The sequence below is a fragment of the Xenopus laevis genome, chromosome 9_10S (assembly GCF_017654675.1).
Source record: "Xenopus laevis strain J_2021 chromosome 9_10S, Xenopus_laevis_v10.1, whole genome shotgun sequence".
In the NCBI taxonomy this organism is placed as follows: domain Eukaryota; kingdom Metazoa; phylum Chordata; class Amphibia; order Anura; family Pipidae; genus Xenopus; species Xenopus laevis.
Genome location: NC_054388.1, coordinates 117,198,587 through 117,266,292, shown reverse-complemented (window position 1 = coordinate 117,266,292; position 67,706 = coordinate 117,198,587). Strand labels below are relative to the sequence as shown.

Below are 67,706 nucleotides of genomic sequence, written 5' to 3'. Positions count from 1 at the left end.
ATGGTATTACGGGATAGCGGCAATGTCAAATTGTCATAGAGTCTAGGCAAAGGGCTATGTTGTTGGCAGGCAGTCTTTAACATGGATTGGAAAGTCCTCTTGTGATTGGTCAACTTTGACCGATATGGAAATGAAGAAGACTTTGCCGTTTTTTCTCTCCCTATGGTATTACGGGATAGCGGCAATGTCAAATTGTCATAGAGTCTAGGCAAAGGGCTATGTTGTTGGCAGGCAGTCTTTAACATGGATTGGAAAGTCCTCTTGTGATTGGTCAACTTTGACCGATATGGAAATGAAGAAGACTTTGCCGTTTTTTCTCTCCCTATGGTATTACGGGATAGCGGCAATGTCAAATTGTCATAGAGTCTAGGCAAAGGGCTATGTTGTTGGCAGGCAGTCTTTAACATGGATTGGAAAGTCCTCTTGTGATTGGTCAACTTTGACCGATATGGAAATGAAGAAGACTTTGCCGTTTTTTCTCTCCCTATGGTATTACGGGATAGCGGCAATGTCAAATTGTCATAGAGTCTAGGCAAAGGGCTATGTTGTTGGCAGGCAGTCTTTAACATGGATTGGAAAGTCCTCTTGTGATTGGTCAACTTTGACCGATATGGAAATGAAGAAGACTTTGCCGTTTTTTCTCTCCCTATGGTATTACGGGATAGCGGCAATGTCAAATTGTCATAGAGTCTAGGCAAAGGGCTATGTTGTTGGCAGGCAGTCTTTAACATGGATTGGGAAAGTCCTCTTGTGATTGGTCACTTTGACCGGGATATGGAAATGAAGAAGACTTTGCCGTTTTTTTCTCTCCCTATGGTATTACGGGATAGCGGCAATGTCAAATTGTCATAGAGTCTAGGCAAAGGGCTATGTTGTTGGCAGGCAGTCTTTAACATGGATTGGAAAGTCCTCTTGTGATTGGTCAACTTTGACTATTGTTTTATGACTTTTAAGTTATGTTTGTTAGGCCTATTTGTGATAGCTATCTCATGCACACATTTCTAATTGGTAAATGTAGAGGGTTTCTCTATATGGCCAAACTTGGTTCTTGGGTCTTTAAAACTCTGCCGTTTGATCTCTGTTTTATTGATTAATTAGTTAATTAGGCTCTGGTTTTCTAAATTATCTGCTTATAATTTTAGACTGAATCTAGGGGATGGCACTAGTGCTAACATTTCCTAAGTGCTAATATTTCACAAGTGTTATTATATGGCAGTTAAACATGGCAGTTGGACAAGGCACTGACAAGGCTGAAGGCACAAAATTCTCTGCAATCTTCATTGAACCATTTGGGATAACTGCAGGTTTGTAGTTGGTAATTTTTTACTCCATACTATAACATTGTTTTAGCCTGTATTTTTCCTCTTTGTACTTTTAGCCTTCCAAAAAGATTTTCTTGCACCTACTCCAACAATTCAGGAAAATATAGAAATTTTAGCTTCTCTCCTCTCCTTTCCTCTCCTCCTTTCACGTTTAACATTTGACAAAGTATTTGTTTGTTGTTCCACAAACTCCTTTTCTCCATTCAAATTTAGAACTTACAAATCCCACTCTCATTTTGCTTTTCTCTTCTTTCGATTGATTTCAGCTGGTGACATTTACCCCAACCCTGGCCCTTACACCATCCAAGTTATTTCACAGCCAAGGCCTCTTTCCTCTTTGATTTAAATAAATGGCAGTATCACAGAACTACTATCCTTATACACAGAACTACTATCCTTATACACAAAAACATAGTTAATCTTACCTGTGCTTACAGCCGCTCCATTTGCTGAATATAACTATTTCTTTATTAATTCCTTTAATCTGCTTGTCATTAATCAAACGTGGCTTTGTCCCACTGATGCTGCATCACCAGGTGCCCTATACTATTGGGGCCTACACCTCACTCATAGGGGGTTGGGTAGAATTACTTCTCTCTTCCTGCTTCACTTTTCCATTTCTTCCACCTGTTTCTTCTGTGTCTTTTTCCTCATTTGATTCTCACTGCATTAGGCTCTTTTCTCCTGTATCATTTTGCACTGCTGTCATATATCGACTGCTGGGCCAACCTCTGAATTTCACTGCTTTGTCTCCTTATTACCTTTTATCTGACACCCCATCCATCCATCATATTAATATATCTTTAATATACCTGTAAACAATCTGAACAACCTTGTGCTCAGACTCTCCCTCTCTCTCCAAAAGTAAATCACTGGATCTTTTGTCCAGATTCTGTCCAATTTCCTATATTACTATCTCACCATTATCCTGTACTTCACATTGCACTGGGTACTAACGGGTTAATCCCTGGTCACGTGACACTGAGGAAATAGCAATAAATTTAAATTCCAGCCCCAGCAATCCATCCTTATTTCCCTGTGTTTGAGCTCATCCCAATACCAGCAGGGTCTCGGGCCTGTGACTGCTGAAGCTCCAGGGTTTATTTAATGTATCCTGCGAGGGTCCTATCCAGACCATGTCCTTCTGTTGCCGGTACATCGCAGTAAGCCGCGTGGTGGTTGAATTCGCACAGTAAGTCGATGGTTGCATTGCAAATAATTTGAGAATGTAACAAGGACAAGTGCTCTCCTCAGGTACATTCTGTTTAATAGCTTGAAGCCTGCTATGTAAGTACAATGAGTTTTTAACAACCATAGGCAAATTTCTATGCTACATAGTGTTTTAAATAGTGATTTTCCTTTCCCCCCAATTATGGGTACTGGGAGGTAGTTCTAGTTAAGTGGGTGAGTTACAGGAGAATATCAGAGTGTCGTTGATATATCTTGAGAAATTCAGCATCTTGGGAGGAACCTGCATTATGTGAATCTCAGAGTCCGGTAATTTGCAGTGTGCAAGGTGTGTATAAGCACAACGTATGTTGTATACAGACTACAGGTATGAATCCGTTTATTCCAGGGCTAGGCAAGCCATTATCTATGGTGATATGATCACCTTTGTCTTTGGTGGACTAGGACTTGCAGCTTCTATTCCTACTAATATGAGTTGGAGGCCTGTCTGCATCTCCATATTTATATTACCACATGTAAATTCAATATGTTCATATTGTTTATATCAACAGTTTATCAGTATGGACAGGTTAAATCAACTCAATACAATAACATCTCATGCTTGTGGTCATGTTGTAATCAGTATGTTATATTATTGTCTCTCTGAAGTTATTGTGCTACCAGGTTGTCACCAGTAGATTATACTGTCGGTATCTCTGTATACATGTGATAACTGTTCATTTGGTAGAATATGAGATGCCAGGCTTATCTCATAGAGCTGTGGTTAAGTAGACAGGAGTGTCCACTTAGGCCTGGATTTGTGGAAAGGCCACCTAGGCCCGGGCCTAGGGCAGCAGGATTTTAGGGGGGCGGCCCTGTGTCCACTATAGCAACATGGAGCAACTAATAGTTTAATACTGGACATTTAGGTTTCAATACTACAATGTTACAAATCCTCAATATCTAATGCTGTACATTTGTACTCATCATATTCCAGTGTTGAAACCTCCTCCGCATATTGATACTGTGTATGTTGTAGTTCATTATACTTACTACAAGCAACTATTCAGTAAATACCATGTTATGTCTTCTCAGCAAGTTTCTACTGTACAATCTATAGTCTGTAACGACTCAATATATTATCTATGCAGCTACTTGGTATATATTTATGCATCCGGTGATCATTATTATTTTTGATTCACAATTGCTACTAGAGTGAGATTACTTAGTGTATTAATGTACATTATCATTCCATGTTAAGTCTATCCCCATTTAATTATGGTGTTCTGTAGTTCTTCATTACTACTGGGTGCAATCACTCTGTGTGTAGGTATATGTATATAGATATATGTATATAGATATATGTATATAGATATATACACTGTGCATATACAATCATCATTTTACCATGTGGCAATTACTCAGCATTATACATTATGTAGTAGGTAACATAGTAACTTAGTAACATAGTAAGTAAGGTTGAAAAAAGACACATGTCCATCAAGTTCAACCTTTTTTTTTTTTTTTTTTTTTAAACTACCTGCCAGTTGATCCAGAGGAAGGCAAAAAACCCATCTGAAGTCTCTCCAATTTGCCTCAGAGGGGGAAAAATTCCTTCCTGACTCCAAAATGCAATGGGACCAATCCCTGGATCAACTTGTACTATGAGCTATCTCCCATATCCCTGTATTCCTTCACTTGCTAAACACCATCCAACCCCTTCTTATACCTATCTAATGTATCAGCCTGTACCCCTGATTCACTTCCCAGCTCTCCCTGTAACACCCCTTTCCCTCCTCTAATCTCATTGGCTCCCTCCTGTCTGCTGGGAGGAGCTACTGGTGAATAAAGCATCCGACCCTTCCTTGTACCTATCTAATGTATCAGCCTGTACCCTGATTCACTTCCCAGCTCTCCCTGTAACACCCCTTTCCCTCCTCTAATCTCATTGGCTCCCTCCTGTCTGCTGGGAGGAGCTACTGGTGAATAAAGCATCCGACCCTTCCTTGTACCTATCTAATGTATCAGCCTGTACCCCTGATTCACTTCCCAGCTCTCCCTGTAACACCCCTTTCCCTCCTCTAATCTCATTGGCTCCCTCCTGTCTGCTGGGAGGAGCTACTGGTGAATAAAGAATCTGACCCTTCCTTGTACCTATCTAATGTATCAGCCTGTACCATTGATCCACTTCCCAGCTCTCCCTGTAACACTCCTTTCCCTCCTCTAATCTCATTGGCTCCCTCCTGTCTGCTGGGAGGAGCTACTGGTGAATAAAGCATCCGACCCTTCCTTATACCTATCTAATGTATCAGCCTGTACCCTTAAACCAAAACTGTAGGGCATATTCTAGATGGGGCCTTACCAGTGCTCTATACAGTGGGACCCCCTCCTCCCGTGACTCTCTGCCCCATTTAATACAAGTCAAGACCTTATTTGCCCTTGATGCTGCTGACTGGCATTACTTGCTACAGACAAGTTTATTATCTACAAGGACTCCAAGCTCCGTCTCCATTATGGATTTGCCTAGTACAGTCCCATTAAGGGTATAAGTGGATATTGTTACATCCCAGGGGGTAAGATGTGTAGGGAGAATGCTGAGGTCCCTTCCCTCCCGGCACGTCTCTCCTCACAAGTCCGTGTACTTCCAGATTCTTCAAGTGTCAGAACATCATCCTGGTGCACCGATTTTGAATTTTGCCTCCAAGATATCTTTAAAAGGCCAGTCCACCATTTTGCAAGAGCCCAAGCTGACTTCAGTTTATCTGTTCCTGCTCAAGCCTTATACTGACTTCTGATTTCCTGGTTTTCGACTTCTGCCTGACCCTCGACTATGTTTCCTGCCGCCTGCCTTGAACTCTTCGGTGAACACCAGAACCCTCAGGGTCCTCCTGTGCATCTCCAAGGTACAGTCACCGACCGAGGTTCCTGACAATGTGGTTGTTACATTGACTTTACATGTATAAACATTTACCACTTAGCTGCCCAGATTGTCAGTTTGTCAAGATCCTGTTACAAGTGTGCCAAAGATTATTAATTGTTTTAAAATTACCATCTGGCAAAATATTTATTTTTTTAAACATGATATCATTGATGTTAAGGATTGTATAAAAATTGCTTTGAGTGAAATGTACATTTATTTTTTGAGAGATAAAAACATATTGAAAATTCCGAGGTTATGTCATTATGTAATGAATTTTTTGTATATCATTGTGACTCTGTATCCTTGCTCTTGGATGGTGATCTTCTATCTTTTGATTGGTCTAGTTTGACAGCTCTACACATCACTACAGCAAATCGCTTCTCGGCCTTATGGCTCAAACCAGGCGAACATCTGGGTCATTGGGTACCTGGAGACACAACCCCTTGGCCTTTGGGCATTGGTGGTCATAAAAGCCACCTTAAGTCCATTACTGCTACTGGGGGGGAGGTCATTTTCCAGACAATGGGAGGTGGTCACTCACTCCAGTGAGAACTCTGATCAGGGGGAGCTGGGAGTGTCACAATGAATGTGGAAGATGGTGAAGTTCCTGCCTATGTCTGGATAAAGAATTAGGTGGTGGAGCCTTTGAGTCCTGAGTGGAATTTGATGTACATCATGAAGAGTGAGGTGATATAAGCTTATCTGAAGAGAGGGATATACAATATCACGTTTGTAGGTAAAGGTGTTTTTGAAAATGTTGATGGATTATCTGGCAGATCAACATTTGTGTTGTTTTAAGGTAAGTCCACATTTTGCTCAGGAAGAGACTGTTCTTGTGGTACAGAATTATGGAACTTTTTGTGCCTTTCAATGAGATTGAAGCAGTCCTTGGTCGATCCTGTAAGAAGCTTGGGTTAATTGGTAAGCTCTTGAATGAACATGGAATTTGGATCTGTAAATACAGATTTAAGTCGGTCTTTGAAAAAGTATCTTTTCCTCCAGCTAGATTTTGGTTGGGAACAGTTAACGTTGACGGTTTCTTTAATGGAATTCCAGAATTGTGTTGAATATGCAGACAGTATGGTCATGTAGTTCATGGTTGCAAACTGTGCCAAAACTGTAAATCTGGACGTGAAGTGAAAGATTGTTTGCTGTCAAAAAGGGCTAATTTTTGTTTACTTCTGTAAACAAGATAAGCCTTGTTATACCATTCAACTATGTTTAAATTTTCTTTTCCCTCTCTCCCTATAGCCTCTGCACTCCAACATCAACTAAACTATCCTGAAATTCTAATCTTTTCTTCACTACTTCCATCACTCTCTCTAATCTCAGCACATTGTTTTGCATTGTTACCATCACTTTCAAATCTAGGTTACACCTTGTGGCACTTTCCTGATTGCTGTTACTTGCAGCTGATGGACATCTCCCCAAACCCTGCTCCCACTCTCTCATCATTCCTATACTCACCAACTCTCACACACAGATGTGGTCTTAGAGATTTTCCAGTCTCTAAGACCTTACACACTTCTAATTCTGCAAACCTTATTCACATAAAACCATCACCCTCTCTCTGCCTTTCTTGTGTGCTCTTTGGAATACATGGTCGGTCTATCTGCAATAAACTCACAGCAGTTCATGACCTATTTATATCCAAATCTGTTCACCTTCTGGCTATCACTGAAACATGGTCCTTTTCCACCAACACTGCTTCACCTGCTGTCCTCTCCTATATAGGCTTCTCATTTAGTCACACCCTTAGACAATGGAAATCATCACAGCTATGGGGTTTAATTTCTTCTCTCCCCAAAATGTAGGTTTCCAGCTTTAACCACAGCAGCTTCTCTTTCTTTCACTTCATTTAAAGACCACGGCATACACTTGTTTTCTCCAATCTCTCTGTATGTCACAGTCATGTAACACCTATTTGGGCCATACAGGGTTAATTCACCAGCTAGTGCACTAGAGCATGGGTTACACGTGACTCTAACACTTTAGGTTAGTGCCTTTGCTATATGGAAGATTAAAGGTGTGGTGTAGTGTAACTACAACTCCCACAGGCTACTGTGCAATAACAAAAGACTTGGGCGGCAGGAGGTTGTTAATAAAACAGAACAAAGTTTATTACTATGCACGAGGCAAGGTTTCGGTAGTCACGCAGGAGTTGAGGCAACAGCATATAGAGAGGTCACACAGATCTGCAGGCAGCTCACTTAGAGCAGACACAGGCATTTCATGAGGAAGAGCCTCCATTAGGCATTTGCAGAATTCACACACATTCCCTCCTGGAAGTTGTCAGGAAGCAGCTTGTACCCTACAGTCCCTCTTCACTGAGGTCCCTGACTGGAGGCAACACACAGAGCCTCTGGGAAGCTACTCCCTTACTGCAAATCCTTGTTGGAGCTTCAGCTGCTCTTTCTCTCTCACCTCTCTGCCTTTCTCTCCTAGAGAGACTATGACAAGTCTGCCCTAGTGTAACTATTCCTCATTCACGGGGTTACCTGGTCCCCGACTTGGTCACATGACTTCTTCTGGGCCTATTGCACTCAGTCCCCCTGAGCACATCCAGCTGGAATCACATCCAGAGGAGAAAGAGGAAGAGGCCACTCCCTGCACTCACTATATAGCAGTGTAGCAGGAAGTTGTCACACCTCTCCTGGCAGATCACTCGAAGAAAAAGGTGGGGCCTTAAAGCTGCAGGGCACATTAACCCATAGGGGCCCCTACAGTCATATAGTTACATAGTTAAATCGGGTTGAAAAAAGACAAAGTCCATCAAGTTCAACCCCTCCAAATGAAAACCCAGCCCCATACACACACCCCTCCCTACTTTTAATTAAAATTCTATATACCCATACCTATATTAACTATAGAGTTTAGTATCACAATAGCCTTTGTATTATGTCTGTCCAAGAAATCATCCAAGTCCCTCTTATAGTCATTAACTGAATCATCACCCGGCAGTGCATTCCCCAACCTCACTGTCCTCACTGTGATGAACCCCCTACTCTGTTCCTTTAAATGAAACTTCTTTTCCTCTAGTCTGAAGGGGAGGCCTCTGGTACGTGATTCTCTTTATGGGTAAAAAGGTCCCCTGCTATTTGTCTATAATGTCCTCTAATGTACTTGTAAAGTCTAATCATGTCCCCTCACAAGCGCCTTTTTTCCCCCAGAGAAAACAAGCCCAACCTTGTCAGTCTCCCCTCATAATTTAACTCTTCCCTCCCTCTAACCAGTTTAGTTGCACTTAGTCTCTGCACTCTCTCCAGCTCATTTATATCCCTCTTAAGGACTGGAGTCCAAAACTGCCCCCATACTCCAGATGAGACCTCACCAGGGACCTATAAAGAGACACAATTATGTTTCATCCCTTGAGTTAATGCCCTTTTTTATACAAGAACTTTATTTGCTTTAGTAGCCACAGAATGACACTGCCCAGAATTAGACAACTTGTTATCTACAAAGACCCCAAGATCCTTCTCATTTAAGGAAACTCCCAAAACACATACATTTAGTGTATAACTTGCATTTATATTATTTTTGCCAAAGTGCATAACCTCCTTTTCCAATTTGTTGCCCAGTTTCCCCTGGTCCTTACACTAATTTCTTGGATAACATTGCGGTTTGGTTTCCATATTTTCTCTCACAGTTGCTCTCATTTTAGGTGACTTCAGTATTCCCATTGACAACTCTGCTTCTCCTACCATCATAACAACTAAATTTGGTCTCTCTCAGTTAATCTCCTGCTCACATAGAGGGTCATGCTCTTGATCTTATAATCTGCTACTCGTGCCACCCATCCAACCTACCCTAACTCTCACTACCCCCTATCTTACATCACATATTTAATTACTCTTACCTGCGCTATCACAACCATCTCTCTCCACCACCATGCACAGAAACTTGCACAGAAACTTTAACACATTTGATCCACAACAATTATCGACAGAAGCTGCACAGCCAGTCTCTCACGTCAACAACCTTTCCTGTCCAAATAGGGCAGCTTCTCTCTACAATGCTGCTCTTTCAACAGCTCTTGACTCCTTTGCTCCTTCAACACCCATTACAGTTGGCCAGCTAATCCCCAACCCTGGCACACTAGTTTAACTGGGTACCTTAGAAGATGTAGTAGAGTTTGGGCAGACCCAAAGATGGCTACATTTTAGCAGAGCTCCCAACTAGAGGCTTGAGTTTTGTGCCATCACAACCTACCAGCACACAAAAAACATCTACAAACAAGTCTTTTAATACCGGGATAGAAAGCGGAAAAGATATCTTCCATCAATCGACTCAGCCCTCACCTGCAACCCCTGAAGACATTGCATCCACCTTGTGGACCCGGACCGGATCACAAAACAGTTCCCACAAACCACAATACAGGTCGGTGCAGGGGACCCCACTGAACCACAAGACCTGGGAAGGCAAGGGGGGGGGAGAGAAAGGGGACTGTGATCCGGCCACAGGAGGGTGAGACAAGCAGCCACTAGCGGGACAAGACGTGAAGGCCAACGGGTCCCACATGACACAAGCCGCACAGCATAATAACAAAGGTGTGAACCTACACCAGGCTAGATATATATATACAAAAAGCTTGGCCAACTAAGAGAACAGTTGCCAACCACCTGACTGGCTATGCCTTTGAAATCTGGTGCATTCATTTCACAGAGGCAGACTAGCAGGATATTTAAAGGGACAAATACACGCACAATAAAATATAATGGCACAAACCTAATGTGAGTAGAATCTTTCAACTCAAATGTTATAAATTGTGCCACAAACTAAAAAGCCCTATATAGAAACCTCTCCTTCCTCTTAAAAGGACAGTACATAAGTCACCTGACACTCTGCCAGAGAATACAGATAATATACCAACTGGATATACCCTACATGCCAACTAACCTGCATATGTGTAACTGCGCTGCACTACAAGATGAAAATCGAAATGAATAAGGTTATATATGCTTTAAAACGACACCACACCTTCTTACAAGTATAACCTACAAACCACCATAAGAGGGCAACACAAGCTGATTATTCCGTCTCTTATTAAAGTAAAGGAAAGATACTCAATTGAGCTACAAAAATATCTTATCCAATCTACTGCATACAGCCTGCACCTCAACAAAACTACACATCAAAGACTGCTGCAATATAAAGGAATTACAACACCAGTTTGAATCACAACAAAAAGAATACGAAAGCTCTGCACTACATAGAAAACATAGAAACTACAAATTTGCAATCATAACATCAAATCCAATCCAATCATAATGGAACCATAGCGAAGTAAACATTTCCACACTGCCTTAAAGGAGGAGACAAACACATATGAACCTAAAACAAAAGTGATCCACTTCACCAAACAAAGGAAAATCACAAAATGAACCAAATTTACATTACAAACGTCTACTATTCAGCTTCCTTTCACCAAACATGAAAAAATACTTTGGCTTACCCAACAGAAAACCACAAAGAAAGGCAAAGCAAAAACCCAACGAAAAAAAGATGACACAAGATCCCAATCCAACGGATTCAGAAACTGAAACCATTACCATTACCCCAAGCAGAGGACCTAATGAAAGTACTTGGGCTCTGGTTGGACAAAAATTGGACAGTATAAAAGAATCTGTGTTGGAAATTCTCCAACAAATAACTAACCAAAATCAAAAATTAACAGAGGCTAAACAAAGAATTAGTACACTGGGACTTCACTTACAAATTAGCAAAAAATTCACAAAATGGCAAAAAACTAGCGACTAGCTACATATTTCAGAAATGTAAAAGCCATTGCTTTTATCGCCAAATTTAGGAAAGGTTTGGGGGTTGGTGCTTTGGAGTATAAAGACATGCATACCCAATTTGGATTCGGGGGAATGTGTAATTTCCGAAAATATATGGTTTTCTGGGGTGAACGTACTTTTTTTCTACCTTTGCCCCCTCCCCCAAAACTTTGTAGATGTGTTGATTTTGCAGTTCCTGAAATGACCATATGGGGGGTCTTCATTTTGGGGCCCCTATATGCTACGTGCTTAGGTACACCTATACATATTGGGCATCAAACTGTTCAGTGGTCTCCTGACAATCATATTCAGGGTGTTTTACATTGGTACCTAATAATGTGTGGGAGATTGGACGCTTTGAGGTCATTTTTCAAAAATGTTACCAATATTTATAAAAAATTATAAATTTAGGAAAATCTGCTATTTCTAATAATGCATAGTTATCTGGGGTAAACCTACTTTAAGTGGAGTGTTTGGCCTTGAAATCGGAAATATGTCGTTTTGTGGAGCGGAGCTTTGGAAATTCGGTAGTGTACTGCCTGGAGATTTTGATCTATACATGTGAGAAATCTCCATAAATCTATATATATTTGCTATTGGCGCATTCAGGAGACATAGACCTTTCCAAATCTGCTGTGTTCTCTTACATAAAGTAAATGATGTTTCTGATATATGTGATTGTACTTTGTGAAACATGATTTATTTCCTTTTATTAGACACTTAGAAGTGGAATTACACCAAAATTCTAGCTTATTTTGAAAGCTCAATATATTGTTTTCCTGGGTTAACTAATAGACCCCCCCCCAGAAAAAGCCCTTAAAGTGATAGAGTACAAAAAGTAAAAAAAACTGCTTGTCAGTAGATATTCGCATTTAGGATAAAACAGGGAAAGGGTTAATTGAACAATAACAAATAAACAACCAATCTTTGACACCATTTACATTTTTTTTAAAAATAAACCATAAACAAAAATCTTTACAACGGGAGGATTTTTTGTGGCCTGTGTGAGAATGATATCCACTTACAAACAACTGACCATTGGTGTCAAATAAAAAAAGGCTGCAAATGTTACACAACCAAAATTCAGTGTCCACATCACAAATTAGACATGTCAGGACAATAAGAAAATCATGAAACAAACCAAAATTATGCTTTTATACTGTGTGATTTCAAACAGGTGTTGTTATGTTGTTACATTTTGCTTGAGGAGTTCAGTTTGATTGTGCTCCATTTTTTTCAGTGTTGCAGCTAAATCATAATTCTGATTATCCATTCTTACCAACTGCGAAACGTTACTTAAAATGTCTCTATTTTTGGTACGCTAAAAATTTACCATATCATTATGGCAACTTATTTGTGTTTCCACATGGGAATTGTTGAAAAATTGGAATGCCTTGGTGGGTGTAACTAAGATGGACACATAGGGAACTAGCTCCGTGCATCGGGGGAGAAAGATTCCTCAAGTGGCATAACCACATAGTCATAAACAGCCTAAAACATTAGCAGAAGGCCACCTACGTAATGTGGGCCCGAGGAGAAACCAGAAAAAAGATCAAAAAACTGTTGTGCGTCTCCATCACAACATAAAGCTCCAACTTTGGCGGCAGGCTGAGGAGGGAATGGCTCAAGGCATAGAGTTGGCTGAAGAGAAATATAAATGGTATAAGGGCCTTTAACCCCCTGAGGACACAGAATGTACAGGACTTAAAGGTAATATATAAGCTCCCCTGACCAAAATGAGATGGAAAATCTCTGGAGCCCCCACTGACTCCAAGCTTGGTGAGAAGTAAACTTATGGTAATTACTATTAGCTATCACATGCATACTATACAGTTTCTATGTTCAAAGTTGTTTGTTGTGTAGTTTTATATGTTTCATTTTACTGCTCTTTCTAACAAATTTTATTGGTACAAAAAATATGCAAGTAGAAGTATTTTTGAAAATTTATGCCGAGGTACAAAACACCACAATGGCGTTTGTAGCTCTGCATACATTTTCAAAAATACGATGGAAATTTTCAAAAAGTGACGATGAAAAAAGTTGTACTTTTTTACTCACTGAATGCTAGGGGACTGAACTCCCCCCATAAAAGGAACCAAGCTTTAAGCTAAATCTTATATTCTATTCTTTCAAGAAACGCACTTTAGCATAAAGAACCCCCTGAGATTTTCCAATAGGGATTATCCCCATAACTATCACTCTTATTCCCAAAACAAGACTAAAGGAGTCTCTATCCTAATATCCTCAAGGGAGTCATTTCAACTGTTACAGTCCAGCACAGATCCTGCAGGACGATATCTAATGTTGACTTTTATTGTGGACAACACTAAATACACATTGGTAAATATATATGCCCCAAACAAGAACCAGAGTAAGTTTCTTTCACAAACATTTACTAAACTACTTAGCGATAGGGAAATGCAAAATAGTCAGGGACTTTAACATGACCTTAAACCCACATATAGATATCCACAGAGGAATAAAGGGGTGGCTAGCAAGAATCAATTGGCCCAGGATAAAAACTTTAGGACTAATACATAATTTCGCTCTGATTGATGTTTGGAGAACAAACTATCCATCTGCAAAAGATTATTCGTATTTCTCCCCAAGATTCCACACTCACACTAGTATTGACATGTTCCTTACAGACCTTCAGACCACCACGCAAATTAGCAAACCGTGGATAGGTTTACTCACATGGTCCGATTATGCTCCAATTGGATTGGAACTTCATCCCGATAGACAGTTGGAAAACTTCCTTGGAAACTTAACCGTATCTTGTTACAAAAAACAGAGAAATACATAAAATATCACAATATTTTAGAGAAAATGACCCAGCTGACGTTAGCTGCCAAAATACTTGGTTGGCACATAAAGCAGTTAGTTATAAGGGGAGAACTGAAATCCCAAGCAAAACAAATTAGAAAACAAAGGGAGTTAGAACTATCACAACTGGAAGCCCAGATATCAGAACTAGAAAAAAAAATATTCAAAATTCAATACGAACATTGTCAACCAGATGAATGAAAAATGAAATAGGTTAAACGAAATACTTGCTGCTAAAACAGTATATGGACTACAACATGTGAGACACCTATTTTATAGCAAAGAAAATAAAGCAGACAGGTTATTAGCAAACAAGTGCAAAACTGAATCCAGTATTTAATGGAATCACAGAAAACTGACCCCAAGCAAATAGCAAACAGATTTGTACAATATTATGAAATACTCTACAACACAGGCTCCAGTCCAGACGCTTAGAAACCTCTACTAGAAAGCATTACAGAATACTTAAATAAATTAAATCTCCCAACACATTCAGCACAACAGATGGAAACACTTAGTCAACCTATCACCTAGAGGAAATACAAAAAATAATTAAAGAACTAAAACCAGAAAAAGCTCCGGGCCCAGATGGCTTTACAAATCAATATTATAAAACTTATACGGTGTTGTTATCCACATGCCTGATAAAACTATTTCAAAATATTATAGACTCAGGCCAAATTAAATACCTGCAAGCCCATGTGGTCACCATTCCCAAACCACCGAAAAATCAAGACCAATACCAATATTAGAGGCCCATTACACTGCTCAATACTGACCTCAAAATATATTCTAAACTTCTAGCTCAGAGACTGAGTAGTATTACTAGTATTACTGGTATTACCATTGCTCATCAAGAATGATTAGGTGGGTTCATACTAAACAGAAGGGAGCAGACAGCACCAGGAGGTTCCAAAATGTCCTACACACACTAAAACAATCCAAAACCCTGGCCCTTGTGCTGTCTTTGGACACAGAGAAGGCGCTTCATTGGGTAAACTGGGACTATATGTAATTATTATTATCATACTGACAGGGTTTACTATTGATATTACAGAAAGCCAATACGGCCTGTATTATCTAATGACTGGGTTAAGACAATGACCGTGAAGGTGTGATTACCAGGCCAATTTTTACATACAGCTCAAGTCTATTGATATGGTAGCAATTAGTAACATTGTAAATAGGGGTATATTCAAAAATTTTTTGAAACAAAACGACTTTATATCTTGTTTGTAACAGTAATGTATATTTGGGTTGTTATTTAAATACGATGTTTATTTGTGATGTGGGCCGTATATGTTTTAACATCTTTGAAGTGTGTTGCCCTTATGGGAGCGGACGCACGATGATGACGATGATGAGTTGTTATTATTATTCAACCTGTTTTATCCCACCAATGTATTTATATAAGGCATTTCATTTTGTCACCATGAGAAAGGCTTTGGAATAGGCCGAAACGTTGGTCCTTTTTATCAATAAACAAATGTAAGATTTTATAAGACGTGAGAGTGCGGATCTCTTCTGTTGGACTGTGATACAGATATATGATGCTGCACCCTGGCAAACTAATCTTGAGTTTCGAGAGTTGCGGCTTTTCTATGAATTATATATATATTTATATAGATGGATAGATGACATAGTTTAATTAGACTGATAGATTATAGTTACCCACATTATAAAGAGGCAAACACCTAGACAGACAGACAACTTCAACGGGTAATTGACCTTTATCTTACATTTTGTAATTATACATTTTTTGGGGGTTAAGAATGTTAAAATGTGACTTATTTTGATGTGAAATATTAACTGCATTTCTGACTCTTCCCAGTATTTGTAGCTTTATATGGGTCTGACTGCAACACCCATATTTGTGTGTGAGGGTCATTTTAATGATTTAATTACTTTTTCACACTTGCCTTTCTATGCAGCACATTCTCTAGCCATATTTCTGTTTCCAAACACTGGCTGGTTGCTAGGCTCCATTTGATCCTAGCAACCACATACATGCTAACAGTAAAATGATTAGATGCGATGCTCAAGGTTATTAGCCAAATCTAGATACAACACCAGTTGCAAAGTGTCAATGACAAACAATCTTTAAATCAGAATAAATGCTAAGGGCAAGTATATAAAAAAAACAATTAGGAGATTTGGGTTTTAGGGTAAGGCAAAAAAACAATTAGCAGGTGTTTGTTAAGTGGATGGATCTTCTATATTCATGCCACCAGGTACCCCAGACATGGTCAATGGAGAAATTTTTTCCTCTAGCAACAATTGCCACAAAGAGAACTTAACAGGCTGATATGGGTCTTCTTCAGTTTTTTTTTGGCCTGAATGGCTTCTTCTGACATTTTCTGTTTGACAATTCTTTTCGTTAAATTCATTAAATCTTTTTTTGATGACATTGGTGCTTCTGGGTACACTGCATATGTTGTTGACTGATGCTCTGACTTCATTCCAGCTGGATGATTCTTGGGAATAGGATGTACGGACCTTGTCAGTTCCAAACAGATCATTATATCTTGCAATGATCGTTGTGATTAGTGCAAAATGTTCTTCAGAGCTAAACCTGTGGCTTCATTGCCTATCGTCTTCATCCATCAGGTTGACATGGATGTTGTATTCTGACCTTGGTGGATTGACTTGTCTTGCAGAATTCCTTGTTCTTCTATCAGAACTAGGTGAGCCAGGTCTGGAGGTGGTAGTTGACCTGATTTTGCTCAGTTGTGAAGCCTCATCACCACAGGGTCAAATTGGGTCATGGAAGACTGGGTGGAAGACAGACAAAACCTTAGGCAAGAATTTGTCTGCAGTTTTAAGAACCACTTTATGCTTCAACAGACAAGACTGAAGCTCACTCAATCTTCTAGCCAAAGAAATAGCTAACATGATACATATCTTCAGATTAAGTTTGAGAGAAGCATTCTCCAGAGGCTCAAAAGAGGTTGAAGAGAGGTGGTTGAGCAGAAGATTAAGATCCCATGGTGGAACTTGAGGTCTGACTAATTGTCTCAGACTTTTCAGGGCCTTGAAAAATCTTTAAATTAGAGTCCACTAAGCACAACAGATTTCTGGAAAACTGGAAATTGCAGTAACATGTCCTTTAAGGGCAGAATTGCTGAGGTTCAGATTCAACTCCATCTGCAGAAATCCCACTTCAGTGGGAGATTTTGGATTAATTTCAACCTCAGAATAGCAGGAAGAAAATTTCTCCCAGGCTGAAAAGTACTTCTATATTGTAGAGGCTTTGCAGCCAAGAGTGTTGCTACTGCTTTTTCTGAGAGCCAGAAGAATTCCAAAGCTAACGTTTTAAGAGCCAGGCCTGTCTGTCTGGACAGGGATGAATCCGATTGCCCTGACTTAGGGTATTTGGGAAGATGAACAGCTGTCAAAGTCTTCTTGGCCACCAGGGATCCACTAGGACTATCTCTGCCTGATCTTCTTTTGATTTTCCATTTGCTGGAGAAAGCATCTGTCACCTTGGCCTTGTTATTTGGAATCCAAGATCCATAACTCTTTATTTTTGCATTATGTCTATAGAGAACAGTCGTATAGACAATGCTGTTTGCTATCGCACAACCCTTCATATAAATAGAAACGTCTGGTGCGCTAAGGTAGAGGCTCGGCCACCTTAACTCCAATATCAGGCAAAGAAATCCAGACAAAGGCGCATGTCCCCGAAACATTGCATCTACCGCATTAAACATACAAGGTGTTTCTTACTTGCAGCAGTCTGTGGGCCTCTGGATTTCTTTGCCTGATATAGAGAACAGTCCCCATTGCTTCTGAACTATAAGGAATGCCTATTGATTTAGTTGCCGTTCCTCCAGGTGGTAATTGATCTTCTCAGTTTGTCTGCAACTATGTCCTGTTTCCCTGCAATATACTCTGCCTTCAATTCCGTGAGGTTCTTTTTTTGCCCAAAAGATGATAAGAATGGTCAAAGGCAAGTCTTTTGATCTTGTTTGTTTAGATGCCTGAATGTTGCAAGATTGTCTGATTTGATCATAACGACATTGCTGAGGACCAGATGTTGAAAGGCTAAGGGCAACAACACATGGAGCTTCTTGTAGCCAGCTACTTGTTGTGGATAAAAAATAAACAATACTGATAACTCTCTCTGCTAAGACACAACCAGAGTTTGAAGAGACAATTTTAAAGGGGACCCATCACCCAAAAAAATGATTCCAAATCCAATTTTATCACAAGTCAAGCAAAATGGACTTTAATTACACTATATAAATTATATGAATCTTGTTTCCTTCAGTCTGGGAATTCATAATTATAACAAGCAGGCAGGAGCCATTTTGTGGGACACTGTTATTAAGACAAGTCTTGTATCATCTCAGAATCTTGTTTGTGCACCAGAATGGGGGACCTGATGTCCATCCCCATGTCCTGGTTACACAATTAAATGGTGAAGAGAACGGGGGGATGTGGGGAGAGCAGTGACATGTAGGAAGTGCTGAATGGAAAGTGAAAGTAATTGCCTAAGGCATAGAGGAGGGGCAGACAATATTTGATTGACAGCTTTAAATGAGTTTACAACAGCTATGAACACTTTAATAATAAAAAGAAATTGGATTTCATGTTTAAGTGAGAAGGACTTTTATTATACAGCTTTATATGTCTGGGTGACAGGTCCACTTTAAGCATTGCCTCCCCCATCACACTGAGACCTACCATAGACTTTTACAGTCAGCTCTCATCCCATTATATTGAGACCTACTATGGGTGGTTTAAATAGACTGTAAGCTTTAAGAATAGCCCTCTCTACCCCACCCACCTTCCCCCAGTAGCCGAATGTTTCATACACTTTTCTTGTACAGCCTAGTGGAAAACATCAATTATTTTTATTTTATAAATACTAAGAAGCAACATTAAAATATATTTTATTACTTAGATTGTAAGCTCTAGGGGGCAGGGACTTGCTGTTTACTGTATCACCTACCGCACAGCGTATAAGGGGACATATTGTATGTAAAATAAGTGTGTGCCAGGGCATTGTACACTTTTATATATGGAAGTGCGGGAAAAAAAGTGGTGTTTCGGGCTGATTTATTAAACACATGTAGTCCCGCCCCTCTGTTCCACTCGCTGCCGCCTCCTTCCCCAGGCTGTGCGGGAGCTGAAGTCACTAACAACACTGATCCATAATAACACTGGCCACACCCCTTTTACCCCTTTAGTTCCCGCCCCCAGCGCTGGATGGCAACCTACTAAGAACCAATCAGCAGCTAGCGGGAGTGCTTTTGTGACTGCAGAGTTGTGATTGGCTGTCCCCCACAGTCCAGTCATGGGCGGCTCCGACCCTCGGGAATCCTCAAACAAACGGACTGTACCAATGCCCCGAGAGGTAAACACATGTGGCTGAATCCCCCGCGGGCTTTTGTCGTTCCTGCACAAAGAATTTGGTGGAATTGTTACATAAGCGAGCTCTACTATAACCCACACCGCCCGCTAGTGGGACATTCCCAGGACACAGTCCTCAATCACCGCTTAATAGTCCCGCAGCACCGCTACCATTTAATTCACTGACTACTTCCGGACAGCTGATACATACGTCACTCGCCTCATCTCGCGAGATTGTGAGGTCACGGGACTCGACGTGAAACGCACAGACTGGGCCGCGCGGTCCCGCCTTGGGGGAGGGGCGAAGCAGACTAGAGAGGCTGTGATTGGTGGAAGACAAAGCAGTGAGTCATTTGTCTCTCAGTTCATGATTTCTATTTGTTCTGGGGAAGGCTTTATTGTCCTAAAATGCGTTCCGTAGGTCTCAGTGTTTCCCAGCAACACCCGCTCCCACAATATCAGTAACTTTGTCGCGTCTCCTCCTCAGCGTTTCATGTTGTGTGTGGGAGGAGCCAGTGAATGCACTTCCTGGTTAGGCCTGAGAGCCTGTGTCGCAGTGAGACGTCAGAGAATGAGATTATTAGGGATTGAGGGACAGAGAGGAGCAGATTTAGGAGAAGGAGCAGACTTGTTGGGCCACTAGAGGTCCCAGTGGGCTTGTCACCTCTTTGCTTTTCAGCCTTGTGGGAACCCAACAATAATCTGCTCAATAAATGAATTATAAAGTGAAGTTCATTTCTTATTACAGAAACATAAAAAGTAAATCAATCAAAAATAAGAAACTAGTTTCCTAAATGAGCGTTGCTGTATTTCAGAGCTTTCTGGATAACGGATTTCTGTATAATAGATCCCGTACCTGTTACTGAAGGATCATATATAAATATAAGAGAGAGGCTGGTCACCAAGGCGACATCAAAACGTTGTGTCCTGTTTGTGTCATCACTGCTCCACCCCCAATGCTTTCTGCCCCGCCCCTTTGTTTGGCTTTAGCCGCCGGCAAATGTGGCAAGCGGAGGTCCCAGTGGTTTCTGTGACAACTAGAGGCGGCTCTTTTCCAATTTAGGGCAAATGTTGGTGCAAGTCTGTGGGTTTGGCAGCAGAAAGCGCGTTGGTTCCGTTTCACTGAGAGGTTTCAGCTCCGTCACCTATAAACATAAATCTCTTATTTCATGTGGAGATGAGGTTTTACAGTTTAGGGACAATTATTGGACTATTTGATGAAAATGGTAGAAATGGATCAAATGACGGATTTTTAGGGTTTCTCTTTACTCTTTAATAAATTCATCCTGAGCTTCTGGTTCCTACTCACAAGGGCACCTCCAGGACCCCACACACTGGCACCCACACGTTCTGCTCACTGCAGCTCTCTTATTATTAGTATTATTAGTATTATTGTGCCGGTGCATTGGATGTTTAGAAGGAAGGTGCTTAAATAAGTATTTGAAGTGTGTTGATTTATTGAAAAATTCTGCAAAAACACCACTAGTCCCACCACCTATTCCACTTGCTGCTGCTGCTGCCTCCTCTCCCAGGCTGTGCAGGGCACTCAGCTCACTGAACCAATCAGCAGCTAGCAGGACCTGATAGAGACCTGAAGGCTGTGTGTGACTGGAAGCAGTGCATAACAATAGAGGAGACCACTAAAAACCTCCGTCCGGCACTCTCTTAAAGAAAATGTTCTCAATCAACGGAGAGGGGACTGTTATTATGCATGCTGAGCCCCTTCACTGACTGCACTGCTGTGATTGGCTGTCCCCCTGCTACTGGGACACGCCCACCCCTCGTGATATAATAGATCTGTAGGGAGCTCCAATACAGGGGTTGTTTATAGATAATATAATGATTAGGCCAAATTAAAAGCAGCACCATAGAGTATACATTATTGCCTACAACGTTAGGGTATTTAATCCTATATATGTCTCCTGTCATGTAGCCTGTTTACTTCCAGCTACACGAGACTTTAGGTGTGACTGTCAGGGGTCACTCGCTCAGTCTGTCACATGCACTCAGTTTACACTAACACACCAGCCCCCCAAACACCAGCCAACACCCACAAAACTTGCTGCCACCAATCTCAGGAGAGAAACCATGATTTGCTTTACAACATACTTACGTGATTCCACAGCCACTAAAGGGTTAACTAACACACACACACAATATGTTCATTATATAAAATTTGGAATGTTTAGCCATTTTCATTTTTAGTGTTTAGTTCTCCTTTAATCGGATCAGTGTAAAACTCAACAAATGTGAGTGAAAACTTTAATTTTTCAGACTTCTTCCCGAATTGCTTTAATTTTTCAGGCCCTTTTCCCCTAAATTGCATGAATTTTTTGAGTTTTTGCCCGAAAACCCTGAAAAAGTCAGATATTTGAGCTAAATGCAGCACATACCACGAAAACTTCAAATTGAGATAAGTGCCTCTCCTATTTACTTATACGGGACCTCAACAGGTCTGAGATGGTGGATTTTCAGCTTTGGGCTTTTTGCAGCATCGGGGTACAATACATCTCTAAAAGTTTGAGTTTTTTGAAAAAAAATTCAAGATTTTAAAGGAGAAGGAAAGCTACGGAGGCATTTTATTGCCAATAGATTAGCTGCAATAGTGCAAGCTAGAATGCTATATTTATTCTGTAGAATGTTTTACCATACCTGAGTTAAAAGCTCTAGAAACTCTCTGTTTGTTTGGGATAGGAGCTGCAGTATTAATGTGGTGTGACATCACTTCCTGCCTGAGTCTCTCCCTGCTCTGGGCTCAGATTACAGTAGAGAAGGGAGGGGGTGGGGAAGAGCAACAAACTGAGCATGCTCAAGCCCTAGCCCTGGAGGTTTAAGCTGAAGGCAGGAAGTCTGATACAGAAGCCCATGAGTACACAATAGAAGGAAAGAAATGCAGTGTTTCTTTTGACAGGGGACTCAGAGCAGCATTACTTTGGGGGTTTACTGGTGTATTTAGATGGACCTTTCTGTTAAGGCTTACTTAGTTTTAACCTTTCCTTCTCCTTTAATATTTGGGTTTTAATGGAAAAAAAACCCTTAATGTCAAATATAGAATTTCTTGGTCCTGGAGGCAAGGCGAAACAAACGGAGAAATGGGTCCTCCTAAGTAAATCCACCTTCTTTGTCAAAAGAGCTGACTGTCAGTGATTTCATCATGACATAGCAGGACACAAACTGAGTTTTTTATGACCTACTGTCAGTAGGAACTGGGCCAAGAATATAATGACCATAACCACTATCAGGAACATGGTGGAGAAATGATTTTATATTAATTGGTTATTAATAGATACTAAACATCAATACTGTGTGACCTGTCTAGATATTCACACCTGATAAACAGAGACTCTGATATTACCTTGGACCCATCACCAGTTTATTATACTGTTGGTACAACAGGTCTGGCTTCTGTGAGGATACATATTTATTGAGTATATGTTATAGTGTGACCTCCTCCTCAGCTATGAGGTGAACTCTAAATCCCCCCTCCTTTTGGCTTTTATCGGTCAGTTATCAGCCAGGGCTTGGAGCTGGGAGCACCATTGGCTGTGACCCGTTGCAATTGTGGCTGATTCCAGACCTTCGTGAAGAGAAGTCTGTTCTGTATCCGATTTTGATACTGGTAGAAATGTTCTTTCATGATACCTCGGCTTGGTTTATTAAAGCTGGCTGTACATAGGGAGATTTTCTCATTGGGCGACATCACCAGATGAGGTGGGCAATGTCGGATCACAATGAGAAGAATACAGGCGGTCGGATCAAGGACCACATCAACAAACCAATGCAGTCCTCAATCCAACAAGATTTTTGAAAACTCTCCCAATCGAAATCTGGCCAGATTTTGGCAAGATATCTATCGGGGAAGCCCTTCGGAGAGCCCCATACGCAAGGGCTTGTTCACCTTCCGAACACTTTTTCAGTTCAGTTGTCTTCAGATTGTTCACCAGAAATAAAGACTTTTCAGTTACTTTCCATCTTTATTTTTTTACCATTCTTCCAAAACGGAAGTTTAATGTTCCTGAAGGTGAAAAATAAAACTTTCATCTTGGAAAAACTGCCTGAAACAAACTGAACTGAAAAACAACCCCTTTAAGTCCCTTCAAGTGTGCCTGCCAATGATAACCTCAACTGCCAGCTGGCCAATGGATTTGCTTATTACTTGGCATGTCAACGACTATCTCCAATTAGGTCACATGATGTACACAGCGCGCCGTTACTATGCACCTTGGTTTAGAAACTGGGGGTGAGTTGGCTGCCAATGTTATTTTCCCCATGTGTCTGTGCAGTGGGGGGATCTAATGATTAGACGTTCAGACATTTACTGAATGCTTGTTAGCAGCCTGCACTGAGCAGGAGAATTTAGTTTAAATACATTGTATTTCTCCTCCCCCCATATATGCACAAACAAGCCAGCGTATGCATATTGCCAATTACTTGGGGGCAGTGTCAGAGATCACGACGAGTCTGATGGTATTAGCCTCTCCCATGCTTCCCACTGAGCTGCGCCATGGAGATGATCACAACTAAGGAATAGCAGGAGTGCCTGTGAGCCCACAGAAGTATGCCATTAATGAGAACCAGGACTAGGCACTTAACTGCACGTGAAGAAATCAAAGTCAGGAAACAGGTCAGGTCAAACACAGAAGATTTCAGGAGCAATTGCTGCCATTAAAGTGGAAGCTAGACATGAATCTTTGCACTTGGAACCCCACTGAATAACCTCCCCAGTTACCCAATCAATGTGGGGGTTGTTTACCTGTAGCCCAGAATTAATGGGGACGAGGAACCATCGAGAACGTGAAAAGCTAATTTTTCACAATGCATATTTTCACACACATGGATAATGCCTTGGATTTTTGGGTTACCAGACCTGACCGCAGTGGGCTTTTATCAATAGCAGAAATCCTCATAGGAGGTGTGAGGGGAATAAGGGGAACATTATACCTTTCTGCAAAGGCAGCATCTAAAAAATTTCCCCCAGCCCCAGAATCCACTAAGGCCGAAACTGTAACTGAACCCCAGGCCAGGATAAAACTACAGGTACTAAGTTTTTTGAGGCGAATTGGGGAGAGGAAATCTCTCTACCCAAATGGAGCTTCCCTTCTCCAAATAGGTTTCGAGAATTTGACAGTGTCGAAATTCTGTACAATACTCCTCAATAACTCTTTTCCCTTAATGGAGTTTACGAATAGCGGAATCGGCAGAGCTAGCACAATCCGGGTCATCGTATAACATGTCCATGGTAACAAAAAATGCTTCTAGGGATAGACGGGTAGGGTCAGAGGGGGGTAATCTTAGTGCCCAGACTTGTGGGTCACCTTGTAGTAAGGTCATAACCAACCTTACTTCATCCTCACCAGTAGGGAAGTTGTGAGGGAAAAAACTGAGGTATAACTTACATGCCTCTTGAAAAACAAAAAATGTACTTCTATCCCCACTAAACTTATCAGGGAAGGGGATTTTTGATTCATGGGAAAAACCTCAATTCGATGACGGAACAAACCTCTCAGGATTCACAGAAGAGGATTGCTGAGCATCCAACCTCTCGGAGAGAGACCGCAGACCTTGGATAACCTTGGATAATAAAGTTCTGTTTTCCCTGTTGTTCATCAAGCCGCTGGAGTAGGGTCGAGTACAGCAGTTCAGTGGTTTGCGGAATAGCGGGAGCTTCTTCCATTTTCTTCTGTCTCATGGGCCCGTTGTACTGTCACGTTCGGCACCCTAAATCCAGAACCCAAGCTAAGCTCCCTGGTCACGGCTTTCACTTCTGCCTATAACAGCCACCTTTCACCTCGGGAGGAGCCCTCGGCTAATCGGATGCCACCAGGTCTTATGTGAGAGAGGAGCAAAGCTAAGGGTTCTGGACCAGCAAAGGGGCACGATCTTCTCACCAGGATACTGGAAGGGAGAACACCACCAGGAACAGGCAGGCTAGGCCAGCACAAGCAGAGAATCGTCAGACAGGCCGGAATCAGGATAGGAGAGTGTAGAATAATCAATGGACAGGCAAAGGTCGGATTGGAGAGGTCAGAGTAGTCACAAGCAGGTAGGCTCAGGATTGGAGAGGTCAGAGTAGTAAGGCAGGCAAGCAAGTGTCAATACACAGTATAACAGATGGTTATAGACTGGAAGCTTTCTTATTTTTGTAACAAATTACAAAACCCAAAAATTCAACAGAGGATGAGTTAAATTCACATTTCTCTAACTTGGCGAACAAACAGTGAATTCGTAAGCGGTCAAACACCTTTCTTAAATGGATTTGATTCTTTTTCAGAAGGAGAGAAAATAAAGATATCATCTAGATATACTATAACAAATTGATCTAGAAAATCTAGAAAAATGTGATTGAGAAAATGCTGAAACATGGCAGGGGCTGAAATGGGACCGAAAAGCTTTTTCCACTCATCCCACCTACGAGATTCTCACCAGGTTATAGGCTCCACATAAGTCAAGTTTTATTCAAGTCAAGAGAATTGCATAAACCCAGTGCTCCAATTTATTAACGGATGGATTTTAACCATGGATAAACAAGGATTAAGGGAAAAAGGGGGGGGGGGGGAAGACAAGGTCTCTGAATGATTAGAGACAATTATAACAGAAAGTGGCACAGTTTCCAATGTCACTGGTCCGGAGGAGAGTTGAGAGCCGGCTGTAGTTCTTACAAGGAAAGTTTGTAGTTCCAAGTGGGTAGGAATGTCGTGGTTTTTGACTAATTCAGCCACAATGATGACTTTACTCCTTAGGGATCCTCAGGACCACTGTATGGAGATAGGAACAAACAGTGGCACATCCTGAGTGACAGAAGATGATGATGAAAAGCACGTTGCTTACCCCCTGGCCGAGTAGGACACTCTTTTAGGAAATGCCCAGAAACACCACAATCTTTGAAAGCATAACTCAGGCCTATAAGGAACTGATGCTTAAGAGCTTTGTCATTCCATTCGGTATCAATAGCATATGTATGAAATTTAGTCACATATTCTTCCACTGGGAGCTTACCCTGCTGGAGAGATCTGATCAGTTTGTGCCGTATTAGACCTCTTAGGGTCATCATAGATCTGTGCCATAGCAGAAAAGAAGGGGTTTAAGTCAGTCAGCAAAGGACTTTGGGTTTCAAACAAATGATGAGCCCATGACTTGGTTTCTCCGGATAGTAGAGAGATTACCACCCCAACCTTGACTTGATCAGACGCATAAAACTGGATTTTTTGGAGCGAACATAAGATGTCATTTCAAATGCCTGAAATTTCAGGAAAAATCAGGAAGTGGCATCTTAGGTTTGGATGACGATGATGGGGATGGAGCTGTTATTGCCGGAGTAGTGGAAGAAACTGAGGGCCCAGGAGGAGTAGTAGCAGGAACATTCAAATCTTGCACTTGGGCTTGTAATCATTGATAACCTCCCAAGAGAAGACAGACAACTGCTGAGCAATGATATCCAAAGGGTAAGGCTAGTCTATGCCTTGGCGGCTCTTTAAGCAGAAAGAGCATGCGTGCGTCAAATACTGATGCGTGTGTCGATGCACTCGCTCGGACGCGGACAACGATGCTGCTCTGCTGGGTCCTGACAGGCAATGTGGGGGGGACAAGGACCCAGACTAGGGGTAGGCAGCAAAATAGTTTCATGCCTAGTGCCCCCACCCCTGCCATTGTACCATAGGCACATGCCTCTTCTGCCTACCCCTAGATCCAGCCCCCCTATAGCTACACCACCTATGCCCCCTGATGGCTGCCCTGTGCACCCCTCCTTGCATTATAAGACTTTATAATAGTTTTTTCTTTGGCAAGAGGCTTCTCTAGTACTCATATCCAACCTACGCAATAAGATACATATGGGGAGGCCAAATTGCTAAATTTAACTCTGAAATGTCTGGTGTTTACCTGTTCCTTTTAAAATTAACCATTAACAAAACACTTGTCCAAAAAGGAGGGGTTAGGGCGGGGTATGGGGAGAGAATTCATATGGCAGCTCCCACGCAAATAATTAGCCGTTCCCTATTGATTTAATCTAATTTAAAGGAAAACAAGGAAAAGGCTGCAGTACAATGGGCCGCAGCATCCTTTTAATGGATCTCTATGTAAAGCAGCTGAGGACCATATTCCCTGGTACCAAGCCTTTGATTTATGGAGAGGAGCAGAATATTTTAGGCAATAAGGAACCAATGTCAATGTGCCATTTCACCTGTGGGAGGTCCTCTGTCTAAAAATAGGTTCAGACCCCCCCCCTTTGTCTTCATCTCAGCAGCCGTGAGAAATATCCTGTTGCCAGGCGACAGCTGTTACCGGGGGAGATGGACATTGCTAGGTGACGGTGGTTGCTGGGGCAACAGAGAGGGCCTGAATCATCTGCAGTGCAGCGTTTGTGTGTGTGAGTGTGTGTGTGTGTATAGGATGAGTGTGTTTGTGTGTCCCCAGTTGGCTCCCCGATTAGTCTGCCTGCACCTCGGCTCCTGTTGTTTATATGGAGCATCTCTCTCTCTCTCTCTATATATATATATACTGTATTTCTGTGTCCGCAGAGATGTGCATGTACTACTAGAACCCACCATCATCCTTTATACAGTTACCCATTAAACAAACACAAGGCTTAAAAAGGGGGGGTTACATGGCTCGTCAGACTGAACCCTAATATCCCATGTGTTTGTATTGCACCCTACTCTCCCCTTGGCGATGTGGTTATAAATATAAATACGGAGGTTACCCCACCCTTCCATGGAGTGATCCTGTTGTTTCTTTCTCTCCTACAGCCTTTTGTCTTCCTTCCCTGTGTCAGTCCCAGTGGAGCTTTAGTAGGTCATTATGACCCCAGGAGCATCTGCCTGGAAGCCCCGGGGAGGAGATTTAACAGCACTTTGCTCTGTGTTTGTCTGTTTCCCCCCTGCTTCATTATTTAAAAGTCTGATCAGGTTTCTCTAGTGTAAGGTGATGGGAGGGGGGAGTGCTTCTTAAAATAGAAAGAAACAGGCACGAATTCCCCCCCCCCTTCCCATGCAGTTGTGTTGGTGTAGCTGTGGCTCGTGCTGCTTCCCCCACAGCAGTAATGTCTGATACAACTGCCCCCCCCCGGCACAGGAACCCTACCATACCTGCTGCTTATTTACTAGAGCTCTCACAAATACAATTGCTAAATAATGGAAATCAGAATCTTGTTCCCATTTTATAATGAAGAATTATCATTAGAGCAGTCGTTAGTGTGACCAGAAGAACTACAACTCTCCCATTTGCTCTTACTGGGACTCATCCGGCACATCATAGCTGTTTATTTGCCCTTTGTACCCTATGTATAGAAATTGCCCCACTGTCCTGGGCACAGCACCCCAACCTTCCTGATACAACTGTGTCCCTCATTGTATAGTGGTACCGACATATTCTCTCTTATTATGTTCTTGTTCTTACTCCTGTTACACAGCTGCTTATATGCAGCTTCTTTCATCATACAGAGTAACTTTACTCCCCTTAGTTATTTCACAGACTATGATATGATTCTCACTCACACTCATTAGACTTTCTCATAATGTAAAGAGAAACATTTTGCCCTTAGTTTTCCCCCAGAGTAAATATTGTGCCTTTCCATCTCTTCCAGGGTATTTTACTGTGATAGACTGACGTCCCTTACTCACCTTCCAGAGTCAAATACATCTTTACTCATCGGCAGAGTAACTTTCTCAGCTTTACTGATAGGGTAACTATCCTGACTGTTTCTCATTTCTAGCAGAAGGTCAATGGCACAGAGAGGTCAGGCCCAGACTGTGGGTTGTGGGGCTGCTGTAAGATGCTATAGACACTCAGGGGCACATTTACTAAGCTCGAGTGAAGGATTCAAAGTTTTTTTTGGCTACTTCGACCATCAGATAGGCTACTTCGACCTTCAACTATGACTTTGAATCGAACAATTCGAAATAAAAATCGTTCGACTACTACTTTGGCACTTTAAACCCACCGAGCACCAATGTTAGCCTATGGAGACCTTCCGCATAAGCTTTCTAAGCTTTTTTTGATGGACAGAAAATCGTTCGATCGATGGATTAAAATCCTTCAAATCATTTGATTCGAAGGATTTAATCGTTCAATCGAACGATTTTTACTTCGATCGAAGTATTTGCGGAATATCGAAGTCGAAGGATTTTACTTTGATGGTTGAATATCGAGGGTTAATTAGAAACCCTTAGTACATGGGCCCCTCAGTGTTTGGGCCCCTGTGTACTTGGAATACCAGGGCCTATTTTGAATGTGAGCATGGGTAAGACCAGGCAATGGTGATTTCTTTCTTCGGTTTGCTCATTACATTTCTACCTGCTAGTTAGTCTTCATTGGTCTCACTGTGTATATAACTTTTGGCCAGATTTAGTCCTTCTTTCACTCAACTTTATCCCATTTGCCCGTGCCTGTCCAATCTTCTTGTGTCTCACCCTGTTTCCTTAACATCTCGGCAATGCTCACCAGTGTTTATGTTTCTGTCTAGATGATTTGCCAGAAAGCTGTACTCATTGTTAGTATCCCTTCTTTTCCTTAATATTCTACTCCCAACGCATTGTTATTCATATTACTAAATGCTATGTATGACACAATGCTCCCTACTATTTCATGTCAGGCTGGCCCAAGCAATGTATGACACTTGGGCCAGATTGTAAGCTCTATGGGGCAGGGACCTCCTTCCCACATAGCACTTATATAAGCACTGCGTATATGTATTGTATTTATTATGTGACTTGTCCTCCCTTTATGTATTGTAACCCTTTTGACACCCCTTTGTCGGTATTACACTCCATGTGTGGCGCTTACCTGATGACACGGGACAAACCTGAGCCACTCCGCAGTGGTATGGGGAGAGACTGGGTACCTGGTACTTACTAGCGCACTGTCTCCACCTAGTGGGATCCAGGAATGCACCTACGGGTGGCCCCACTAGGGCAATAGGGCCTCACTAACTAACTTGCTAGCGCCAAACTGTCTGCCTAACTAATAAAAGCAAAGTCCTTTAATACACAGTCTATTTATTCTTTAGCACCTCTTTTGGGTACTGTCCCTTTAAACAGGATACTCAGAAATCCTCTTTGGATACTTTAGAGTCTCTTCAGGTGAGTCCAGCACAGTCAGTCATACAGTGAGACTAGCAGCCCCTTTGGATGCTCAGATAGGAATCTCCTGCTGGTTGTTCCTCCAGTCTGGATTCCTCTCACACTCTCTGTCTCTCCAGACACAGTATGTGGCTTCCCTGTGCCAGTCTGATACAAATGAATGTGGTGCAGCCTCTCAGCTCTCTGGTCCCACCAGCAGCTCTCTGGCCTCTCTCTCTCTCTCTGTCCACCATGTGGCTCTCTATGCCAGGCTTTCTTCTTTTGCCAGTCCTGTGACTTCCTCTTCCTGCCTGCCACTCACTAGCTGCTGTGTCACTTCCTGTTGCACTGAGATCACTGACTAGCTGGTTGCTAGGTAACAGCTTACAGCTCACACATACAGGCTCTGGGCTTCTGCCATTACAGGGATAAGAACAAGGAGTTTGCTCTCATTCCCTACATTATACATTGTCATTTTATTTATTGTACTTTTATTCCTTGTACTCTTATACATTGTACTTGTACATTATAATTTTATTGATTGTACTTTTATTTATATTGTATTTTTTTAAAGGCTTTATTTAAACAATTAGAACAAACACAAGAAGCAAAAAAAAAACAAATCAATTAAAGGGGAACCCGTCACCCAAAAAAATTATTCCAAATCCTATTTTATCACATTAGTCAAGCAAAATGAACTTTAATTACACTGTATAAATTATCTGAATCTTGTTTCCTTCAGTCTGGGAATTCATAATTACAACAAGCAGGCAGGAGCCATTTTGTGGACACTGTTATTAAGACAAGTCTTGTATCATCTCAGAATTTTGTTTGTGCACCAGAATGGGGGACCTGATGTCCATCCCCATGTCCTGGTTACACAATTAAATGGTGAAGAGATTGGGGGGATGTGGGGAGAGCAGTGACATGTAGGAAGTGCTGAATGGAAAGTGAAAATAAATGTCTGCCCAAGGCATAGAGGAGGAGCAGACAATATTTGATTGACAGCTGAGATTTTTAAATGAGTTTACAACAGCTACGAATGCTTTAATAAAAAATACAAATTGGATTTCATGTTTAATTTGAAAAGGACTTTTATTATACAGATTTTTGTGTCTGGGTGACAGGTCCCCTTTAAAAAAAAAGGAGTTTAAGCAATGTTATCACACATCATAAAGTACATTAAGGAGTACTGTGATATTAACAAAAACTCCACGAGCCCTGAGATAGTCTGGGACACCTGTAAGGCTACCATCAGGGGTACATTTATTGGGGCCATAGCCGGGCGAGAATAGCATGAAATAAGAAAGTAACTAATGCCCAAAAAGAAATCACAGTAGCGGAACAACAACATATACTACATACCACAGACAAGACACCTAGGGGGTTATTTATCAAAATTCTAATTTATCTCCATATTTTCTGCTACAAACTCTAAACAAATCCCTTCTGTTTTTTTACAATTATTTATTATTAAATATTATTATTAAACATCAGATTTTCACGTTTATTTCATCCATTTTTTTCAGAATTTTCACCCAAAACTTCCGAAAATTTCAGGTTATTCCCAGAAACCCAGCGCACATCAAAAAAAATCATTGGGACTTCTCCCATTGACTTATATGTAACGTCGACAGGTCTGAGATGCCGGATTTTCTGATTCTGACTTTTCCATCCTCAGGGTATAATAAATTCTGAAAAATTTGTGATTTTTTTAAAAGTCTGATTTTATTGAAAAAAAATCACGAATTTTTCGTAATTTTTGCATTCGGAGTTTAGTAAATAAGCCCCTAAATCAGCTGCAAGCAAATGTACTGAGCTTGATTAAGCCAAAACTACTAGGAAAAGACTTCTCTTTGCTATGCTAAAACTCTTATTTATATTGTACTTTTATTTATTGCAATTTTATATTTTGTACTTTTATACATTGTACTTTTATTTATATTGTACTTTTATATATTGCCCTTTTATTTATATTGCACTTCTATTTATATTGTACTTTTATATATGTTGTACTTTTATATATTGCACTTTTATTTATATTGTACTTTTATATATTGCCCTTTTATTTATATTGCACTTTTATTTATATTGTACTTTTATTTATGTTGTACTTTTATATATTGCACTTTTATTTATATTGTACTTTTGTATATTGCACCTTAATTCATATTGTACTTTTATTTATTGTACTTTTATATATTGTACTTTTATACATTGCACTTTTATTCATATTATACTTTTATTTATATTGTACTTTAATATATTGCACTTTTATTTATATTATACTTTTATATATTGCACTTTTATTTATATTGTACTTTTATTTTTATTGTACTTTTATTTATTGTAATTTTATATATTGTACTTTTATACATTGTGCTTTTATTTATATTGTACTTTTATATATTGCATTTTAATTAATATTGTACTTTTATATATTGCACTTTTATTTATATTGTACTTTTATTTATTGCAATTTTATATATTGTACTTTTAAACATTGTTTTTTTACTTTTTATTGAAAGTTATTTAGTACATAACACCATGTTTCATATATCTGGTTATAAAACATCAATAAATGTTTTTAGTATCAACAATGTCCATGTTTCATTTCATTATTCAGGGGGGAAGAGGGGGAGGGAATTGGGGAGGGGAAGGGAAAGAGGGGGTGGCGTGGATCAGGGTCTGTGTTCTACATGTTGTTGTACAATGATATTCACTTATTAACATGGTTGCATTATGGTTTGTCAGCTTTTTTTTTATATTAGTAATAGAGCTTAGTAATAAACTGACCAAAAAGAAACAAAACTTGAATAATGTCTCCTTAAGCTTTATAAGGTATATACAGCATACACTTTGGGGCATATTTATCAAGGGTCGAATTTGAAAAACGTCAAAATTTTAAATCAAAAAGACCAACCAAAATGAAGTTGAAGTTTTTTTTGACCGAATAGGTCAGTTTTCGATCGAATAGGTCCATATTCTAGCAAATTGAAATGTACAAATCTAAGTAATATTGCATTTGATCGAATTCGAATCAAAGTTTTTCCCCAAAAAAACTTTGATTTTTCAAGGTCCACCAATTGACTCCATATTGGTTCTAGGAGGTCCCCCATAGGCTAAAACAGCAATTCAGCAGGTTTTAGATGGCGAATGGTCGAAGTTCAATTTTTAAAGAGACAGTACATGATACATTTTGATATTTGAATTTTCAATTTTTTTAAAATTTTAATCGAATTTGGACTATTCCCTAGTCGAAGTACACAAAAATAGCTTGAAATTCGAATATTTTTAATTTCAAAATTCACCTCGACCTTTGAGAAATCTGCTCCTTTATGTTTCATGACCCTTATCTTAGTCATTTCCATCACGTTGCAAGGTCCTCTTTTGTTACCTCCCATCCGTTTATATTATATGTGTTCTTATCTAACTAGAGCAGATGGGGTGTTGTATTGTATCCAGGGGTCCCAGGTTTATAGAAATTGTAGTTGTCTGTCTTGTAATATACTTGTTAATTTCTCGTTAACAAGGATCCAATATAGTTTATTTTTGAGTTGCTGAATTGGTAGTAGGGGAGATTTACAGGCCCTGGTTATAGTTAGTTTAGCCGCTGTAAATATGTGGGTAATAAGATTTATAAGCGTTAATTCGTCAGCTCAAGCATTTCTTGGTGATCTTTCACTAGTGTTCAATTCTACCTGGTGGAAGTTCATTAGTAGCCTTACGCTAAGGTCAGTTTGAATAGGGCGGGTACATATAGGTCATATAAACGAATATCTTTATTAGTGATGTTGGTTAAAATGCTTGAAGTGGCCACTTATTGTCTTAGACATGAGCCCACTCTAAAACAAATGAGTCATGCGCCTAAAATTGGTTAAAAAAAATCTTTAATAGTTAGGACTTTTGAAGGCAATCCCGCTTTAAGGAATGAAAAGACGCCAGCGTTTTTTTACAACTTTACAGAATTTCCAGAATACAGAATATGATGTCACTGACATAAGATTGGGGAAGATGTAGCTTCATGTTGTCAGTTTCCCTGGTCTAAGGTGGTGAAGGTGATGAAAGAGTTAACGTTCTGGAAAATTCCCACTTTGTGAATTTGCGGAGTTACAGCTGCCGGGGCAAAAATGCGTCTGGCGATAGGGTGTGAAACTGCGCCAGCGACGGGATCTTTCACTATGAAATTGTCCTCTACGCCTGTTAGGAAATTGGCAACGTCCCTGTGGATGAAATTTGTGGCAAATTGTTGCTAGCGATGGGCACTGTCATGGGAGTAACTATTCCATTCATCCTTTCCAGAATCAGCAGGAGAGGGTTAATACAATGCTGTAACCATTAGATTACTTGTCTGGGGGTCACTATCATATTCATTGTTTCCAACAAGAGCATTAGTGGGTTAAGACTGGCGCCTGGTAGAAGCACCATGGCAGCACCAAACCTTCTCTGTACAGCTGAGGAGGAGGAAGCAGAGAGTGAATGGGAGGGAGAGGAGGAAGGAGAGGAGGAACAGAGCGAGACATACAGGCTGCTTGACTGAAGTCATGAATTATTGATATCAATGCTGATTTCTCTTATAGTGGGGCTGTGTGTGACACCCTGAGTGTGTGTTTGTGTTTGTGTATGCAGACAGTCCAGTCAGTATATGTGTAGCTCTCTGTGTGTGTGCAAGGAGAATTGGATGTGTGTGAGACCTGTGTGTGATTGTGCAAGAAGGGTTGTATGTGGTGCCTAGTGTGTGTGTGTGTTTGTGCAAGCTGGGCATTATGTTAGTAGCAGTGTGTGTGTGACAGCCTGTGTGTGTGTGACTGTGTGTGTGTGTGACAGCCTGTGTGTGTGTGACTGTGTGTGTGTGACAGCCTCTGTGTGTGACTGTGTGTGTGTGTGTGACTGTGTGTGTGTGACAGCCTCTGTGTGTGACTGTGTGTGTGTGTGTGTGTGTGTGTGTGTGTGACTGTGTGTGTGACAGCCTGTGTGTGTGTGTGTGTGACAGTGTGTGTGTGACAGCCTGTGTGTGTGTGTGACAGTGTGTGTGACAGCCTGTGTGTGTGTGTGTGTGTTTGTGTGTCACAGCCGGTGTGTGTGTGACAGCCTGTGTGTGTGACTGTGTGTGTGTGTGTGTGTGTGACTGTGTGTATGTGTGTGTGTGACAGTGTGTGTGACAGCCTGTGTGTGTGACTGTGTGTGTGTGTGTGTGTGTGTGACTGTGTGTATGTGTGTGTGTGACAGTGTGTGTGACAGCCTGTGTGTGTGTGTGTGTTTGTGTGTCACAGCCGGTGTGTGTGTGACTGTGTGTGTGTGTGACAGCCTGTGTGTGTGTGTGACAGTGTGTGTGTCACAGCCGGTGTGTGTGTGACTGTGTGTGTGTGTGTGTGTGTGTGTGTGTGACTGTGTGTGTGTGTGACAGCCTGTGTGTGTGTGTGACAGTGTGTGTGTCACAGCCGGTGTGTGTGTGACTGTGTGTGTGTGTGTGTGTGTGTGTGTGTGACAGCCTGTGTGTGTGTGTGTGACAGTGTTTGTGTGACAGTGTGTGTGTGTGTGTGTGACAGTGTGTGTGTCACAGCCGGTGTGTGTGTGTGTGTGTGTGTGACAGCCTGTGTGTGTGTGTGTGTGTGACAGTGTGTGTGTGACTGTGTGTGTGTGACTGTGTGTGTGTGTAAGGGAGGGTGGAGAATCCAGATCAATTCTGTGCGTTTGATGTCACTGTTTCTGACTCGGTGACGTTGCCTCCTGCTGGGAAAGGGTCCGTTCTGCTTCATTTCTGAGGCTGCTGCTGTTTTGCCTGATTTTCCTTGACTTTCCTCCATTTTTCATCCTTCGCACCTGCAAGTGATTCTGTATCGCAGGGAGGGGACCCTGGATCTTTCATTGGATTGCTCTCCTGTTGTCTGCAGGCTCTTACACTGGATCCAAAATGCTGCCCGACCTGGTTTTATGCTGATGAGTTATTTGGGGTATGGATAAATGCCCCCCTTATTTCTGCCCCAATAAAGGCACCGAGGAACGTTTCCCAAATCTTCCAGCTGTTGTTGTGTTTTCATCTTCCCATCCCAGGAGCCGGAGATCCTGCTGCTGCCACAATGCTTCCCATGAAGTGACCGCCAGGTAAGGAATCAATCTCTGCAATTTCATTCATTGCAAGTGGAACGTCAGTCCCTCTTCTTCATCTCAACTGTGTGCCCCAATTTATTCCACTGACCCCCAACACTGCACCTGTCTGAATGTAACAATATGTCTGCCTAACCCTAAACTGTGCACCCCAAGTTTAACCACTCACCCTAATACAATCTCTGCATTAAACTCAGCTCTGTACTCCAAGTTCCCTCCCCAACCCCAATCCTACATCTGTCCAAATATCAGCTTTGTACCCCAATTTACTCCTCCAATCTCAACTTTATGCTCCAAAATTACCCCCACTGACCTTAAAACTATCTGCTGTATCTTAAGTGTACCCCAACTTAAACCACTGATGCAAACTTTAAAACTGCCTAAAACTCTCCACCTGACCCTGAACCCACATCTGCCTAAATCTTAATTGTGTTCCCTTGTTCCCCCCTCCAACCCCTCATCTGCCTAAACCTCAACTGGGTACCCAAAGCTCCACCCACTGACCCACTGAGATTTAGGCAGATGTAGGGGTTAGGGCTAGTGGGTGGAGCTATGGATACCCTACCCTCCCCCACTGACCCTAACCCTACATCTGCCTAAATCTAAACTGTGTACCCAACCCTTTCTAACTCCTGCTGCTGCAGCAAAATGTTAACCCTTTCTAACTCCTGCTGCTGCAGCAAAATGTTAACCCTTTCTAACTCCTGCTGCTGCAGCAAAATGTTAACCCTTTTTTAACTCCTGCTGCTGCAGCAGCAAAATGTTAACCCTTTCTAACTCCTGCTGCTGCAGCAAAATGTTAACCCTTTCTAACTCCTGCTGCAGCAAAATGTTAACCCTTTCTAACTCCTGCTGCTGCAGCAATATGTTAACCCTTTCTAACTCCTGCTGCTACAGTAATATGTTGACCCTTTCTAACTCCTGCTGCAGCAGCAAAATGTTAACCCTTTCTAACTCCTGCTGCTGCAGCAATATGTTGACCCTTTCTAACTCCTGCTGCAGCAAAATGTTAACCCTTTCTAACTCCTGCTGCTGCAGCAAAATGTTAACCCTATCTAACTCCTGCTGCTATAGCAATATGTTAACCCTTTCTAACTCCTGCTGCTACAGCAAAATGTTAACCCTATCTAACTCCTGCTGCTATAGCAATATGTTAACCCTTTCTAACTCCTGCTGCTAAAGCAAAATGTTAACCCTATCTAACTCCTGCTGCTGCAGCAATATGTTAACCCTATCTAACTCCTGCTGCTGCAGCAATATGTTAGTTAACCCTTTCTAACTCCTGCTGCTGCAGCAATATGTTAACCCTTTCTAACTCCTGCTGCTACAGCAATATGTTGACCCTTTCTAACTCCTGCTGCTGCAGCAATATGTTAACCCTTTCTAACTCCTGCTGCTGCAGCAATATGTTGACACTTTCTAACTCCTGCTGCTACAGCAATATGTTGACCCTTTCTAACTCCTGCTGCAGCAAAATGTTAACCCTTTCTAACTCCTTCTGCCTCAGCAATATGTTGACCCTTTCTAACTCCTGCTAAAGCAAAATTTTAACCCTTTCCAACTCCTGCTGCTGCAGCAATATGTCGACCCTTTCTAACTTCTGCTTCTATATCAATATGTTGACCCTTTCTAACTCCTGCTGCTACAGCAAAATGTTAACCCTTTCTAACTCCTGCTAAAGCAAAATTTTAAGGCTTTCCAACTCCTGCTGCTGCAGCAATATGTTGACACTTTCTAACTCATGCTGCTGCAGCAATATGTTAACCCTTTCTAACTCCTGCTGTTACAGCAATATGTCGACCCTTTCTAACTCCTGCTGCAGCAAAATGTTAACCCTTTCTAACTCCTGCTGCCTCAGCAATATGTTAACCCTTTCTAACTCCTGCTGCCTCAGCAATATGTTGAAACTTTCTAACTCCTGCTGCTACAGCAATATGTTAACCCTTTCTAACTCATGCTGCTAAAGCAAAATGTTAACCCTATCTGACTCCTGCTGCTACAGCAATATGTTGACACTTTCTAACTCCTGCTGCTACAGCAAAATGTTAACCCTTTCTAACTCCTGCTGCTACAGCAAAATTTTAACCCTTTCTAACTCCTGCTGCTACAGCAAAATTTTAACCCTTTCTAACTCCTGCTGCTACGGCAATATGTTGACCCTTTCTAACTCCTGCTGCTGCAGCAATATGTTAACCCTTTCTAACTCCTGCTGCTGCAGCAATATGTTGACCCTTTCTAACTCCTGCTGCAGCAAAATGTTAACCCTTTCTAACTCCTGCTGCTGCAGCAATATGTTGAAACTTTCTAACTCCTGCTGCTGCAGCAATATGTTAACCCTTTCTAACTCCTGCTGCTACAGCAAAATGTTAACCCTTTCTAACTCCTGCTAAAGCAAAATTTTAACCCTTTCCAACTCCTGCTGCTACAGAAATATGTTGACCCTTTCTAACTTCTGCTGCTATATCAATATGTTGACCCTTTCTAACTCCTGCTGCTACAGCAATATGTTAACCCTTTCTAACTCATGCTGCTAAAGCAAAATGTTAACCCTTTCTAACTCCTGCTGCTGCAGCAATATGTTGACCCTTTCTAACTCCTGCTGCTGCAGCAATATGTTAACCCTTTCTAACTCCTGCTGCTACAGCAAAATGTTAACCCTTTCTAACTCCTGCTAAAGCAAAATTTTAACCCTTTCCAACTCCTGCTGCTACAGTAATATGTTGACCCTTTCTAACTTCTGCTGCTATATCAATATGTTGACCCTTTCTAACTCCTACTGCTATAGCAAAATTTTAACCCTTTCCAACTCCTGCTGCTACAGTAATATGTCGACCCTTTCTAACTCCTGCTGCTACAGCAATATGTTAACCCTTTCTAACTCCTGCTGCTACAGCAATATGTTGACCCTTTCTAACTCCTCTTGCTACAGCAATATGTTAACCCTTTCTAACTCATGCTGCTGCAGCAATATGTTAACCCTTTCTAACTCCTGCTTCTATATCAATATGTTGACACGTTCTAACTCCTGCTGCTACAGCAAAATTTTAACCCTTTCTAACTCCTGCTGCTACAGCAAAATTTTAACCCTTTCTAACTCCTGCTGCTGCAGCAATATGTTGACCCTTTCTAACTCCTGCTGCTGCAGCAATATGTTGACCCTTTCTAACTCCTGCTGCAGCAAAATGTTAACCCTTTCTAACTCCTGCTGCTACAGCAATATGTTGACCTTTTCTAACTCCTGCTGCAGCAAAATGTTAACCCTTTCTAACTCCTGCTGCTGCAGCAATATGTCGACCCTTTCTAACTCCTGCTGCTGCAGCAATATGTTAACCCTTTCTAACTCCTGCTGCTACAGCAATATGTCGACCCTTTCTAACTCCTGCTGCAACAGCAATATGTTGACCCTTTCTAACTCATGCTGCTGCAGCAAAATTTTAACCCTTTCTAACTCCTGCTGCTACAGCAATATGTTGACCCTTTCTAACTCCTGCTGCTACAGCAAAATTTTAACCCTTTCTAACTCCTGCTGCTACAGGAAAATTTTTAAAACTTTCTAACTCCTGCTGCTACAGCAAAATGTTAACCCTTTCTAACTCCTGCTAAAGCAAAATTTTAACGCTTTCCAACTCCTGCTGATACAGCAATATGTCGACCCTTTCTAACTCCTGCTGCTACAGCAATATGTTAACCCTTTCTAACTCATGCTGCTAAAGCAAAATGTTAACCCTTTCTAACTCCTGCTGCTACAGCAATATGTTGACCCTTTTTAACTCATGCTGCTAAAGCAAAATGTTAACCCTTTCTAACTCCTGCTGCTACAGCAATATGTTAACCCTTTCTAACTCCTGCTGCTACAGCAAAATGTTAACCCTTTCTAACTCCTGCTGCTACAGCAATATGTTAACCCTTTCTAACTCCTGCTGCTACAGCAATATGTTGACATGTTCTAACTCCTGTTGCTGCAGCAATATGTTAACCCTTTCTAACTCCTGCTTCTATATCAATATGTCGACCCTTTCAAACTCCTGCTGCTGCAGCAATATGTTAACCCTTTCTAACTCCTGCTGCTACAGCAATATGTTGACCCTTTCTAACTCCTGCTGCTGCAGCAATATGTTAACCCTTTCTAACTCCTGCTGCTACAGCAATATGTTGACCCTTTCTAACTCCTGCTGCTACAGCAAAATTTTAACCCTTTCTAACTCCTGCTGCTACAGGAAAATTTTAAAACTTTCTAACTCCTGCTGCTACGGCAATATGTTAACCCTTTCTAACTCCTGCTGCAGCAAAATGTTAACCCTTTCTAACTCCTGCTGCTACGGCAATATGTTAACCCTTTCTAACTCCTGCTGCAGCAATATGTTGACCCTTTCTAACTCCTGCTGCTGCAGCAATATGTTAACCCTTTCTAACTCCTGCTACGGCAATATGTTAACCCTTTCTAACTCCTGCTGCAGCAATATGTTGACCCTTTCTAACTCCTGCTGCTGCAGCAATATGTTAACCCTTTCTAACTCCTGCTGCAGCAATATGTTGACCCTTTCTAACTCCTGCTGCTGCAGCAATATGTTGACTTTTTCTAACTCATGTTGCTGCAGAAATATGTCGACCCTTTCTAACTCCTGCTGCTAAAGCAAAATGTTAACCCTTTCTAACTCCTGCTGCTACAGCAATATGTTGTCCCTTTCTAACTCCTGCTACAGCAATATGTTAACCCTTTCTAACTCCTGCTTCTATATCAATATGTTGACACGTTCTAACTCCTGTTGCTACAGCAATATGTTAACCCTTTCTAACTCCTGCTGCTGCAGCAATATGTTGACCCTTTCTAACTCCTGTTGCTACAGCAATATGTTAACCCTTTCTAACTCCTGCTGCTGCAGCAATGTGTTAACCCTTTCTAACTCCTGCTGCTGCAGCAATATGTTAATCATTTGTAAGGTGCAGGGAGGGTGTCGAGAGGGAAATGGCTAAAATGCCCAGCTCGATCCCCTCTGTCTGTGGGTGGTTGAAGCAAAGTTGTCTGCCATTAGAAAGAAATAGTCAATAATGATGTCTCAATGATCCCCGGCAGTACTGGTAACTGCATTGGTCTTTTCGAGATGGATGGAGAGTGTTGCTAAGCAACAACCTTAGGAACTGCCGTCTGAATGTTCGTTTTAGTACCAGCAGTGCTTCATGCCTCCACCTACATGGACTGTTCAATTGCCGAGATGCACAGCCCTGTATGGGAGAGTGTGGCACAGCAACTGGCAATAAGTATGGTGGGCACAGCCGGGCTGGGTGGTCACTAGTGGTGACAGTAATGAGCGGAACCCTCTGCTCCCCCAAAAAGCTCCTGTCATTGGCTGTTGGATCCCCCTGTGTATGGGGCCAGATAAGGGCTAAATTAGCTCTGCTCTCCACATATTTGAGGGTTGGGGAATGGCTGTAATGGGGCAAATGATGTGCCAGTCTGGGAACAAATTCCACATGTAGGTACATCTATGCCCACCCTCTATCTCCCATCAATAAGTACTGACTAAATAACTGGTTACTTTACTGATCTGATTCTCACTTATTGCTTCCTCCTATACTCACTCATTTACTCCTCCTGTACTCACTTATTTACTCCTCCTCTACTCACACATTTACTCCTCCTGTACTCACTCATTTAATCCTCCTCTACTCGTTCATTTACTTCTCCTATACTATGGAACATATTATTAAGGTTAAGGCATGCTGGGAGCTGTAGTTCTGTAACATAAGGGTTTTATTCTTAAAGCTATATCGCTCAATAAAACTTCCCAGCTCTCCAGGGCCCAGGAATTAAAATACAAAATAATCCTCCAATAAGAATCGCAGCTGATGTGAGTAAATGTGGCTCCATGTTGTTTGTTCTGCAACTGGAGTTGGAAACATTAAGCCCAGTTTCACTGAACAAGTCTGTCCTTTATCCCCATGTCTCATTCCAGTGTCATATAATGAAATAAATAAAATAATGTGTGTGTGTAAGATAAGAGCAAGATGGCTGACATAGTGCTGGGAATCAGCATTCTCATTGGTCACTTCTCTTGCATTTATAATGATATCAGTCCAGTTCTCATTGGTGAGTTTTCTTGCATCTATAATTGGTACCTCTATAGTAAAATTAGGGGACGCAGCGGGACAGTGTATTAGCAGAATGGCCACCTCTTGTTTAAGGTAAATCCAGTTTCTTGTCAAGAATACTTTGGGCCAATAGATAGAATTGTGGTGCTGGGGGTGAGTTCTAGTGTGTGGGGGGGGGGAGAGATGGATTGTCGTGGAAATGACTTTTATTGTTATTATTAATAATAATAATATATAATAAAACCTTTAACTGCAGGAAATAGATTTTTTGTCTCAATTTTCATAAACAGGAATCACATTTTCATTAATGGAGAAAAGCCTTTTTCAAAATCTTACTCTAAACAATATAGGATTGTCAATAGTGAGTAGGGTTACTCCAAGGTGTAAGTATAGGAGTACCAGACTGTGTGACTGCCGGGGGCTCAGTACAAAATCTGTTGTTTAAATAAGACACAGGTATGGCCAATAGTATATCACTGTGGTACCTGGAGCCACACTCAATGTTTCTACTTTGTATCAAAGAGACTTTGTTCTTCTTTCCAGAACGTTAGAACCATGTCTAACACAAGCAACGGAGACACCAAAACCCAATGTCTACCATGTAATGGGCTGGTGAAGATTCCTGCTCCCACCAATGGCCTGGGCTCTGCCAGTATTACCAAAGGGACTCCAGCAGTGAAGAAGCGCCTGTACCAGCCCCCTACTGTACCCACCATCCTCAGCCAAGCCTTCCCCAAGCATGCCGAGCATATCAGTCCTCCCACCCTGCCCATCTTGCCTCCCACACACACTATCCCTCTGGGTCTGAGTCCTGGAGAGGAGAACGTTCCCCTGCCATGTGGCCCCCCAGCAGACAGAGGGCCAAGTCCTGACATGAACTGGCACCTTGCCCTGGATGAGAAGATTCTGACCCGTCTTTTCTGTTACTTTTCTGCCTGTGAGAAGTGCGTTTTGGCTCAGGTGTGCAAGACATGGAGGCGAGTTCTGTACCAGCCCAGGTTCTGGCTAAACCTGACCCCAGTGTTGCATGCCAAGGAACTATACAATGTGTCGGCCTCAGGCGACAAGGTTTTTACTAACCTGCAGGGCTTTGCGGTGCGTGGATTTGAGTCTTTCTGTCTGGTTGGGGTGTCGGATCTGGATATCTGTGAGTTTATTGATAACTACCCGCTTTCCAAAAAGGGAGTCAAATATGTGAGCCTGAAGAGGTCGACAATCACTGATGCTGGACTGGAGGTGAGGCTTAATGTGTCCTTTAATCATTCAGATATAAGTATGGAACCCCAACCATTATACAGTGACCTGATGGTGTCGTCACACACATAGACCCCTTTGCAGAGCCTAAACGAGAGAATATCAAGCAGTGGTTGGCATGTGGCATAGGTGGGCGAGGGAATGTTGAGCGGAGGGTACTATTATTTATTACCTTGGGTGCAAATACTACTGGGCACAGCTCAGAGCAGATAGAACACTAGAGCCCACCCCTGACCTTTATTTACACCCCAATAACATGAGATTTAAAGGGCGCACATCACAATGCACATTTAGTGGTTGATCTGAGTGTCCAACCTGTTAGCAAAACTCTCAGCAGCAGCATCCAATGGGCTTCAGGCTAAACTTTTCTCTAATTGGCCGGTTCCTCTCTTTGTTCCCCAGGTGATGCTGGAGCAGATGCAGGGAGTAGTACGTCTGGAGCTGTCGGGCTGCAATGACTTCACTGAGGCTGGCTTATGGTCAAGCTTACACGGACGCATTACGTCTCTAAGTGTCAGCGACTGTATCAATGTGGCTGATGATGCGGTGGCAGCCATCTCCCAACTCCTGCCCAATTTGGGTGAGCTGAATCTCCAAGCCTATCATGTAACGGACACGGCTCTGGCATATTTTACTGGCAAGCAAGGCCGAGCCACACACACACTGCGCCTGCACTCCTGCTGGGAGATCACCAACCATGGGGTGGTCAATGTGGTCCACAGTCTACCTAACCTGACCGTGCTCAGCCTCTCTGGCTGCTCCAAGGTGACAGACGATGGGGTGGAGTTAGTAGCGGAGAACCTGAGAAGGCTTCGGGGCTTGGACCTGTCATGGTGCCCACGACTAACAGACACGGCCTTGGAGTATATCGCTTGTGACCTGCACAAGCTGGAGGAGCTGGTTTTGGACAGGTGGGTGATCCAGGAGCAACAGGCTAAGGCCAAAGGGATACACACGCCATCACCCCAATGTGACTAGGTCACACCTTGGCCAGTAGCCTATTATTGTTACTGTTATCCTTGATTTTATTGTGCCGACATATTCAGCAGCACTTTATAGAGACTCTCCCCATATGTAATACAAGGCACATTGTTTGCCTGGTACACAAACCCATAGCAACCAATGTATTTGTACAGGTGATCAGGAGATGCTACCTGCTGATAGGTTGCTATAGGTGATAAGAACTGTAACAAACATTGCACCTTATATTGCATAACCCCTTGTACATCATTTCCATCAGTCCCTGCCCCAGTGAGCTAACAATCTAGCCCTATCACATTCCCATCAGTCTCTGTCCCAGTGAGCTAACAATCTAGCCCTATCACATTCCCATCAGTCTCTGTCCCAGTGAGCTTACAATCTAAGGTCCTTATCACATTCCCACCAGTCCCTGCCCCAATGAGCTTACAATCTATGGTCCCTATCACATTCCCATCAGTCCCTGCCCCAGTGAGCTTACAATCTAAGATCCCTATCACATTCACATCAGTCCCTGCCCCAGTGAGTTTACAATCTAAGGTCCCTATCACATTCCCATCAGTCCCTGTCCCAGTGAGCTTACAATCTAAGGTTCCTATCACATTCCCATCAGTCCCTGCCCCAGTGAGTTTACAATCTAAGGTTCCTATCACATTCCCATCAGTCCCTGCCCCAGTGAGTTTACAATCTAAGGTCACTATCACAATCACATCAGTCCCTATCCCAGTGAGCTTACAATCTAAGATCCCTATCACATTCCCATCAGTCCCTGCCCCAGTGAGCTTACAATCTAAGGTCCCTATCACATTCCCATCAGTCCCTGTCCCAGTGAGCTTACAATCTAAGGTCCCTATCACATTCCCATCAGTCCCTGCCCCAGTGAGCTTACAATCTAAGGTCCCTATCACATTCCCATCAGTCCCTGTCCCAGTGAGCTTACAATCTAAGGTCCCTATCACATTCACATCAGTCCCTGCCCCAGTGAGCTTACAATCTAAGGTCCCTATCACATTCCCATCAGTCCCTGCCCCAGTGAGCTTACAATCTAAGGTCCCTATCACATTCCCATCAGTCCCTGCCCCAGTGAGCTTACAATCTAAGGTCCCTATCACATTCCCATCAGTCCCTGTCCCAGTGAGCTTACAATCTAAGGTCCCTATCATATTCCCATCAGTCCCTGTCCCAGTGAGCTTACAATCTAAGGTCCCTATCACATTCCCATCAGTCCCTGCCCCAGTGAGCTTACAATCTAAGGTCCCTATCACATTCCCATCAGTCCCTGTCCCAGTGAGCTTACAATCTAAGGTCCCTATCACATTCACATCAGTCCCTGCCCCAGTGAGCTTACAATCTAAGGTCCCTATCACATTCCCATCAGTCCCTGCCCCAGTGAGCTTACAATCTAAGGTCCCTATCACATTCCCATCAGTCCCTGCCCCAGTGAGCTTACAATCTAAGGTCCCTATCACATTCCCATCAGTCCCTGTCCCAGTGAGCTTACAATCTAAGGTCCCTATCATATTCCCATCAGTCCCTGTCCCAGTGAGCTTACAATCTAAGGTCCCTATCACATTCCCATCAGTCCCTGCCCCAGTGAGCTTACAATCTAAGGTCCCTATCACATTCCCATCAGTCCCTGTCCCAGTGAGCTTACAGCCTTAGGTCGTTATCACAGCCCTGCCAGTAGGTCCCACCCCTTTCATTGGACTATGTCTCCATCACTGGGTCACAGCAGTGCTTGTCAGTAGGTTCTGTTCAGTGCCTGTCCATGTCCTTTTATTGCAATAAGAGCTTGGGGAGTCGCTTATATTAGGGTGCTAGTGAGCTTGTTAAAAGGTACTCTAGCTCCAGTCAGAGCATTTCTTAATAACAACTGAGGGTTTTACAACTTTTGAATTATTTGTTTTCCTTTTCTGCCACTTCCCAGCTTTCAAATAGGGGTCAGTGACCCAGCAGCCAAAAGCCATTGCTGTATGAGGCTACAATGAGCGCACCCATATGGCACATACTGGTGGCACCAAACACATGGGCATTGGGCAAGTACAATGTGAATGTCTCCTTCTTCCTCTGTGATATTGTAGAATAGCCCATTAGGGCAATAGCAAACACTGGCTGTCACTATGGTTTTTATATGACACTTGTACAATGAGCTTTGTTAACTCTCCCAGAGGATGGAAACAAGTCTTTCTGTTTGTCTGATGTACAGAAAAAGCCTGGAAATGCCCCAGAATCATTTGGGAGTCGCCTTAATGGCCAAGTTGTATTAATATGGTTTATCATTTTCCCTGGTACCTAGTGAGGGGGGAGGGGGTTGTCCCACTGTTTGGCCAACAGGCCCATGTGCACCATCTTGGAATGAGCCCCTTCATTCACTAAGTTACTAAATTCCTGCTTCATTGAAATGTCTCTATTCCGTATGGAACATTCCAGCTCTACATAGGGGAGGGGATGGGGGAAATTTGTCGGGCAGGGTTGGAAGAAGGCTGGGGGGGGGAATGGCCATAGATGGGTCATGGACTGGGGGTGGAATGATGGGTAATTAGAAATGTATTGGAAACTTGTAATGGCAGCCCTGGCTGGTACTTTATTGGTTAGGCCAGTGAAATATTATCCAGGGGGCAACTTTACCACTCGGCTACACTCAGGACTTGGACCTAAACGTGTGCCCCCCAGTCAGAGTCCTGTCAGGCACCCAGTGAAATAAGGCCCCAAATGAAAACCTAGGGGATGGGGCTTCCCATGAAATGGGCAAAGTTTGCATAACTGGGATTTGGAAGGATCAAGGAAAAGGCTCCTCCTCTTATTTCCTAATAATGTCCCTTTCCTTCCTCAGGTGTGTGCGCATCACAGACACTGGGCTCAGTTACCTGTCCACAATGCCATGTCTCCGCAGCCTTTACCTGCGCTGGTGCTGCCAGGTGGGTCACAGCTTTTTCTTATTAACTCCAACGGGAAGATTGGGTAAATCTGCTCTTTTGGGCTCACACTCTTTTGTGTTGTGGTCAGTTTGGCCACCTACTTGTTGGGCCCCAAGACAAATAATAATCATATAAGGAGAATAATCAGCAGAGGGCAGCCAGTGGCAGAATTGTAACACTAATTTGGGCCAATTCAAATTGACACTTGCTCCAGGGCAAAGAACCCATTGGTGGACCCTCTGCTATGGCAGCACATAAACCATAATTAGGACATGGGGGATTAAAATGGATCCAATGGATTAAAATGAGGGGTCTCAGGGAGATGCTTCAGACAAATGGGAAAGGTCTGGTGGTGGGCTCTGTGTCCTGGTAGACCCTTTTGCCCATTTATAAAATGACCCTGCCCCTATTCATCTCTTTTACATAAATGGGTCATATTAAGCGTTAATGCCCATAAGAATATTAACATGGCGGCCATCAGGAGGGGCTGCAGTAGGTGGAGGAGGGGCAGGAACTGCAACCACTTTTTCTTCTTTAGCTAGGATGCCTTGGGTCCTCCACATTGGACAAGGCAATATAGGGTCCACGGGGTGGTGCTGCTGATCTAGGGGCTACTTGGCTTGTTTCAGGGTGGGAACCCATCATTACTGTTGCTAGCCCTGTCCAAGCTTTATTCTGATGGCAACACCAACAATGTTTCTTTCATTTCAGGTGCAAGATTTCGGCTTAAAGCATTTGTTGGCGATGAAAAGTTTACGACTCTTATCTCTGGCCGGTGAGTGGAGAGTGTATTGGGGCAAGTCCAAAGCCACCAAATCTCTAGCTTAGCATTGTTGTCCCTAGTTACAATATAGTAGAGTGTAGGCAATGCTGAGCATTATCTGTGGATGATTTACACAATTCATTTAGACAGTAGTTGATTTTCAAGTTGTAGTGTTGTTACTGGAAATGGTTTATTGAGAACGGCTCTGGTTCTCTCACATTGATCCCCAGACATCAGGCAGGAAGGGTCCGTTATCCAATGGGAGTAGCCTCATCTTTCCATCTAGAAACTCCTCCTTAGCACATAGTGTCTATAAAAACCCATTGAATGAAAACGTGTCAGACTTCCGTTCTATGTTTTGTTTATTTTCCAAAGCTCAGGTTGGCCAACAATCGCACGTGTGTTCATTATGTGTATCATTGCAGGTTGTCCCTTGCTCACTACTACAGGTCTCTCTGGCCTGGTCCAACTGCAAGACTTGGAAGAATTGGAGCTAACCAACTGCCCTGGGGCAACTCCAGAGCTCTTCAAGTATTTCTCCCAGCACCTGCCTCGTTGTGTGGTGATAGAGTAAGATACCAGCTCCACTCTTAGAGTCGTCTTTTCCAAATCATTGACAACACTGACCATCAGATCGGAGACTTTGGCTTTGACATCAAGATCAGCCATTGATTATTAACATGCAAAGAGAACAAGATCATGGAAGATATTTCACACTCTGGTTTGTGAAGGCTTCATTCCATGTCCTAAAGGAAGGGTTGTATATTTCCCACGTCTCATTTCTTGTCTTCTCTGTCGTGGACTGTTTTGCAACTCAAAAGTAGAGCTGGTTCCCATTCAAACCCCCAGCAGTGTCCTCTATAAGGTTAACATGGCATGAGGTTAAGTGCAGTTGAGTCTTATCTGCTGTTATCCAAATGGTGGTTGTCCAATTATTTGAGTTTGGTGCTTTGGAAGGTGAGTACAGAAGATCTACTGGGCCCGGCATATAATAATTCCTGGATAATTAAGTGCAAGCGACACTGTAAAGGCAATACTGAGGTAGAATATTCTGGATCCACCAGCAATCTGAAGAAGCTTCAGTACAACTTGATGTTGGTATTACTCTAGGATTATCTTCATGAGATGCATGGGCTTACCATGAGAAGAGCCAATGTTGTGTTTACCTACTGATATTATTATGGGATCATCATCTACTATAAACCTGACATCCAGTCCTTGTCAGCCTTCTTTCTACTTGGCTTGGACCCTTGTGCAGATGCAGTGGCTTCTACAATAACAAAACTCTTCTGGTCCAGGTTTAGCCATGAGTTGTTGCACACAGAGCTTTGCAGCTGGAATCAAATGGAATATAGTGTGGCTTTTGCAATAGATTAAGGTAAGGGGGGTCACAGGCTTAGGGTTATTCTAGATCTTCTATGTGGAGGAACCAGCGGCAGTTCTTTTCTTAGTTCTGCTCAGTGATCTTCCATTTGTCAGTGGATCAAGTCTGGAGCCATTAATTCTATAAAAAGGACAGTACAGGGAATTGTGGGCATGGAGCAAACATTGAGCAGAGGATATGCCTTTGTATATATATATATATATATATATTTATGTGTTGGACTGGGGGTCTCCCTCACATTGCTTCATAACTTGCCCTAGTGCCTGTACATTTCTCTCCCTGCTTGTCTAAAATTGAGAACAGAAGTTGGAGGACAGTATCACCCTCACCTTCCTCATCCTGGAAGGAATATTTCTTCTTGAGCTGAACCTTCTCTCTAAGAAGTTTGCCTGAGGTGCACAAATAGTGATAACATGAATCTTCTGCCCCCCCAGACATAATCCATTAGCCCACCCTGATGACTTCACTTGTCTGCTAATCTTCCTGAGATCCTTTCCACCAATTCCCTCATTCCAATCACCTTTCATACTTGATACAAGTTCTGTTTTCCTTTCCTCTATTTGCCTTATTCTTGCACATTTCTACTAGAATCCTCCATGTCACCGGCTGGCCCAGTCTCTATTTGCCCCATGTTCACGTCCTGCTTTGGAGAGCACTGTTTACAAAACAATCTTGTGCTGTTTCTCACAATGCTTTAAATCTATTAAAATATATCATTTTTTCCTCCAGACCCATGTGACCAGTGTTTTCCCATGACTCTCTCATTTTAGTGAGATTTCTGGCCTTCTAGGCCGACAGCTGCGGAATGAAACATGGAAGTACATATCATGCATAGTGTCTCCATGATAGAATGTAGAAACACACAAGTTACACCCTCATACTGTACTGTCTAAGGGAATCAATATGGCACCTCCTCCTCCCATATGTATAAATACAAATATACAGAGAAGGAATGTTCTGGGCACACAATAAGCTATACCCTCATACTGTACTGTCTAAGGGAATCAATATGGCACCTCCTCCTCCCATATGTATAAATACAAATATACAGAGAAGGAATGTTCTGGGCACACAATAAGCTATACCCTCATACTGTACTGTCTAAGGGAATCAATATGGCACCTCCTCCCATATGTATAAATACAAATATACAGAGAAGGAATGTTCTGGGCACACAATAAGCTATATCCTCATACTGTGAGCAAGCATGGATTAGTGTAGGAGTAGACAATGAGCAAGCATGGAGTAGTGTAGGAGTAGAGAATGAGTAAGCATGGAGTAGTGTAGGAGTAGAGAATGAGTAAGCATGGAGTAGTGTAGGAGTAGAGAATGAGTAAGCATGGAGTAGTGTAGGAGTAGAGAATGAGTAAGCATGGAGTAGTGTAGGAGTAGAGAATGAGTAAGCATGGAGTAGTGTAGGGCTCCCCCTGAGCAGCAAATGGGCCAGATGGGTCAGTAACCATAGAAACATAGAATCCAGTTGGGGAAGAGTTTGGGAGGGACACGGGGCTCCCCTGAGCAGGACGTGAGGTGGAACATGAGTTTGGGAATGGGAGGTCCATAGAGTTACAGCAATTCTGCATTAAACTTCCTCACAAGCCTCAGACATGAGTCCAAATGGAATTGGGGGTTGAAAATCCAATGCAATAGGAGTAATTCCGTGTGAGAAATGTGCCCGAGTATTTGTGCCGCTTGTTATTGGACTGCTCTGGGCATTGTCTCCCCCCCCCACATCTCATTACTGGGTCCAAGTTGCCCGCGTGGTGGCCGGACACTTCCCCTCCCCACCTGGACTCCCAGTAATAGACGTGGGCTAATGATATCCAGGGTATTAGGGAAAGAGTGGCCCCTGATTATCTTTATATGCCCATTAGCCGTGACTTGGCCACTACAGACGCAGAGTATTGGCCCCCCGGCTGCTCTTCTCATAAACTCACACAATATTATTATTATTATTATTACAATATTCCCAGAATCCTCAGTGTCTGGCCAAATACTCAACCTACAAACATGGCGCCAGGACTTCAGAGTTGGTTTGGCCCAGGCACTGGCATTGGGTGGGCTCCTACAACAAATCCAGGGGCTTCACTAATTACACGAGCTTTTATTTTATTTTCTCCCAACATATTTATTTTCAATCAGAAAATCAGTTTTGTATTTTATCTAAATATTAATATTTGATTCTCTATAGAAAGTTCTGTTTCCATTGGGTCATCGGGAGGTGTCTCTGTATATGAACAATAATCAGCTTTTATTATTACTGCTCCTTTTCTTGGCTGGGGATAATTATAAATATATAAATATATACAGGGCACAGGGTATTAGGGCTTTGGTTCAGTCTTTATAACTCACCAATATTACCGAATGGCCCATTAACTGCTCCACTGCTCTTCTCATTGGTAGAGACTGATCACATGATACAGTTAGTATTGGGGCTGCAGTACTAATGATGTCCTCTAGGGGATATCTCACATCTCATGGCTGTTTCTCCGTAGAGCTCGGATAAGGAGAGATTGGGGGGCATCAGCACTCACTGCTCTTTGTTCTTCGTTGCCCAGGAGTTTCCGAAGGCGCAAGATCTCCTGTTTGTACCTGTGGGGGGGGGGAGACCAGGTCACATGGTTACGGCATCTGCTAGGATTTCATTGGTCAGTACAGTACCCACATTCCTAGCTATTATCTAACTCCTAGTGACCCCAATACTGATCTTCTAGTCAATCGTGAGTGTACAGCACTGACTCTACCTTGGGCTGCTTCAGGTGTGTCTGAGTGTAGAACTGACCATTCTGTTGTTACTTTGGGCTAGTGTGAGAGAAATGTGGGCTAATGAGGCACAGATTCCCTATCCTTGGCCATTAAGAACACACCCACCTCGCTAGATGTTTGTCCACGTAGTCCTGTAGTTCAGCAACTTGCTCCTCTGCCACTAGAGCCCTGGACAGTAGGTGACTCCTCTCCCGCTCCAGCTCCTCCTGGGAGAAACGAGAAACACGGCCCATTATTGGTTTTTCGGCCGCACTAGCCGGCCTCACCCACCACAGTATTGGCTGGGGGGACATTGGTAATAAATGCTTTTTTGTGGCCTACAACTGCCTGGAGGCTTATCCTGAAGGTCCACCTTGGTGAGATTTGGGCTTAACAGACGTTTGTTGCCATTTGGCCAAACACAAATGACCCAAACACAAACATGACCAGATTATTTTGGCTTTATTTGGAAGACTTGTGTCACTGTCACTGTTGACCAATCAGAGGTGAGACTCAGAAGAGGCTGATGAGCAAGTTCACTACCTACCTGTGTGTTGTGAGTGAATTCTCGCAGTTGCTTTCGAATCTCTGCCCAACTTTCTTCTTGAAGTTTCCCACCATGTTCCACACTAGCAAATGGAGAAGAACTGTGAGTCCTATAACCCTAAACTCATGGATTCCATCAAAGTCAGGAGACCCTCCGGCTATTCCTGGAGACCTCTGTGGAACATGAGGATCTCTCCAAAATAACGTTCTGTTCCTTCAACATTTATTTCATCTTGTGCCCATTGAGCCAAGCGCTGGGTCATTCTGTTCTCCTATAAACCTTGCAAACAATGTGACATTCTATGACCCCATCCTCTATAGTACTTACTGCTGATTGGACGTCCCAGCATCCGAGAGCCTCTTCTGAAGGAAAAGAGAAAGTTTGGTGACAAAGTGACAGGCGCATAATTCTGGGGGTAAATTTGGTGATATTGGGATGAAACTGATAATGATGATAATAATGAGTAGTTAATGCGAGTCCAATACACTGACCTTCTCCTTTAAATCATGAATTTGGGTTTCCAGACGGGCTTTGTCCTCCCGCAGTCGGTTGAGCTCTAGTCCCACCTGTGACTGAAGTTCTGGGTCAGTGATGGTGAAATGGTGCTCAGGGGGTCCCGGCTCTACATCTTGGTTCCCTGACGCCAGCAGTTGCTCTCTCTGCATTCTGACCCCAAAAATCCCTTAAATTCAGTCTAGTTCAACAAACAGCAACTTGATTCATATCTACTGGCTACTCTTTATATCTGCTACTAGTCCTTGGGCTAATGGTTATACCCACTCATAACGTCTGGGCTATACTTATACTTTACTTACAGTGTACTTGTGCCAACTCTCCCTCTCCCACAGTGATGCCCTAATCTGGGCTTTGGGTTAGTGCCCCCTTTGAGATATGGCACAAGCAGGTATTGGAATTAGTGAGGATTTGTGTGAAGGGCCCTAAATGCCCCCTGCTACACTCACTGTTACACTCACTGTTACACTCACTGTTTCACTCATTGTTGCACTCACTGCTGCACTCACTGCTGCGCTCACTGTTTCACTCATTGTTGCACTCACTGTTGCACTCACTGTTGCACTCACTGTTTCACTCATTGTTGCACTCACTGTTGCACTCACTGCTGCACTCACTGTTGCACTCACTGCTGCACTCACTGTTGCACTCACTGTTGCACTCACTGCTGCACTCACTGTTGCACTCACTGCTGCACTCACTGTTGCACTCACTGCTGCACTCACTGTTGCACTCACTGTTGTACTCACTGCTGCACTCACTGCTGCACTCACTGCTGCACTCACTGTTGCACTCACTGTTGCACTCACTGTAACACTCACTGTTGTACTCACTGTTGTACTCACTGTAACACTCACTGTAACACTCACTGTCACACTCACCGGTAGGCAATGAGGAGGCTCTGGTGTTTCTTGATGAGGTTCTGCATACGTTTCTTGTACTGCCTGGCAGCCCCTGCTAGTTGCTCCTCTCTGGAGCGGTGGGAGGCCTTGATGTCACTGAGCATATTGTCCACAAAGTGTTTCATTCTTGTCCCGTCTCCTTTGCCCCTCGCTGTCCCATCCACATAGTCCTGGCACACGTACAACAGGGGAATGAATGGGGGGCTTAGCAGCAGTAGTGACACACACATTCTAGTGTGCAAGCACCTCCCTCTTCTATATTCTAACTCTCTCCTAGTGTGCAAGCACCTCCCTCTTCTCTATTCTAACTCTCTCCTAGTGTGCAAGCACCTCCCTCTTCTATATACTAACTCTCTCCTAGTGTGCAAGCACCTCCCTCTTCTATATTCTAACTCTCTCCTAGTGTGCAAGCACCTCCCTCTTCTATATTCTTACTCTTTCCTAGTGTGCAAGCACCTCCCTCTTCTCTATTCTAACTCTCTCCTAGTGTGCAAGCACCTCCCTCTTCTATATTCTAACTCTCTCCTAGTGTGCAAGCACCTCCCTCTTCTCTATTCTAACTCTCTCCTAGTGTGCAAGCACCTCCCTCTTCTATATACTAACTCTCTCCTAGTGTGCAAGCACCTCCCTCTTCTATATTCTAACTCTCTCCTAGTGTGCAAGCACCTCCCTCTTCTATATTCTTACTCTTTCCTAGTGTGCAAGCACCTCCCTCTTCTATATACTAACTCTCTCCTAGTGTGCAAGCACCTCCCTCTTCTATATTCTAACTCTCTCCTAGTGTGCAAGCACCTCCCTCTTCTCTATTCTAACTCTCTCCTAGTGTGCAAGCACCTCCCTCTTCTCTATTCTAACTGCACCTGGAACAGTTGTGTGTCAGTCCTGGGTGGAGGCACATGCAGCTGATTTGGAGGCAGAACACTGTACAAACTCTTGTGTTTCTTTTTGCCAAAATCAGCCGAATGCGCCTCCACCCAGGACTGACACAACTGTTCCCTGCGCAGGGAGGACACAATGCTAGTGTTGGCGTAGGGGCTGATACTCTGCCGTTCAGCAGAAACCAGGGAGCCAATCAGATTAGTGGTGGAAAGGAGGTTCCATTATAACGTGAGAAAACCTTTTTTTTACGGTGGAGCTAGAAAGAGTCATTGAAGACTGTCACTTACTGCCAGATCCTGGATGTAGCGGTTTAGCCTGGAGCGATATTCCTCATTCAGTTCCTTGAGCTGCAGTTGGAGATGGGAATTCTGAGCCTCTGTCTCTTGTAGTTGGCTCTGGGATGTCAGGAGAACCTGGAGAAGTAGAAGATATAGGAGACCAGTGTTACATAAACTTTATGTCCAAGGGTGGGGGCAGGGTGGGACTGCTGACCCCATTTCTCAGAAAATGTCCAGAGGCAGAAGAAGACGACTTACTGCTGATTGTTCCGCCATCTTGTGTTGTGTGTTGCGAATGGCTCTTTTGGCTTCCTGCAGCTCCTTGCCCATTGCAATTCTTAGAACAGAGAAACTACTAAATGCAGTGCAGGTCCCCATACACCCCAATAATCCATATAAACATAAATCCCTCATTTTGTATCAACCCTCTCCCCCATGCTCACATTCTCTCCTCCAGTCGCTGCTGCTGAGTCTCATGAATCTTTTTCATATTCTCTATCTCCTCCCTGATGTGATCCTGGTTCCCCAGAAGCTGCAACAATACAATAAATTATTGGGAACCCCAAATCACTGATCCTTCCCTCTTTTAGGACATCGGTGTAGCATGGCCCACCCACAATGCTCAGATCTTGGGACCTGGGGGCTAAAGGATTTCATTGGTTTTGGGGTGAGGGCCATTGCTAAGGATACAAATGCCTCTCATGTCTTATCTGATGGAACAGTGATGGGATGAGAGAAGCACAAGTCTTGCTGTTCTCTCTCTCTTGTACTTTGGTGTAAGCACCTTCATTACATGGTGAAGACTCTACAACAGGATTGGGGGGACGTACATCTAGAATGACCTGGTGTAAATTGACTCCCTCCACTGCAGATTGGGACCTGGGACTCTCAGACCTATTTGTGTATATTTATAGGTATTTCTTGCTCAATGTGGTACAATGGAGATGTTTTGGACCCAACCCAAAGTCAAGACAACACTGTGGTCTACTCTTCTCTCTTAACCGACTTCTGTGATAGATCAAGCTATAAACTTCTCCTCTTTTCCAGACGGCATACACCAAATGGTTAGGATGTCTGACTGAGGAGAAGTGGGATGAAGGCTACCATTATTTTATTTCCATAAAGGACGAGCTTATCCAATTCAAGTGGCTACATCCATTCAATATTACAAAAAGAAACATTCAGTAGATATAAAATAAATGTGTAATTGTTGGGTGTTATGAATCCAAACTGCCAACTGTGTGGCTACATCATTTGATGCCTTGGATGAGCCTCTCTGTGGCTTTTTTGGTCTGATCAAGATGGTCTCAAGGTTCTACTCTTCTGAATGGGAACCTGATCACTGCAACTTACATTTCTCTCCAGTTTCTGCCGTTCATATTCTGTGGCCACCAGATCCTCTGGCTGAAAGAGGAGAAAGATCCAGGGCTCATGAAATCTCTAGAATAACTCCACAACTTGCACAATAGACAACATTTCTTTGACATCCTAAAAATATTACTTATTAATGGTAAGCTAAATACACAGTTGTGTTCAGAATAATAGCAGTGCCACATCACTAACTAGTGATGGGCGAATTTTTCCTGTTTCACTTCGACAAAAAATTCACAAATTTCCTGCGAAATTCGCGAAGCAGCAAAAAATCTTGTGAAACGCTAATTTTGACGCAAGTGACAACCCCGATTCTGGCAACAATTCTGATGCCCATTTAAGTCAATGGGCACCTAGAATTGTTACCGGTGTTGGAATTATCTTCTACGTCAAATATATTTGCCGGAAATGTATTCATCAGCGGCGAAACTAGGAAATTTGCCACAAATTCGCGCCTGCCAAATAAATTTGCCTATCACTATCGTTAACCTGATCAATCACTGTTTTTGGTCAAAATTTTATTTCTATATGGCAAATAATTTACTAGTTGGTGTAGTAGAGTCATAGAAACCCAATAGCCCCAACACTCATATCATCCTGCTGATTCTGTGTCATTGATTCATTCATTGTTCTAAATAATAGCATATTCCAAATAATAATAGCTGGTTGTAAATATTAGCAGTGTGGGGTTCCATTAGTGAGCTCATTCATTCTGGGAAAAAACAGGAGTCAGTTGGGGCCCTTACAGTATTTAAGGAAAGAAGGAGCAAATGTTGTGCTGCTGGTTATAGTTCATTTCTCTCTGAAACTCTCACTCAAATGGCTCCTTCCACACATTGTTCAGAAGAACAGCCGACTGATTCAAAAGTTGATTGGAAAGGGGAAGACATAGAAAGAAATGCAGAAAATGAGAGGCTGCTCAGCTAAAATAATCTCATCAAAACCTGAAAGCCGGGGAAGAAAAGGGAAACGACCATTGGAATGGATAGAAGAATAGCCAAAACGGCAAAGACTTAGCCAATGATCAGCTGCAGGAAGATGAAAGAAGGAGTAAAGTTCCCTGTGATATTGTTACAATTACAAGGCGCATATGTAGGGTTGGACTGGGCCGGTGGGAAACTGGGGAAAAACACGATGAGTCCCGGCCCAGTCACTGGCCCAGACCAGCTCCCTGATCGGCCGGAACTAAAACAAAAATATGTGCAGCGCGGTGGGCCCATTGTTCAAGGGTGCATGCGGGGTGCCGGCCTTTGTGCATGCCCGCAGGGGCCCCCAAGGTTTGGAACTCAGTGGGCCACAAATGCGCCAGTCTGACCCTATGTGAAACCAGCAAGAAGACCCCACAAAGTCCCATTGTTGAAAAAAAAAGACATGCTGAAGAGCTTACAATTTGCCAAAGAACACATTGACTAAAGAGAAATGGCACAACAGTTTGTGGACTGATGAAACAAGATTGTTCTTTTTGGGACCGCAGACAGTTTATCAGACACCCCCAAACACTGAATTGAAGCCCCAGTACAGAGTGAAGCACAAGCATCATGATATGGGGGTGTTTGTCATACTATGGGGCCTATTTATTCCTTTATACAGGGATCATGGATCAGTTTCACTCCAAATATTTGTCATGTTGCCTTATGCGCAAGAGTAAATGCCCTTGAAATGGGGATTTCAACAATACAACGACCCCAAACACCCCAGTAACTGAGCAACATCTTGGTTCCACACCAACAAGATTAATGTTATGGCCCCCCCAATCCAATAGAAAACTTGTGGGGGGGTGACATGGGGTGTGAGGCAAAAGCAAGAAATGCATTTGGAATTGTGGAAGAAGTTGTTGGAAGTTGGTGGAGTCCATACAACACACAAACACTGTTCTACAACTCAACATTAGTTCCCTCATTCAAAGCAACAGCTTGAAATATCTTTCACTTGATCCAGTCAATGAGTTGGGGAACAAGCAAGAATTCCATTTTCTTCACTTTCTCTAAAGGAATAACACAAATTGAATCCATTTTCTTCATGTTTTGATTAGGAATAGAATGTGCAGTGTTCCCAATACATTTGCCTGGCTGGAAATAAACCCTATTATAAGGATTTGGAGCTTTATTCACACACTGCTATTATTCTGAACACAACCTTATATGCATAAAACAAATTAAGGATTTCAGTTGTCTTCTTTGTTCCTCTATACAAGAGTCCTGGAGTATGTGAATTTGTGTGTACTTGCACCCATACACCAGAGCTTAGTCTATGGATAAATATTGGTAGGACTCACCTTGATGTTGCGGGCAGAGAGTCTGTTGACCATTGCTTTGACTCGGTCAAGCTCTGCTGTGGCTTCATTGACCAAAGCTCTGGATTGGGAGTAGGTCTCATCTTGTCCTCTTCTACTGGCCAAATTGAGAAGTTCCATGCTCAACTCATCATTCTTAGCAACCTGTATGGTAAGAACAGAAAATGGTGTCAGATTATATATTGCATGGTTGGATCCACAATGGGCTCCAATAACAGATAGAGGTGGAAGAGTAATGCAGACTGTAGAGTAATAGTTACATGGATGAGTAATGATATCCGTGACCAAGCACAGCTGCATTAAGCATTAAGCTAGACACTCAGGGCAATGGGGGAAACTGATCCCATTCATAAGATAAATAATAAGATAAAGCTCTGGGCCTACATCACCTCCTTTTCATGCTCCTTGCTGAGGGCCAGGTAGTTGCTCTTCAGAACAATGTATTCATCTGCAAGTTCTTTGCGGTTTGCATCAACAGCTTGTAGACGTTCTTTCACCGATTCATGTTCTCCAGCCAATTTCTCCTTCTGCAGTTCTAGTGACATCAACCGGTTCTCTAGAGTCAAGATCTGCAGGGAGACAATAAGCAAAGATGCTGGATCTCAACAGTAGCACAAGCCCATTCCTTAGTCCCTCTTGGAATTTGTTGCTTTGGTTTTCCTGTCAGATAAAACAATGTTAAAGTAACAGCGGTTGCTGACTCTCACTGGTTTGACTCTTCTAATATGTTTCCCAGAGTCCTTCTTCGTCTTGAGATAAATAGACAAAATAATGAAAAAATCTGTAATGCAATAATATTTTGTTTAGTGCTGGGGTGAAACAAACAATCCCAATGGCAGCCAAACTCAGGAGCATTAGAAACCATGAGATATTATTTTTCATTGGCACTTTTTGCCTGTGGTTTGCCCTAAACACAGTTATATGGTTTTGCTGACAACAAATGCATGAACAGCCACTTTATTAGGGAATGGGTTACCCAATTTCTGCTTTACCCAAAATACCTCCAACATACAGTGTTCTTGAGTTCAAATGTCTCTGCTTCATAGTGCTCTCTTATCTTGTTTGTCTCAATTTGAAGTTCGATTAGTTCCTTAGAGATCTGCACAGAAAATATACCATTTCATTTGTATTCCACTGTCCCAAGTATTAGGAGCAAGGTAAGAGAAGAGGACATGGAGCTGAAGGGAAAAGCAGGAGAAGAGAAGAGGACATGGAGTTGGCGTTTGAAGCAAGGTAAGAGAAGAGGACATGGAGCTGAAGGGAAGAGCAAGAGAAGAGAAGAAGACATTCAGTTGCTTGTAGAAGCAAAGTAAGGTAAGAGGACAAGGTATTTATAAAAAGAGCAGGAGACGAAAAGAGGACATGGAGTTGGTGTTAGAAGCAAAGCAAGAGAAGAGGACATGGAGCTGAAGAGAAGAGGATATGAAGTTGGTGTTATGAGCAAGGTAAGAGAAGAGGACATGGAGCTGAAGGGAAGAGCAGGAGAATAGAAGAGGACATGAAGTTGGCATTAGAAGCAAAGTAAGAGAAGAGGACATGGAGTTGGTGTTGGAAGCAAGGCAAGACAAGAGGACATGGAGCTGAAGAGAAGAGGATATGAAGTTGGTGTTATGAGCAAGGTAAGAGAAGAGGACATGGAGCTGAAGGGAAGAGCAGAAGAAGTGAAGAGGACATGGAGTTGGCGTTAGAAGCAAGGTAAGGGAAGAGGACATGAAGTTGATGGGAAGGACAGGAGAAGAGAAGAGGACATGAAGTTGGTGTTAGGAGCAAAGTAAGAGAAGAGGACATGGAGTTGATGGGAAGAGCAAGAGAAGAGAAGAAGACATTGAGCTGTTTCAGGAGCAAGGAAAGAGGACATGGAATTGATGGGAGGTAATAGGCAAGGAAAATGATTTGATGGGTGAGGTAGGGTAAGAAACAAGGAGAGATAAGACAATAAGGATGGGGAAACATCAGACTTTGGCCTTGGGCAGATTTTTATTGATCTAGTATTATATCCTTACTCCTACCTTTAGTTTTTCTTCCTCACTGAGCACAAGTTTGGATGAAAGGTCTGTCTTGGACCCAGCCAGCTTGCCCATCTTGTCCTGTAACTCGCCCAGCTTGGCATATAACCTCTCGTTGCGATCCTGCAGCTGAACCTGACAGAGATGCAATATAATAATGCAATGAATTAGCAGCACATCATGATCTTATAGAAATGCCTCCAGCCCTTAACTCCACAATATGATGTGGCACTGGCTGAAGGGTATAATGATGCCATACGTCAGAGGGCAGGGGTATTTGCTGTGGGCAATTTAGTGAGGTCATAGGTGGGAAAATGAGATTAAATTAATTGGGGGAGAAGGGAGGAGGTTCGGGAAATGGGCAAAGATGGAAAGAGTGGGCGACAAGGAGGGGAGAATGGAATGGCTTAAGAAAAAGGGGAGAGAAGCAGATACTTCAATACAAAGGAGAAAGGGAATGGACTGTAGAGGTGAGAGTTAGGGGAAGGGAAACATAAGGGTCAAATTGCAGTCAAATTAAAGTAGAAAATCTGTTTAAACATTCTCTGGGGCAATTGGATACCTATAATAAAGAACCACTAGAAAAGATCCCACAAATGGGCTCACTAGTAACAGGACCCACCAGGAGCTGGAAGGCCAGTCCCACCCTGCCTGTCAATCTTCTGGGAAGAAACTGGGGAAAACTGATCAGTCGGGTTGGACACTTAGGCATTGGCTCCTGAGAGTCACTTATTCCCAGTGGGGGGCTTAGCCAAATAGCCTGAAACCCATCAGTTTGGAGGGGCCCTTGCCTGGCCGGTAACTACAAACCCTCCCCATTCCTTTCACTTACATTTTCGTTGGTCAGTCGCCTGATTTGATCTTTGAGGGGGGTCTCACGATCTTCTGTAGAATCCATCAGTGTTACTAGGATAGGCAGGGAGTGAGAGAGTCTTGGGGTGTTTGGGGAGTGAGAGGGGCCCTGGTGTGTTTGGAGGTGAGAGAGGGGCCCTGGTGTGGGTGAGAGATCTTGGGAAGGCTGGGAGCTGCACAGGGAGTTGCACAGGGAGTTGCACAGGGAGTTGGTGAGTGCAGGGAAGGCGGCTCTGTTTGCAGCACACACACCGGTTGCTATGGCTCCGTGCTCTCTATACACAGCAGTGAGATACGTAGGGAGGGGAGGGCGTGGGGCTATTGTTTAGCCTTTGTGTTACCCCTGTGGGAGACTGAAGCTGTAAAAATAAACTCATGGAGCCAATTGAACAACAACACAGAAACCAGTGCAGTCTGCGGCAGCACTAATCTAGATCAGCTGCTCATCTCAGCTTTACTTTACCTTTAATTGTAACCAATAGCAACCAGTCATCAATGTCCTCTAACCAGTCAGTTGCAACAAGGCTAATGAAAGCCGCATTTTGATTGGTCCCTCTGGGTTATTCCTACTGAGAAAGCCATTCCATGTCAATTCTATTCAATGTTCAATTCCATGTTCAATTCTGTTGTACTGAGAGCTTACAATCTATGTTTCCTCTCACTATAATCAGACTTCTACAGACATATTGTCTCCTGTACCACAGAGCTTACAATCTGTGAGAGGACATTTTGCTGTTGGAGAGAAACTCAGCTCGGCCATATTTCAGAGAAATCTGAGGCACCAGGGGGGCAGCAGCATTTAAAGGGGAAGAATCTCTTGAGGCTTGTGGGCCCATCGCTGGGGTTACACCAATGTTTCTCAACATATTTCTGGATTCCCGTGAGGCATTAGAATGATGGGAGGAAGGAGATTAAGTGCTTAGAACCAATACATGTCCTTCTGATCCATTTTGGCTTCTATGAATCATTGGCAACTATTTGGTCGATAAAGGGCCCAGTAAATCTCGAGGTCTCTAATACAATGGCACCCTTACACGTGGCCAGTATCCCATGGCACCTTTACGCCTGGGCAGTATCCCATGGCACCCTTACGCCTGCCCAGTATCCCATGGCATCCTTACACCTGGGCAGTATCCCATGGCAGCCTTACGCCTGGCCAGTATCCCAGGGCACCCTTACACCTGGCCAGGAACCCAGGGCACCCTTACATCTGGGCAGTATCCCATGGCACCCGTACGTCTGGCCAGTATCCCAGGGCACCCTTACACCTGGGCAATATCCCAGGGCACTCTTAAACCTGGCCAGGAACCCAGGGCACCCTTACACCTGGCCAGGAACCCAGGGCACCCTTACATCTGGGCAGTATCCCATGGCACCCGTACGTCTGGCCAGTATCCCAGGGCACCCTTACACCTGGGCAATATCCCAGGGCACTCTTAAACCTGGCCAGGAACCCAGGGCACCCTTACACCTGGCCAGGAACCCAGGGCACCCTTACATCTGGGCAGTATCCCATGGCACCCGTACGTCTGGCCAGTATCCCAGGGCACCCTTACACCTGGGCAATATCCCAGGGCACTCTTAAACCTGGCCAGGAACCCAGGGCACCCTTACACCTGGGCAGTATCCCATGGCACCCTTACACCTGGGCAATATCCCATGGCAGCCTTATCTTGCACATCATGTGTACAGCCCCCTGGCAGTGAATGGGTTAAAACGTAGCCCTGTGAGACTGAGATGGTTAATGGAAGTGCAAATTGCCCAGTCCTGCCCTGGTGGATGGGTCAGGGATCCAAAACCTTCTATTCCCGCTTATCATTTAACAAGTGGGTAATAGGATTTGTTGTGCTCCAATGGGTGGCTTAGTGAATATTGTAAGTGAATGGGTTAAGCGAGTGCATTCCTGCCAGCACCCAGTGTGCTCCAGCTGATGTTCAGTTTCCTGGCGCTGCACAGTCCAGTCTGTTATTTAAATATGGGGGAGACACACACAGGTAGGAACCACCAGTCTTTCCTTTGCTCAGGGGCCCCTCTAAGAGACCCACATTTCTAGCAGGCTCTTTCCCTGAGATTCCTGATAAAAGGCACAAGGTACTCACCTTCTCTTCCCTGAAGGGCTTGGCATGGGGCACAGAGCACCCCCATATCCTTCCTCCCAGAAGCAACTGCCATACAACTCAGAGTTCCCTGACGTTTATCCTTACCAATTATAATAGGGGGTATATTATCTGTATTATCTATTCCCATGGAGCCAATATGGATTTCTGTCTGGCCATATGAGGAACAATCCTGTATAGATGGAAAGGTTTGGGGAAGAACTTGCATGAGGGGCATTTAGTGTCTTTCCTTCACTGAACTATTTGTGCCCTGGGGGCAATGGTAAGGAATTGGGGGGGGGGGATTGATAGTCTTGTCCTTAAAACATCCAATGAAATGGCTTTTTGGTTGTGAAGCTTCTTGGTGTTGCATTTGCTCCTGGGTTCAATGTTGTTGTTTTTTTCCCAATCCAGACTTTCTGTTCCAAGTTGTATTTGTGGAACATTCTGACGTTTAGTTCATTGGAAGCAGAGTCAATATCCCCAACCCTAGAGACATCTCCATGTCCAGCACCCTTATGACTACAGTGAGGAGTACAGTGTGTTCTGCAGTTTCCGAAATCTCACTCAGGCACCTGAACGACCGCTACTTCCCAGCGCTCGATCTCTTCGATCTCTATGGCTTGATGGAAACAACCTTACAAGTGCGCAGGCTGGAGCCTTCAGGTAAATCTGGACTTCTCAATCTGCAAAGCAGCCAGGTAGTTAACCTAGAGCAAAATGCCCTACATAGCCTCAAGGCTCTGGCTCATCTCCACTTGGAAAGGAACATGTTAAAGTTCATAGCTCCAAACACTTTCACTCATACTCAGAATTTGGTCTCCCTTAGCCTCAACAACGACCTCTTTACCAAAATTGAAGATGGTCTGTTTTGTGGTCTCTCAAACCTGTGGTACCTTAATTTAGGTTGCAACTTGTTAGTGGTGTTACCTGAGATACTGTTCCAAGACTTGAAAAACTCATTCTGGCTGGGAATCTCCTGGTGTATCTTTCACTTTACCTTAGTCTTGGGGAGCTAAAAGAACTAGATTTTAGAGGGAACATTCTGAGAGGAAATAAGTCTAACGTGTTCAAAAGGCAGCAAAAGACCCAAAAACTCCATCTTAACCACAACCACATTTCAGCCATTGCTCTTAGAGTTTTCTCTGGCACGAAGACCCTACGTTGGCTGGTTCTGTTTCACAACCATCTGACAGCTCTGTACGAGGACAACTGTTTTGGTCTATCAAGCCTCAATGTTCTACGTCTGACTAATAATTCTCTCACAAGCCTCAGACCTAGAATTTTTAAGGATCTCCAGTTTTTAGTTGAGCTCAACCAAAGCCAAAATAAAATAAAGACCCTCCTGGAACGGACTTTTGAAGGTCTCGGTCAACTGGAGCTGGTGTCTTTGAATCACAATAACATTCAGGAGATACGGCAATGCTCATTTGTTGGGCTGCATAATGTTGAGCTAATCAACCTGTCTGAAAACTGTCTCAAGTCAAGAACGTTGTTTTAACGGCCTGGAGAATCTTTATAGTTTGCACATGGAGTACAGCTGTCTCAGCCAGGTCATGCTGCAGATGTTTGCTGGCCTCTCAACTATCCGAAGACTCTTCCTACAACACAATAAAATTGTAGCTATTGATCATAGTTTCACTAACCTACACAACCTACACAATCTCCTAGAATTGGACCTACGATCCAATAAATGAACCCGTCTCACACGCAGATCAATCACAGGATTAAAGAACCTCTCATATCTTCTTCTTTCTTCTAACCAGATTCTAACCATTTCTCCAGAGCTCTTCAGGTGGGTCCAGCAGCTCCAATGGCTGAATCTCTAAGACAACCAGTTAAAACCCCTGACTGAAGAAACCTTTGTGCCTTTGTCCTCCTTGTGGTATCTCAGTCTCAAGAACAACTATTTGAAATCTCTCTCTGTGGACTCCCTGATTGCTCTCCCCACTATGCAGCAGCTGTGGCTTAATGGAAACCAGTTGGACTGTAGCTGCTCTCTGAAAGGACTATGAGACCATGCTCTGACAGCACCATTGTCCCTCAACTGGTCCAGTCCACAATAACATCATATGCGCCAGCCCTCCAGAAGCCATGGGACAGGACATACGGGATCTGAGTGAAGGCCACTTTGTCCACTGCTTGTAACCCGTTATATTAACAATACCCACAGCTTCTGTCCAGATACAACTTCTTGCTGTGATAGTGCCAATATGTTGTTAGAGTGAGGTCCAGACATGTAGCATGACCAGTATGAGCTTTGCTAGCTTCTCAAGACATGCCCTGGAAATCAACCTACTGGGGCCCTGCTATGCTACATTACACAGGAGGGGCTACTGGGGGGAAGAATGGAGCCTTTCAATAATAATATTATGTAGTAGAACTGGTAATTGGGCGCTAATATTTTCTAATTACCCAGGTATCTATATTTTTTGCAGTCAAGATACTTTTTCTCCCAATGCCCAAGGGCCCACGTTGCCTAACCATGGGGGTCATTTCCAAAAGTCTGAAAGTGTTTTATAGTTGTGTTCAGAATAATAGTGCAACATCACTAACCTAATCACTGGTTTTGATCGAAATTCTATTTCTACATGGCAAATAATTTACTAGTAGGTGTAGTAGAGTCATAGAAACCCAACAGTCATGTCAGTCTGGGAAAAAACAGGAGTAAATTGGGCCCTTACAGTATTTAAGGAAAGAGGAGCAAATGTTGTGCTGCTGGTTATAGTTCATTTCTCTCTGAAACTCTCACTCAAATGGCTCCTTCCACACATTGTTCAGAAGAACAGCCGACTTTGATTCAAAAGTTGATTGGAAAGGGGAAACCATAGAAAGAAGTGCAGAAAATGAGAGGCTGCTCAGCTAAAATAATCTCAAATGCTTTCAAATGGCACCAAAACCTGAAAGCTGCGGAAGAAGATGGAAAATGACCATTGGAATGGATAGAAGAACATCCAAAATGGAAAAGACCCAGGATGAAAGAAGGAGTAAAGTTCCCTGTGATACTGTCACAATTAGAAGACTATGCGAAGACAAGTTATCAGCAAGAAGCCCCCACAAAGTCCCATTGTTGAAAAAAAGACATACTGAAGAGCTTACAATTTGCCAAAGAACTCATTGACTGAAGAGAAATGGCACAACAGTTTGTGGACTGATGAAAACAAGATTGTTCTTTTTGGGTGTAGGGGCCACAAACAGTTTGTCAGACGCCCCAAACACTGAATTGAAGCCCCAGTACAGAGTGAAGCACAAGCATCATGATATGGGGGTGTTTCTCATACTCTGGAGTTGGGCCTATTTATCCCTTT

The 67,706-nt window shown here is 42.9% G+C and overlaps 2 protein-coding genes and 1 pseudogene across 4 annotated transcripts; 2 read left to right on the top strand and 1 right to left on the bottom strand.

Moving 5' to 3' along the window:
* Nucleotides 1-36,039: 36,039 nt before the first annotated feature.
* On the top strand, nt 36,040-50,646 carry fbxl16.S (F-box and leucine-rich repeat protein 16 S homeolog). The gene is made up of 6 exons (XM_018240659.2): nt 36,040-36,526; nt 43,163-43,855; nt 44,276-44,784; nt 47,685-47,769; nt 48,481-48,544; nt 48,958-50,646. Exons 2-6 carry the CDS (start codon nt 43,175-43,177, stop codon nt 49,104-49,106), a joined length of 1,488 nt encoding a protein of 495 aa, XP_018096148.1. The 5' UTR covers nt 36,040-36,526; nt 43,163-43,174; the 3' UTR covers nt 49,107-50,646.
* Nucleotides 50,647-52,005: 1,359 nt separating this feature from the next.
* Nucleotides 52,006-62,774, bottom strand: ccdc78.S (coiled-coil domain containing 78 S homeolog). 3 transcript variants are annotated; one of them, XM_018240623.2, is made up of 15 exons: nt 62,283-62,774; nt 61,454-61,585; nt 60,457-60,543; nt 59,834-60,013; nt 59,427-59,588; nt 57,134-57,184; nt 56,224-56,312; nt 56,039-56,117; nt 55,790-55,915; nt 54,603-54,793; nt 53,700-53,874; nt 53,536-53,567; nt 53,209-53,290; nt 52,788-52,888; nt 52,006-52,508 (listed from the first exon to the last, which is right to left on the bottom strand). In XM_018240623.2, exons 1-15 carry the CDS (start codon nt 62,346-62,348, stop codon nt 52,385-52,387), a joined length of 1,677 nt encoding a protein of 558 aa, XP_018096112.1. In that variant the 5' UTR covers nt 62,349-62,774; the 3' UTR covers nt 52,006-52,384.
* Nucleotides 62,775-63,352: 578 nt separating this feature from the next.
* Nucleotides 63,353-66,097, top strand: LOC121398813 (annotated as a pseudogene).
* The last annotated feature ends 1,609 nt before the right edge of the window (nt 66,098-67,706 follow it).

Bases quoted from the DNA above. Each gene is read 5' to 3' on its own strand.
- ccdc78.S (XM_018240623.2), bottom strand. From the start codon at position 62,348: ATGGATTCTACAGAAGATCGTGAGACCCCCCTCAAAGATCAAATCAGG. The intron at 56,118-56,223 runs GTGAGCATGGGG...CTCTGTTCTAAG, and splicing joins CAGCGACTGGAGGAGAGAAT to AATTGCAATGGGCAAGGAGC. The intron at 52,889-53,208 runs GTAGGTAGTGAA...CGTTTCTCCCAG, and splicing joins AATTCACTCACAACACACAG to GAGGAGCTGGAGCGGGAGAG.
- fbxl16.S (XM_018240659.2), top strand. From the start codon at position 43,175: ATGTCTAACACAAGCAACGGAGACACCAAAACCCAATGTCTACCATGT. The intron at 44,785-47,684 runs GTGGGTGATCCA...TTCCTTCCTCAG, and splicing joins GAGGAGCTGGTTTTGGACAG to GTGTGTGCGCATCACAGACA. The intron at 47,770-48,480 runs GTGGGTCACAGC...CTTTCATTTCAG, and splicing joins ACCTGCGCTGGTGCTGCCAG to GTGCAAGATTTCGGCTTAAA.